At 41.6% G+C, this 72,089-nt stretch overlaps 1 protein-coding gene across 4 annotated transcripts; it reads right to left on the bottom strand.

Moving 5' to 3' along the window:
* Positions 1 to 19,977: 19,977 nt before the first annotated feature.
* On the bottom strand, positions 19,978 to 58,847 carry SLC30A4 (solute carrier family 30 member 4). Of its 4 annotated transcripts, none has more exons than XM_049898134.1 (8): positions 58,466 to 58,847; positions 57,384 to 57,879; positions 37,224 to 37,370; positions 26,238 to 26,391; positions 24,647 to 24,848; positions 23,625 to 23,730; positions 22,683 to 22,817; positions 19,978 to 22,057 (listed from the first exon to the last, which is right to left on the bottom strand). In XM_049898134.1, exons 2-8 carry the CDS (start codon positions 57,772 to 57,774, stop codon positions 21,903 to 21,905), a joined length of 1,290 nt encoding a protein of 429 aa, XP_049754091.1. In that variant the 5' UTR covers positions 57,775 to 57,879; positions 58,466 to 58,847; the 3' UTR covers positions 19,978 to 21,902. The 4 variants fall into 4 exon arrangements, with proteins under 4 accessions (XP_049754091.1, XP_049754090.1, XP_049754089.1 ...); XM_049898133.1 differs by lacking the exon at positions 58,466 to 58,847 and adding an exon at positions 58,051 to 58,154; XM_049898132.1 differs by lacking the exon at positions 58,466 to 58,847 and having other exon boundaries at positions 57,384 to 58,026.
* Between the last annotated feature and the right edge of the window lie 13,242 nt (positions 58,848 to 72,089).

The following is a 72,089-nucleotide window of genomic DNA, read 5'->3' as shown; positions in this document are numbered from 1 at the left end:
CAGAGAGGTTTAGGCATTTGCCAAGATCACACAGCTATTACACTCACAGAGCTGAATTTGGAGCCCTGGTGGCACAGTGGTTAAGAGCTCGGCGGGCTAACCAAAAGGCCAGCATTCGACTTCACCAGCCACTCCTCGGAAACCCTATGGGTCAGTTTTACTCTGTCATATAGGGTTGGTATGAGTCAACTCAGCGGCAATGGTTTTTTTTTTGCAGGCTGGATCCAAACCCTCTCTTTCATTGAGCCATGTTGTCTCTTGTTAGTATCTCAGCATCGAAGCCTGCAAGAGAGGAGGCAGTAAGAGCGTAGACCTTCCCACCCCTGAGGTCTTTATTAGCAAAAAATGTCAGAGAGCCTCCAGAAGTTCTCGGAGAGATGGGGACAGGAGTCCCATCCATTTGGGCAATTGCTGATAGAGAAGCACATTCCTGCTGTGCTCCTCGCTCACATCCATCCGCACCCACATAGCTGTGTGCAGGCAGTTATGTGGCCCATGGCAGCTGCCCCAGGCGCTCCGTGGCCCTGGAGAGCACCATGCAATACTTCACTAGATGATTGATAAGGTCATTTCAAGCTCTGATCTCCTCATAAAAGCTAAGAGCATGGATGCTGAAGACAGACTGCCTGAATTTTAATCCCGGCTCTGCCATTTACTAGCTAACCTTAGGTGAGTTACTTAACATCTCTCTACCTCACTTTCTTCATCTCTAAAATGGGGGTAATAATAGTAGCTAACTCATACAGCTGTTTGGTAGGATTCAATGAGTTAATATCCCTCCAAACTTTGACAACAGTGCCTGGCATGTACAGTGCTGAACATTCAAGCAATCTTCATTATTATCATTGCTATTATTATTTTTACTACCATAAAGACATCCAGACTGGGCCCAGTAAAACAGAGCCACGCTTGTCCAACAAGACACACCTAGCGAAGTGGGGTCCAGAAGCAGTTCTTCTGACTTTTAATCCAGTGCACTTGTGTATATGCTAGGTTGGATGTTTTAACAGTGAAAACAAAGGTCGTTGACTTCAAAGCTAGCAACACTTTGAAAGTATTCCTAATTTCAAGCTGAAAACAGTAGCTTTGCCCCATTAATTCATCTTTAACAAAAAATCTGTTATAAAAACAAACCAGCAGTCACCAGCAAGGCTAGAATTGACAGGGACCACCTGACTCTGAGAGAGATTATCAAGTTCTTGAAGTGACAATAACTGCAGGTCATCAACATCAAGTTAGTTGCAATTAATTATGAAATTGTCTGGGGTGTTTCATAAAAGTGTCTAACTTCTGTTGTAATCTTAAAGAGATTAAGAAGAAAGAAACCAAACCAAACCCACAGAGACTGTATATCTAGTGTATAACTATACCCTGAAGTATAAAATCTCGGCTGTTTGCAATCAGGTGATGGCCCACCTGGAATGTTCTTACAGGAGAGCTGTCTGACAACAGGGTTTCAGCTCCGTGTCAGACCAGCTGCCATGAAGTCAATTCCGACTCATGGCAACCCCATGTGTGTCAGAGTAGAACTGTGCTCCACAGGGTTTTCAATGATTAAGTTTTCAGAAGCAGATCACCAGGCCTCTTCTCTGAGGTGTCACCCTGGGTGGACAGGTGCAGCCAGGTGCATTAACTGCCTGGACCATCCAAGGACTGCAGTGCCTTGTAGGAAAGAGGTTAGAGCACTGACAGTCAGGACTTAACTGCTGCCATAGAGTGGATTCTCACTAATAGCGACCCTACATGACAGAGTAGAACTGCCCCGTGGGGTTTCCAGGCAGCGTCTGGTGGATTCGAACTGCCGGCCTTTTGGTTAGCAGCCAAACACTTAACCACTGTGCCACCAGGGCCCCATGGGGGTACTTAGGGCCCATTTAAAATTTGCTTTGTGTGTATAGATATTTAATGAACATCTCTTTTCCAGTGGTGGGAATATTTCCCGAGCCCTTCACTGGAGAATCACATCGGAGATTCAAAGAGAAACCTAGGTTCTGTCCTGAGGGCTTGTGGGTGATAAGACATGATGGCTCTCCATGGTGACCAAATGGCAGGGGTGAGCAGAGAGGGGGTGCTTTAATCCAGATAGGGAGGGCAAGGGAGTCTTTAAGGACGAGCTGATTTTGAAGAAGTGAGGAGAAAGACCTTGCAGGCAAAGAAGGGGACAAAGGAGCAGGAGCAGAGGATAAGAAAGCTTGGCTCGTTCTGGGAGCCGCAGACAGGCAATGTCCAATTAGTCAAGTAAAAAATAATAGGTATTGCATTTGTGAAAAAATTAACTTGTAGTAACAATAATAACAGCCAACATTTGAATTTTGTGTGTTCTCAGTGCTTGCCTTTATTTAGCTCGTTTACTCCTCATAAAAGCCACATGAGGTAGGCGCAATGATTATCCCCATTTTACAGACGAAGAAGCTGAGGCACAGAGAAATGCAGTCACTTTCTCAAAGTCTTGCTGCTGGGAAAGGAGAGCCAGGTTGGAAAACCAGGAGCCCTGCTCAGAGCCAATGCCTCTGCGTGATCTCATAACGGAAGCATCTATTTGGTTGGGAGTTACTTAGTAACTAACCCAGATCCCTGGACACATCCCACCCCAACCAAGATGAGAGCAGTGTTAACCTCTAGCTCCATGGCTTGTGGCAAGTTAAATTCCTTTCTGGATATTTCTGTAAATTACTATAGGCTTGTGTTTTCGTTTTGTTTTTACCAAGAATGCATGTAATTATGTAATGCTGAGCGCTCCTAAATTGTTATACTTCCGTTATTTTATATATCTGCTATCCAAAACGTAGAGTTAATTTTAACTACATTAATGTAAGTTGAATTCCTTTTGTATTAATGTTGACTAATTATAACAATGGGCTCAGGCATAACAATTGTGATGACAGCACAGGACCAGGTGGTGTTTCATTCTGTTGTACATCGGGTCTCTATGAGTCAGAACCGACTCGACGGTACCTAACAACAACAACAACAACAATTATAGCCACATTTAAGAGTTGTCAGGGGTCCTTTTTCTGCATTACAGCTTTATTCGTATGACTTTGGGCAAATCACTTAACCTCTCCTGGCTGTTTCTTCATTTGCAAAATGAAGATTGTAATGTTCTTCACAGTACCATCGTGAGGATTAAATAAAATAATGCATATAAAGTTCTTGCCCAGTGTCTGGTATTCAGTAAGGGCTTAATACATGTTAGCCACTATTGTTTCCCTGGCTAGTTAAGAGTTACTGTAGTTTGGTACTTGGGGGTCAGAAGAGGATAGCGGTGGTGGGAAGAGGATGGAAAGAGAAAGCAGTGACTAGATCAGAGGGACTCTGTATGTCATTACCAAGAGGTGGACTTTATTCTACAGGTCAGTTTCTCAAGCCATCGCTAATGGCGGACAAGTATGAGCTTCTGTCTGTAGGAGTTGGGACATGGCCCAAAATATCCTCCAAAAACTTAGTGGCATTCGAAATTAGTCTCAATCCATTATGGAAAAATTTATTTCCAACCAATTAAACCAACTTTTGGAGACATCTTAATTTCAGTCTCATGGTATCATAAAGATGAGAAAGACTTCTAGATATATATCAATGGCTAAAACACTATAACACTTTCATCATTTGGGGGATTTAAAAAATATCCTGGACTTTCGAAAATATTCTTACATAAAGAAACAAAGAGGACTCCCAGACATCCTTCTAACTCAGAATCGAAGCCACTCCCAAAGTCTACCTTTCAGCCAAAGGTTAGACAGGCCTCTAAAACAAAAAATAACACACATGAAAAACGTGCTTCTCGGTTCAATCAAGTATAAGAGACCAAATGGGCAACACCTGCCCAAGGGGCAGGAAAACTGGACGAATGGAAAGAGGGAAACCATGGTGGAAAGGGGGAGAGGGCTGACACGTTGCAGGGATTGCCATCAATGCACAAAATAATTACTGTGTAAATTTTTGAAGGAGAAACCAATTTGCTCTGTGAACTTTCACGTAGAGCCCACGCACAAGCACACACACGTACACCCACACACAAAAGAAGTAGAGAGAGGACGAAATAGGCTTGTGTTCTGAGAATACTGAAGCTCCAGTAAAGGTGTAAACTGAGTAAGAGCCTTTTGGAACTACGAGGGTCCCTGTAGCCGTCACAGGTGAATAGCACGGATTAATGAACAGGAGTCCAGGAAATTCTCCTTACCTTCACTCCAGTCCCTCTTCAGGCCCTGATTGAGACCAGACATTTACTGTGGTCACCAAACCAAACCAAACTGAACCGAACCGAACCAAACCAAACCAAACCTCACGTCAGCCAGGTCAGTTCCAACTCATAGAAACCCTATAGGACAGAGTAGAACTGCCCTACGGGGTTTCCAAGGCTGTAAATCTTTTCGAAAGCAGACTGCCACATCTTTCTCCCATGGAGTGGGTTCAAGGTGCAGGCCTTTTGGTTGGTGGCCGAGCGCTTTAACCACTGCACCTTCAGGGCCCCCTGCGGTCACTCCTCTCAGGCAAACGTCACTGTAACCATTTCAGCTTTTAGCAGGTTTCCTCTGGAAAGGACGTGAGGGGAAGATGGTTGAGTAGGGTGGGGTCAGATCTCTAAATCTGGCTCTAGAGCTAGCCTTGCTTTCATGAAATCTCTAAAAATTTCCTAGTTAAAAAAAAAAAAAACCTACCCTTTTACGGAGAAATAGCTCAAAATATTTTGGGGAAAAACCAACCCACACACATTTTTTCCATAGGGTTAGCATTTTGTTAAAGTGAACAAAAGTATTAAAAACAACAACAAACCACAAATCCACAAACCAATATGCAGAAACGGACAAGAGAAACAGGAATTTGAAAGTCAACCCAGACCACTTTTTAATTTTTTTTAAAGCCCAGGACAGGAGACATGGAAGCTACTTGGTAATTCCCAAAGTATCATCTTTGTGTTTACTGGGTAATATCCCTGGGCCAGACTTTACAGTTTTTATGCTCTGTGAAGGCCACATGAGTGCCTGTTAAACCAGAATGCTGATGGAAAATGATGAGATCTTTGGCGATATTCCAAGGAGGCTGAATTTTCAAACCTTCTAATCTTAAACCTAAGATTTATGTAGAGATTAGATTCAGTCCTAAGGCTTCCTACTCCTGCTTAGTGTATTTCATAAAGCTTTATAGCATTTATAATAATAGTTGGAGTTGAAATATAATCAAAAGAATATTATTCTACTGATATATTAAATAAGCTTGAGAGTTTAGAATGAGCAATAGCCTGTAAAGATGTTACCCCCAAATTGGAATTTATTTTTGCATCTGACATGGATCCCAAAAACGATACATCAAAATAGAAATATAGCTAGGCATATTACCAACTGGAGCCCCTGGGTTGTGCAAACAGTTAACAGGTACTTGGCTGCTAACTGAAAAGTTGGAGGTTTAAATTCACCCAGAGGCACCTTGGAAGAAAGGTCTGGCAATCTACTTCCAAAAAATAAGCCACTGACAACCCTAGAGAGCACAGTTCTACCCTGACACCCACAGAGTAACCGTGAGTGGAAACTGACTTGATGGCAACTTGTTTTTATATTATCAAATAACATTTAATACCTCAGTATTTATTAGTATAACTTATCTACACCTTTATTTTATTACTCTTCAAATATAGTCTTTTCTTAGGTGATTGAAAAACTTTAAGGACTATTTTAAAAGATTGACAACCAATTTTTCATCTTCTTTAGCAGGGGGTTGTTGATTTTATATCAAGTATAAGTCTAATAAAAGGGAAAGCGTTATTGTCCTGTGTATGAGCTCCCAAATGGCACAAACTATGTAAGGTGCCAAACACACATATGTTTTATTTCCTTTGTTTTCTGTAAGAACTTTAAAAAGTGAAAAACTCAAAACTCAAGTGAATGATGCATGCTCTTACGTTGAAAAGTGTTCTTGAGTGAGCCTGGTGATCATGGCGTCCCAGTGCCGTCGAGTCACGGCGTCCTATGTGGAAAACTGCTTTGCTAGTGAACCTTACATGCAGCACATGGCATACGGATACTGAGATCTTGCTACTCTTTTCTTACATTTGTCTCAAACCCAAGGGGAGATTAACAAAAAAGAAAAAAAAAAGGTCAAGGAAGGGAAGGAACCTTTGGTGACTCACACGGCCCTCAGATTGCCTGGTCACTGAGTCGTCAAGTGGCCTCTAGAAGAGCTGCTGTTAGTTGTCAAGCACCCGGGAGTTGATTTCGCCTCACTGTGACCCTAGATGACGGAGTAGAACTGCCCCGTAGTGTTTCCCAGGCTGTAATCTTTCCGGGAGCAGATCTCCAGGTCCCTCTACTGCAGAGCCACTGGGTGGGTTCAAACTGCTGACCTTCGGGTTAGCAGCCAAGCGCTTAATTGTCGCACCACCAGGGCTCCTCTGGAAGTGCTAGTTGCAACCCATATGTAGCCACAGCCTTCAAATGGCACAGGTCTGCCCCTGGGGTCAGCAAACTTTCCTTATTATGAAGGGCCAGCTACTACATATTTGGTCTTCTCGCTACTTGCCTCTGCTGTTGCAGCACGGAGGCAGCCATAGACGATACGCAAACAAATAAGCCTGGCTGTGTGTCAACAGCACTTGATTTATGGACGCTGAAATTGGAATTCCATATATTCTCCTGTGTCATGAAATATTATTGCTGTTTTGATTTTTAACAACTATTTAAAAGCATTCTTAGCCCACAGGCCAAGGGCCGTATCTGAAATGTTTTTTCCAGTTTTATTTCTTAATCATCTAAAAAGGCATTAAAATTTGAGGGTGTAAAATTTGGAGAGCTTATAATCTATTTTCCAGTGCTTTTTTTTTTTTTTTTTCCTTTTCAAGAAGAATATATTTAAGGTCTACTGTTACTGTGTGCTGTCAATTCTGACTCAGGGACCCAATGTGACAGATAGGCTGTGATCTTTTTTTTTTTTTTTAATTTTCTTTTTATTGTCCTTCAGGTGAATGTTTACAGAGCAAATTCATTTCTCATTCAACAATTAACACACATTGTTTTTAGACATTGGTTGCAATCCCCGCAATGTGTCAACGTTCTCCCCTTCCCCACCCCGGGTTCTCTGTTTCTATCCGCCCATTTTTCCTGTCCCTTCCTGCCTTCCTGTCATTGCTTTTGGGCAAGCGTTGCCCATTTGGCCTCGTATACGTCATTGAACTAAGAACCTAACATATGCTATTGTTTCTTTTATAGAGATGTTTAATCTTTGGCTGAAATTCATAAGTGGGTTCAGCTCTGAGTTAGCAGGGTATCCGGGAGCCATAGTCTTGGGGGCTCCTCCAGCCTCTGTCAGGCCAGTAAGTCTGGTCTTTTTTTGTGTGTGTGTGAATTTGAATTTTGTTCTACATTTCTCTTCCGCTCCGTCCAGGACCCACTAATGTGATCCCCGTCAGAGCTGCCAGTGGTAGTCGGGCACCATCTAGTTGTTCTGGGCTCAGGCTGGTGGAGGCTGTGGTACTTGTGGCCCATTAATCCTTTGGATTAATATTCCCCTTGTATCTTTTTTTTTTTTTTATTGTGCTTTAAGTGAAAGTTTACAGTTCAAGTTAGTTTCCCATACAAAAATTTATATACACGTTGTTATGTGACCCCAATTGCTCTCCCTGTAACGTGACAGCACACTCCTCCTTTCCGCCCCAGATTTCCTGTGTCCATTCAATCTGCTCCTGTCCCTTTTTGCCTTCTCATCTCACCTCCAGACAGCACCTGCCCATTTAGTACCGTGTAATTTTTTTTAATCTGCTACTTGAACTAAGAAGCACACTTTTCATGAGTATCATTTTATGTCTTATACTCAAGCCTATTCTTTGTCTGAAGAGTTGGCTTCGGGAATGATTTCAGTTCTGGGCTAACAGAGAGTCTGGGGCCATGTCTTCTGGGGTCCCTCCAGTCCCAGGCAGACCATTAAGTCTGGTCTTTTTACTAGAATTTGAGTTCTGCACGCCACTTTTCACCTACTCCATCAGGGACTCTCTGTTGTGTTCCCTGTCAGGGTGGTCATTGGTGGTAGCTGGGCACCATCTAGTTCTTCTGGTCTCAGGCTGATGGAGTCTCTGGTTTATGTGGCCCTTTCTGTCTCTTGGGCTTTGGTGTTCTTCATTCTCTTTTGCTCTGTATGGGATAGGACTAGTAAATGTATCTTAGATTGCCACTTGCAAGCTTTTAAGACCCCAGATGCTACTCTCCAAACTAGGGTGTAGACCCCTGCAACCATGGTCCTGAGTCCTCAGCCCCAGTAACTCAGTCCCTCAGGGTGTTTGGATGTGTCTACGAAGCTTCTATGACTTTGCCTTGGTCAAGTTGTGCTGACTTCTCCTATATTGTCTGTATCCTTTCACCAAAGTTAACATTTATCTCTATCTAGTTAATAATTTCTCCTCCCCAACCTTCCCCTCCCTTGTAAACATCAAAGATTGTTTCTGTGTATAAACCTTTTCTTGAGTTTTTGTAATAGTGGTCTCATATAATATTTGTCCTTTTGTGACTGACTTATGTCACTCAACATACTGCCCTCCAGATTCATCCATGTTGTGAAATGTTTCACAGATTCATCATTGTCCTTTATGGTTTCATAGTATCCTACTGTGTGTATGTACCATAATTTGTTTATCCATTCATCTATTGATGGGCACTTAGGTTGTTTCCATCTTTTTGCTATTGTGAATAATGCTGCAATGAAAATGGGTGTGCATATGTCTATTTGTGTGATGGCTTTTACTTCTCTAGGATATATTCCTAGGAGTGGGATTGCTGGATCCCAGGGTATTTCTATTTCAATCTTTTTAAGGAAGCACATTATCATTTTCCATAGAGGTTGTACCATTTTACATTCTCACCAGCAGTGCATAAGAGTTCTAGTCTCCCCACAACCTCTCTAACATTTGTTATTTTCTGTGCTTTTGATTAGTGCCAGTAATGTTGGGGTGAGATGGTACCTCAGTGCAGTTTTGATTTGCCTTTCTCTAATGGCTAATGATGGGGAGCATTTCCTCATGTGTCTGTTAGCTGCCTGAATGTCTTCAGTGAAGTGTCTGTTCATGTCCTTTGCTCTTTTTTTAAATTGGATTATTTGTCTTTTTGTTGCAGAATCTTATAGATTTTAGAGATTAGACCCTTGTCAGATATGTCATAGTCAAAATTCTTTGCCCAGTCTATACGTTCTCTTTTTTACTATTTTGATGAGTATAAGTGTTTAATTTTTAGGAGCTCCCAGTTATCTAGTTTATCTTCTGGTTTTTGTGCATCGTTAGTTACAGTTTATATCTTATTTATGCTGTATATTAGGGTCCTTAGTATATTTTTTCTTCCATGATCTTTATCGTTTTAGGTTTTATGTTTAGGTCTTTGATCCATTTTGAGTTAGTTTTTGTGTATGGTGTGAGGTATGGGTCCTGTTTCATTTTTTTACAGATGGCTATCCAGTTTTGCCAGCACCATTTGTTTAAGAGACTGTCTTTTTTTTGCCAGTTTAATGGACTTTGGGCCTTTGTCAAAGATCAGCTGACTGTAGGTGGATGGATTTATGTCTGGGTTCTCGATTCTGTTCCACTGCTCTATATGTCTGTCATTGTACCAGTGCCAGCCTGTTTTGATTCAGTGGCTGTAAAGTAGGTTCTGAGATCAGGAAATGTGAGGCCTCCTACTTTGTTCTTCAGTTTCAATAATGTTTTACTTATCCAGGGCCTCTTTCCTTTACATTTAAATTTGGTGATTAGTTTTTTCCATCTCATTAAAGAATGCTGTTGGTATTTGGATTGAAATAGCATTATAGCTACAAATCTTTTTGGTTAGACTTGACATTTTCACAATGTTGAGTGTTCCTATCCATGAGCATGGTATGTTTTTCCATTTACGTAGATCTCTTTTGTTTTCTTGTGGTACTGTTCTGCAGTGCCCTCTGTATAGGCCTTTTTTAAGTCCCTGGTTAGATTTATTCCTAAGTATTTCATTTTAGATGGCCACTCACAAGCTTTTAAGACTCCAGATGCTAGTCTGGGGCTATTATAAATGATAACACTTTCTTGATTTCCTTTTTGAAGTTCTCTTTGTTGGTGTATAGGAATCCAACTACTTTTTTTTTTTTTTTTAATTTTTACTGTGCTTTAAGTGAAAGTTTACAAATCAAATCAGTCTCTCATACAAAAATTTATATACACCTTGCTATATACTCCTAATTGCTCTCCCCCTAATGAGACAGCCCTCTCCTTCCCTCCCACTCTCTCTTTTTGTGTCCATTTTGCCAGCTTCTGACCCCCTCTGCCTTCTCATCTCCCCTCCAGATAGGAGATGCCAACATAGTCTCATGTGTCTACTTGACCCAAGAAGCTCATTCTTCACCAGCATCTTTTTCTATCCCATTGTTTAGTCCAATCCCTGTCTGAAGTGTTGGCTTTGGGAATGGTTCCTATCTTGGGCCAACAGAAGGTCTGGGGGCCATGACCACAAGGGTCCTTCTAGTCTCAGTCAGGCCATTAAATCTGGTCTTTTTACAAGAATTTGGGGTCTGTATCCCACTACTATCCTGCCCCCTCAGAGGTTCTCTGTTGTGTTCCCTGTCAGGGCAGTCATTGGTTGTAGCCAGGCACCATCTAGTTCTTCTGCTCTCAGGCTGATGTAGTCTCTGGTTTATGTGGCCCTTTTTGTCTCTTGGGCTCATAATTGCCTTGTGTCTTTGGTGTTCTTTATTCTCCTTTGCTCCAGGTGGGTTGAGACCAATTGATGCATCTCAGATAGCTGCTTGTTAGTGTTTAAGACCCCAGAGGCCACTCTCCAAATTGGGATGCAGAATGTTTTCTTCATAGATTTTATTATGCCAATTGACTTAGATGTCCCCTGAAACCAAGGTCCCCAAACCCCCGCCCCTGCTACGCTGGCCTTGAAAGCATTCAGTTTATTCAGGAAACTTCTTTGCTTTTGGTTCAGTCCAGTTGTGCTGACTTCTCCTGTATTGTGTTGTCTTTCCCTTCACCTAAAGTAGTTCTTATCTACTATCTAATTACTGAGTGCCCCCTCCCTCTCCCTTCTCATAACCATCAAAGAATATTTTCTTCTCTGTTTAAACTATTTCTCGAGTTCTTATAATAATGGTTTTATACAATATTTGTCCTTTTGCAACTTTCACTCAGTGTAATGCCTTCCAGATCCCACCGTGTTATGAAATGTTTCATAACATGATTCATCACTGTGCTTTATCGATGCGTAGTATTCGATTGTGTGAATATACCATAATTTATTTATCCACTCATCCGTTGATGGGCACCTTGGTTGCTTCCATCTTTTTGCTATTGTAAACAGTGCTGCAGTGAACATGGGTGTCCATATATCTGTTCATGTAAAGGCTCTTTTTTCTCTAGGATATATTCCAAGGAGTGGGATTGCTGGATCGGATGGAAGTTTTAAGAATCCAACTACTTTTGTATGTTGATCTTGTATCCTGCTGCTCTGTTGAATCTTTCTATTAGTTCCAGTAGTTTTCTTGTGGAGTCTTTTGGGTTCTCTATGTATAGTATCCATATCATCTGCAAATAGGGATTGTTTTACTTCTTCTTTACAATTTGGATGCCCTTTATTTCTTTTTCTTCCCTTATTACTCTAGCTAGGACTTCCAGCACAATGTTAAATAGGAGTGATGATAAAGGGCATCCTTGTCTTGTTCCTGTTCTCAGGGGGAATGCTTTCAGTCTCTCTCCAGTGAGAATGATGTTGGCTGTTGTTTTTGTATAGATGCCCTTTATTATACTGAGGAATTTCCCTTCTATTCCTATTTGGCTGAGAGTTTTTATCAGGAATGGGTGTTGGACTTTATCAAATGCCTTTTCTGCATCAATTGAGATGTTCATGTGATTCTTTTCTTGCCCTTTATTTATGTGGTGGATTAAATTGATTGATTTTCTAATGTTGAACCAGCCTTTCATACCTGGTATGAATCCCATTTGGTCATGGTGTGTTATTTTTTTGATATGATTCTGAATTCTATTGGCTAGAATTTTGTTAAAAATTTTTGCATCTATATTCATGAAAGATACTGGTCTGTACTTTTTTTGTGTGTGTGGTGTCTTTGCCTGGCTTTGGTATCAGGGTTATGCTGGCTTCATAGAATGAATTCAGGGTATACTTTCCTTTTCTATGCCCTGAAATAGTTTGAGTAGTACTGGTGGAAGCTCTTCCCTGAATGTTTGATAGAATTTCCACTGAAGCTGCCAGGCCAGGCCTTTTTTTTGTTAGGAGGTTTTTTTTTTTTTTAATTACCTCTTCAATCTCTTCTCTTGTTATGGGTCTGTTCAGATTTTCCATCTCAGCTTGTGTTAGTTTAGGTATGTAGTATGTTTCTAGAAATTTGTCCATTTCCTCTAGGTTCCGAATTTTTTTGGAATACAATTTTTCATAGTATTCTGTTATGATCCTTTTTATTTTGGTTAGGTCTTTTGTAATGTTCCCCAACTCATTTCTTATTTGGGTTATTTGCTTCCTTTTTTATTTTTCTTTTGACAGTTTGGCCAGTGGTTTGTCAATATTATTGGTCTTTTCAAAGAACAAACTTTTGGTCTTGTTGATTCTTTCTATTGTTTTTCTATTCTCTATTTCGTTTACTTCTGCTTTAATCTTTATCATTTCCTTTCTTCTGTTGTCTATGGGCTTCTTTTGCTGCTCTCTATTTGATTGAGTTGTAGCACTAACATTCTGATTTTGGCCCATTATTTTTTGAGGTGTGCATTTATTGCTACAAATTGACCTCTGAGCACTGCCTTTGCTGTGTCCGATAGATTTTGGTGTTTTCATTCTCATTTGATTCTACTAATTTTTTTAATTCCCTCTTTGATTTCTTCTATTACTCAGTTGTTTCAAGCAAGGTTATTTATTTTCCGTGTATTTGATTTTTTAACCTTGCTTTTCCTGTTATTGGTTTCTACTTTTGTAGTGTTGTGATCAGAGAGAATGTTTTGCATTATTTCAGTATTTTGGATTTTATTGGAGCCTTGGCAGCACAGTTGTTAACAGATCAGCTGGTAACCAAAAGGTCAGCAGTTTAAATCCACCAGCCATTCCTTGGAAACCCTGTGAGGCAGTTCTACTCTGTCCTATGAGGTCACTATGAATTGGAATTGACTTGATGGCAATGGGTTTTTTTTTTTGGATTTTATTGAATGTTGCTTTGTGTTCTGAAATGAGGTCTATTCTGGAGAATGTTTCATGTGCATTAGAAAAGAATATATACTTTACTGCTGTCGAGTAGAGTGTTCTATGTATGTCTGTGTGGTCAAGTTGGTGGATGTCGGTCTTTAGATCTTCAGTATGTTTGTTGAGTTTCTTTCTAGATGTTCTGTCTTATTGAGAGTTGTGTATTGATATCTCCTACTATTACTGTGGAACTCTCTATTTCTCTTTTCAGTGCTGTTAGAGCTTGTTTTATGTATTTTGGAGCCCTGTCATTTAGTGCATAGATATTTATTAAGGTTATGTCTTTTTGGTAGATTGTCCTTTTAATAATTATATAATGTACTTCCTTGTCTTTTATTGTTGATTTTGCCTTAAAGTCTATTTTATCTGAGATTAGTATTGCCACTTATGCTATTTTTTTTTTTTGTTACCATTTGCTTGGTATATTTTTTCCATCCTTTGTTTTTTAATAAATTTGTCTTCGTGTCTAAGATGTGTCTCTGGTAGACAGCATATTGATGGGCTGTGTTTTTTAAATCCATTCTGCCACTCTCTGTCTCTTTATGGGCACATTTAAACTATTTACATTCAGTGTGATTATCCATAGGGGCATGAGTTTATTTCTGTTTATTGTTGCCTTTTTTTTGTGGTGCTGACATTTTCTTTGTTCCTCTTACTCGCCTGTGCTGAGTTCCTTTTGTTTGTGGATTTTCTTTTCTTGCATTGTTGCAGATTTTGTGTTTACCGAATCTTTATATTTTTCTTTTTTATTCTGATGAGTAGGTTTGTTAACTTTCTTTGTGGTTATCTTGAAATTTACCCTTATCTTTGTAAGCTTGAACCACTTTTTTACGGATACTGCCTTAACTTCCTTTCCATTTGAAAGTTCTGTACATACACAGTTGATTCCCCCTTTGTTTTGATGTTGCCGTCATTTACAGATTGATGTCTGTTTCCCTGTTTTATTTTATTATTAAGAGTTCTTTACCTAGGTTCTTATCTGGCCGATGCTGTCCTTTGTCCTAGACCCCAGTTGCTGTCTGGTGCTGTCGGGTCTGTAACAGAAGGGTTTCCTTTACTATTTCTTGTAAGTTTGTTTTGGTTTTTTGTGAATTTCCTTAATTTGTTTATCTGGAAATGCTTTAATTTTGCTGTTGCATTTGAAAGAGAGTTTTTCAGGATATGTTATTCTTGTCTGGTAGTTTTTTTCTTTCAAGGTTTTATATCTGTCATTCCATTGCCTTCTTGTCTGTGAGTAATCATAGCTTGTCTTATTGTTTCCTCTTTGTAAGTGACGTCATTTTTCTTGAGCTGCTCTCAGGATTGTCTTTGGTTTTGGCAAGTGTGATTATGTGTCTTGGTGATTTTCTTTTCGGCTCTATCTTACATGTGGTTCATCGAGCTTCTTGGATGATCAGCTTTTCATCTTTCATTATATTTGGAAACTGACAGCAAATCTTCAACAATCATCTCTGTTTTCCATTTTCTCCCCCTGTTCTGGAACTCTGAATACGCACAAATTTTTGCTCTTGATTTGTGTCCCACATAATTCTTTGGTTTTCTGCATTCTTTTCTCTGATTTATTCTCATATAAACCGGCATCCATGGATTTGTCTTCAATCTCACTGATTCTGTCTCCCATTGTTTCAAATTTGCTCCTAAAACCTCTATTGAGTTGTCCACTTCTGAAACTTTGTTTATCTTTTGGTTTCTAGTTGTTTAGTATGATTTCTAATTTTTTTTTTTTTTGATGTTTTGTTCTTGTATCATTTTCCTGAGTTCTTCTATTGCTTTGTGTTTTCCTTGATTTTGGCTATGTTGTTGTTGGTTTTGTCTGTGTCTTCCATGATTTTGTCTATTATTTCATTGCTTTTATATTTGTTTTCCTTCATCTCTTTCCTAATCTCTTAAAGGGCCCTAAATATTAGCCTTTTGAATTCCATATCAGGTAGTTCCACTGGTTTTTCTTCTACCAGGTCATATGACTCTTGGTTTTGGTCACTTGCTGGAGTCATCTTGTCCTGCTTTTTATATGTTTTGATATTGTCTTCTGTCTCTGAGACATTAAGGTATTACTTTTTTTGATTCTATGTTTCTTTTGTTCTGCTTTTCTGTTTTGTTTTGCTTTTTCAGGGCAGGCTGGCCAGGGATGTTTTGATGCTTGCTTATCTGTGGGCATGGTAGTTCTCACCACCTCGTTTGGGTTGCAGGGCTGCAGCAGGCAGAACAAGCCTGCTTCGCTCTACACTGGTTTGGTAAGGTGGCTGAGGGTGGACTGAGTGGTCCTTGTCTGCCTCCTGATGTTGGTCCAGCTGTGTGGGAGTGTTCACAGCCCCTCCTATACCAGATAAGTAGGGGTGTAGGACTGGGAGTGGTACAGGCTCACTTTCCACTGTTCAACAACTGGTCAAGTGGCAGGAGGGAGCAATGCAGGCCCAGCGCTGTGGAGAGCTTGAGCATTGGGGACCCTCTAGCCACTGCAACACGTCAGGAGCTGGTGGTAAGGGTGAGTGGCATATGGGGCTAGGAGGAAGAAAAAAGATAAAGTGTAGCTGGCTAGCGGGGATGGGGCATACCTGGGGGTTGGTGGGAAAGAGGGAGAGTTGGCGTATGAGCCTAAGTGGGAGGTAGAAAGAGAAGAAAAAAAAGTGGCAGCGTGGTGGGGGCAGGTGGACCTGAGAGCCAGTTGGAAGGGAGGGGATGTGATGTACAGAGGTAGGTGGAAGAAACAAAAGCAAAAAAAAAAAAAAAAGACACACTAGGAGCCAGCAATGGGAGCAGGGCACACTCAGGGTGGCCATGCGCTAGTGGTTCTCTAGCTGAGATGGCAAGGTGTGACCCTGTAGGATGGGGTGGAGGTTGCGTACAGGGCTAGGTGGAAGAAAGAAAAGGAAGAAAGGAGGAAAAAAATGGCGCAGTGGGATTCAGTGGGTGGGCAGGGGGCGCTCTAGCTGAGTGGTGTGGAATGGCCCATCAGGACATGGTTGGAGGGAGAAAGAAGGAAACGAAAAATGAAAATTGGTAAAGTGGGAGCCAGTGGGTGGGAGCAGGATGGACTTGGGGCAGCTGTGTGCCAGTGGCTCTCTAGCCAAGCAGCACCGCATGGCCCGTTGGGAAGGGATGGAGGTGGCACATGGTGCTAGGTGGGAGGGAGAAGGAAAAGGAAGACAGGGAAAGAGAAAAGAAAAAAATGGTGCAGTGGGAGCCAGCCAGTGGGGGTGGGGTGGACCCAAGGCAGCCATGGGCCAGCAGCTCTCCAGCCGAGTGACACAGTATGGCCCACTGGGAAGGGGCAGAGGTGGCACATGGGACTAGGTGGGATGGGGGAAAAAAGAAAAAGGGAAAGAGAAAAAAAAATGGCATGGAGGGTGCTGGCCAATGGGAGTGGGACAGACCTGGGGTCATGGCGAGCTGGTGCATCTCCAGCTGAACAGCGCAGTGTGGCATACTGTGGTAGACTGTAATCTTTACGGAAGTAGGTCACCAGGTCTTTTCTGCCGCAAACCAGCTGGTAGGTTCAAACTGCAGACCTTTCAGTTAGCAGCCGAGCGCTTAACCATAGCGACACCAGGGCTCCTTTAAGGACTACTACTATTACTTAATAAAAAGGGTAGGGATTTAAGGGACCATATCTTTTCACTTTTTAGTAAACCACATGGGAAAACGCTTTATTTAATAAATGTATAGGAAATTACAACTTGAAAACTGCAAATACAGTACATATACATATACCATACTTTGATCTTAAATTACATGGACAAACCCCAGCTTCAAAATCTTTCTAAAATCAATCATATGCAAAATACCTTGTTTCTGAAGGGGCATATGGAAAACTATATATAATTTGTTAACCTGTGATATGGCTTATTTATTTAGAGAAGCATAAGCTTTCCAAATACACACTTATCTCCCAGGTGCAAAGCTGACATACTAACACATTTCAATTTTCTTTTACAGTTATTTCAGAATATATTTAATTGCATTGTTTAAATTGACACTGTCATAGATTTAACTGGAAAGTCTCCATAAATGCTTTCAATCTTATAAAAAAATCAGAAAATATTTGTTGGTTTTCCAATATGACGGGAAGGGCAGGTTAAAGTCTGTATAAGCAGGAATTCAATGACTGGCTGGTCTGAGGGTACGCACACCATTTCTTTTCAATTTTTGTGTTCCTACCACCATCATAAGCAACATCCCTGATTTGTAATCTGTAAAACAGATCTGAAGCCCTGGCCAACAAGGTTCACGTGAGAGGTCTGGAGTCAGGGTTTGCAAACGGTATTCTGGTCAGAGAAACATGAAGCTTAATATGATCATTTGGAAATGAGACTTGCCTCTCCTCAACACAGCATGTAGTGAGGTGTCACTATTCATTTGTGACTAATACCAACTGGCTCATGAGCTAAGCTTAGTTCAAAAACAAATGTAACTAATGAACTAGTCTTATCTCTAGACACACATTCTGTAACTTTAAATTTACTAAATACAAGGTAGGGTCAATAGCAAAATTGCCTTATTCCAAATGGGCTCAAATTCTCTAAGAACACTGTATTCATTGTTGTTGTTAGCTGCTGTTGAGTTGGACCCCGACTCATGGTGACCCCGTATGTTAGAGTAGCACTGCTCCATCGGGTATTCTTGGCAGTAATCTTTATGGAAGCAGATTGCCAGGCCTTTCTTCTGCAAAGCTGCTGGGTTGGCTTGAACTGCCAACTTTCTGGTTAGCAGCTGAATGCAAAAAACGTGCTTATTCATCATTCAGTTTCCTTATTCATTATGGCAAACCAATTTAATATCAGTGGATAGGAAATAAATTTAGCTAACTGTTTCAGAACAGAAGGCGTATTTCTTCTAAAGCTGTGAGAGTGGCTGTTTCAGAAACAGGCGCCAGTCTGTTAGCAATGATCTGCACACGTGGTCCCATGGTGCAGCATCTACTTCTGTCCCTCACATGTATTCCACAAAGTTCAGTGTGCAGAGAAATCTGGATCAGAGACAGTCAGCTGCTAAAAAAGTTCTTCCCCATCTAAACACATTTCTAAGTGGTGCCTAGTTTCTGAAAGATATTTTTTCCTCACATTAAAATGAAAGGGAAGCTTGTATATCTGCTCTTGCCCATGTCTATTCTGGGAAATTCTATTAAAGACAAATCCTGTCATTTGGGACACCTAGGCTCAAGAGACAGAACAGTGAGACTTAGAAGAGCAGGAAACTTAGTTTTAGAAAATGGAAATAAGTACCCAAAGCTGAAAACAGGAAAATAAATCCAGTGATCTGGCAAACAATACCAATAGGGAGCTGTGAGTTGTGAAAATCTGTGCTCACATTTTCAAGGTATAGGAAATGAAAAATGAGGAATTACAACAGTTTCTAGTTGTGTATTTCACCACCCTCTGACGTATGCCTTATTCAACCACATCTCCCACATTATAAGGCTAAGGCAGCGTGATCGTTAATGAAACAATACTTCCTTTTCCTAAAATAAACCAAAATGCTGTACCTGACCAGAGTTACGAAACACAGGTTTACGAGCGCAAGTAACGGATTGTTTGCAAATGTTAATTAAAATATACCTCACTGAAGAACTACGAAGTTTTTATGCTGTGATCTGTTTTCCCAGTGGAAAATTAAGAATGCCATGTGTTTATCCAGCTCAGCCACTGCGTTTCACAGGGCAGTAGGGCGCTTCTTTAGAGAGCTCAGCTGAGAAGTGCAGCACGTGGTTGTAGCTCAACAGGTGAAGGACGGGCTGAACATTCCCTGTCAGAAGTTACGTGGTCCCCACTCTTATCTGCTAAGCTGACATCCTTCTCTGGTGTTTCAGTTACAAAACATTAAATCAGTTTTCAAGGCTCACAGGCCCAGTAAAGTACAAGTTCAAGTACAAAGTTTGCAGTCCTTGCTACAAAAACAAAGCACAGGAAACTTCATGTGTACCTCACTTTATGCAGAACACGATAATTAAGGTTCACAAAAGTTTTCAGTGTTCCTGCATTTTACAAAAGGATCCTTTCCAATCCCAAAATGGATTTTAAATTGTTTTATCATGTAATTTTATAGGAACAGGCCTATATGAAAGGCCAGATATACCTATATAGAATACGAGAAAGTCACAAGAAACAAGCTTAGTAGATATGGGAAACTGCTAATTTTTAAAAAATTTTTTTTACAGCAACACGTAAAAAAAAATGGGCATAGAGGTACTTATGAAAATACTTTGTGGGGGGTGGGAGCAGTTGGCAGACAAACATTGATTTGCATAAAAACATGGTATTATTTTCCTTGATCTCGCTAATTATCCGAAGTACATAAATGCCCAGAGGACCACTGAAATGCTTCTCATTTATTCTTAATTGCTTTCTATATTTAAGATTATTTTGATTTCAATAGTTTAGATGCTCTTGAAATTTTGGAAAAATTCAAATTATTATTTTAAATGGATTCAAAATAAAAATCCCATGAAGCAGAATTTCAATTTAATTAAATGAACACTTACTGGGTATTACCAGAAACCGTCAGTCCCCATTGGAGCCCTGGTGGCGCAGTGGTTAAGAGCTTGGCTACTAACCGAAAGGCTGGCAGTTCGAATCCACCAGTCACTCCCTGGAAACCCTATGGGTCAGTTCCGCTTTATCCTACGGGGTTGCTATGAGTCAGGGTTGACCTGAGGGCAATGGGTTTGGTGTTTTGGTTTATCAGTTCTCATCAACCCTTTTATTAGGTGCTATAAGCCCTCAACAATCTTTTAAGTAAACCTAGGTTTTCTTACAGTGAGTGTTACAGATTGAATCACGCCCCCCCCACCCCCCCCCCCCCAAATATGTGCTGTAAACTTAACCTCTAGGCCTGTGGCTATAATACCATTTGGGAAGTGGTTGTCTTAGTTATGTTACTAAGGCAGGATTAGCGCAGGTCGTATGTTTCAGAGACCCGGGAAGAGAGAGGCCAAGCACATGAAGACTGTGCAGAAGCAGAAGCCCAGAAGAGACAAGGACCTTCCTCTAGAGCCGACAGAGACAGAAAGCCTTCTTCTAGAGCCAACATCCTGAATTCGGACTTCTAGCCTCCCAAACTCTAAGAAAATAAGTTTGTTAAAGCCATCGACTTGTGGTATTCTGCTGTGGCAGCACTAGGTAACTAAGACAGTGAGGTACCTGGTAGAAAGACAGGCTCTGTCCCCTAGTCTTCATGCACATTTTAAGTCACCTGCAGGCCTATCAGCATCTGAACTCATAACTCGCCTGGTGTGTGGTTACACTACTCTGGTTTTCTGAGTCAAAGAGCCATATAAATTCTTAGTGTAAGAAACTGCTCCAGTTGAAAATGCACTCTTAATGCACATAAAGATATTCTCAAAACCAAGAGCTCCAAAATGGAATATGAATATTCACCGGGGTCTCTTTAACACAACTGCTGCCAATTCAGTTGCCTCCAGTTTGGAAATTCTTATGCTTATCCTGCCTACAACACAGATTTAATGCCCATTTTTATTCTAGTGTTTTAAAAAACATACACAAGGTCAAAAACCCTTGAATTTTTTTTCCTCAAAGTAATATCTCCCCCCAACACCCATGGGCATTTCTGCTATGGTATTATTAGAAAACTTCAAAATTACATTTTACTGTTTTTGGTGTCCATGAAGGATCCCTAACCCGCATCAGAAAGCAGTGTTTCTGGAAGAACATGGTTAATCTACACGTGAGAAAAAAGCAGGTGCTAAAACAGAAGCTCGGCTCTCTAGAGTTCTCCCCTGAAAGGGCACACAGATGAAGTGGTAGGGAGGCAGGAACTGAGGTCTGGTGTCAACTGGACACACAGAACGCAAGGCAGTTTTTAACGAGGCAGGAGAACACTGTTTACATCTGGTAGGCTCTGGCTGTTCTTAAAGACAATTCCATGAACCAAAAAAGTGGTTTTGGGGAGACATAAATCTGAAACTCCATAACCTATCTTCACTCATATTTTGCTTTAAATTATAGTAATTGGACTTCAATTTTTGCCATTCAGAATAATACTGAAACTATTTCCTAAATAATTTAATAACAATGACTACAATATATAAGGATTTGGTTCTGATAGGATTACAAATAGCCAAAAACATTGAGATTCAAAACCCTATAATATCTGGAAAAATGTTATCATTTATAACTATAACATCTGTGGATGTTTTGTTATAAAGTATAACTATAACAATAACATTAAGACTTATTCATGAAATAAAACACTTCTGAAACACTTGGGAATACATGCTTATTCCATTCTCTGGGAATTACTAGTACTTTCTGAAATCTGTTGAGAAATAATTTCTGTAAAAAGAGAGCAGCAAATTCTAGAAGCTGGATGTTAAGATTATATAATAAAAAAAATTCACTTTTCTAGCACTGGCTTGATACAAAATGGGCTTTAAAAAGTATTTTTAAATGCAAACACTGAATTCTTGATGCTTCCTTTAAGACACGTACTGTACTGGCATAATGAACTATGGTCTTGGATTGTCTTCTGTGAGGTATCTGTAGAGTCACATCTCATTCTGTAAACCGTGTTTGGCAACATCTTCATCTGAAAATCACGGTGAAGTCGCATTTTACCATTAAGCGGAAACCAGAAGCACTGTCAAGCTGGAGTGACTGTTTTGAGAGACCAGTGCTTAATATGGAGACAGCTGTCAGGTCTGCATTTATTGCTCTCAAGTCTGTGACTGCAGATAAATAAGGCGGTAGTCCCCAAAGCGTAAAATTAAGGAGCGAAACTCTGACAATTTGCACAAGTTCTGACCACTTCATGCCTGTAACTCTGAAGCTGAATAGTACATTTATACATGCCAAATGTGGTCAGTAATAAATGTTTTGCTTTGGACTGTACTTCCTCCCATTTAGATGAACTTCCAGGAACTGCAATGTCAAGAAAATATCATTACTGCTCATTGTACACAGTTAACATTAGGGAATAAATACACAGGAAAAAAACCCTTAATATCCTGTGAACATATTTTTATTAGTCTGATTTCTACCCTTTCTAAGCTGTTCTGTTAGAAAAGTATGTCAGTTTACTTTTAAACTTTTAATGATGGCTTCTCCTTATCCCAATCTCTCCCGTTTACTCTCTAGAGAAAAGAATACTAGGGCATCGACTACAAGGATTCCCATTAAAAGACCTTGGCCACTTTCTTATACCACATTCATGTATTATTTCGATAAAAATTAAAAAGCATCAATTTGTGAAATTATAGAAAGAAACAGAATCTAGCTTTTATTGTACAGAAAAAATATAGTAAATACATTTAGTGTTTTTAATCTGAAGGTAAAAAAGCAATTCTTGATGTCTCATCTCTGAGAGATCGAAAATGATTGTTCTGCTGCCAGTACTGACCGGCAACCTGCCTCTGGAAGAGCCTTACATCTGCCTTAAACAAATTCTCAGCAGAAAAGTCTTCCTACTTAATTACAGGTACAGACGCTTGGCTCCAAGGACAGGAGCCCACCAAGCCCGGCCCCGCGTTTACCGTCAGCAACATACTTAGCTGTATGTGAACTATGGCAGTAGATTTTCCTGATGTGAGAGACCAGATATTTAAATCTTCCACTGAATAAACATCTTCTATTTTCATCAAGGCTTCTTTTATATAGTCTACATTCAAATGGCTTGGCACACCTATTAGTTCAGAATACATCATTTATGAGTAAAGTTTCTTTTGGAATAAATTTTAACATAATTGCACTAAGAATCAAAAGAGTCTCCTTATTGTTCTAGCTCCAGTCATGAGCATTATTGATAGGACTTTTTTCCAAAGAAACTAAATAAATGGCTTCGCCAAATTAAGTCCAAATGAATATTTTATATTAATACTCACTAAAAAATACGATATATACAAAAGAGGTTAATAAATGCTTTAAAAATGTTCATTCTCCTTAAAAAGGAATGTTAATCAAACCAGAACACTTGATTTTATTATCTAGGCTAAGAGGAAAAAAAAAAAATCCAATGATGATAAATCTGTTGAGAGCTTATATTTACATGCTTACACATAATATCAGTAAGGGAAGGATATGGTTAATGTAATAAAGTTGCAAGTTAAATGGGAATTAAAAAATTAATAAATCATTAAACATAACTGCATTAAGAATCAAGAGTTTTGTTATTGTCCTAGCGCCAGTTTATTAGCGGCATGACCTTGACCAAGATACTTTATCCCTCTGAACCCCAATTTTGTTTGTAAATGGGGGTAATAATGTTTGCCTGCCCACCTTGCTTAGCTGATGTATGGATCCAGTGGTCTAACAGATGGGAAAGTGCATTGATTGTTATATGTTATATAAATGGTAGGTGGTGTTCCGATAGCCTAGTAAGTATCAGTAAAAAGAAAGGAAAAGACAAGGCTCCTACCCTAGAGTGCTCCCTGCCCCCAAATCTGATTCAGGGAAGTAATAACCCACGATGGGGATATGACTGAGCTCTTACCTTCCAGTATTATAACTACTGTGTCCCATATGATACGAAACGTTGTAAAAGCCACAAGTAATGAAAATACATATGTACAGATGGGATCGGCAATCTTGTATTCTGGCTGAAAGGTAATAGATCAAAAATGTGTGATCAAAATACCAAACCCGTTGCTGTTGAGTCGATTCCGACATATGGTGACCCCATGTGGTCAGAATATAACTGTGTGCCATAGGATTTTCATGCCTGTGACCTTTAGGAAGTAGATCACCAGTTCTTTCTCACAAGGTGCCTCTGGGTGGGTTCAAACCCCCAACCTTTTGGTTAGTAGCCCAATGCTTAACCGTTTGTGCCATTCAGGGACTCCAAATATAGACAGACATAAAACAGACCGTAAGGCACAACAAGGCCTTCTTTGTGCCCCGCCCCTTGGCTTTCGTCGGTAGGATTGAGAACACCTTTACGACTCTGATGCTGTAACCCAGAAACATCTTCATTCTCCCCTCGGCTGCTCCAGTGCCTTTCCCGGTGGGGCCTATATCCAGAAGCTTAATTGTGTGGTCTACTGTTCTCCTCTGTGCCTTCTCTAAACCTTCCACCCAGAATCCTAGAATACGAGAGCTGGAAGAGGTTTTAGCAGCCATCTGGTCTAAGCCTCTCGTATTAGAGAGGAGGGAACTCAAATTTAGAGTTGAGGGACTTGTTCAAAGTGATGACGGCAGAGCCAAGATTAGAACCCGGATCTCTGGATTTCTAGCTCAGTTCACTTTCCACTACCTAGTAGTTTGGTGACAAGGCTTAAAGTTGAGTTCTCCAGTGAAGGCATGACCAAGGCCAGCTACGGAGAAATCACCCCACAAAGTGATACTACTTTGTTTACTGCTAACAAAAGAGCGGTACTGATACAAGATTAAGGTTGCATCAATGCAAAATAAATAGGACTGGTACTGGTATCTAGTATACTGATAAAGACAATCACCTTCAGTTTTAATGTTGAAATCAAATATATTTTAAAAGAGAAAAATGAGCCATCATGTTACCTTGAATCGTATGATGTACGCAGCTATTAGCACACCAACACTCTGTACCAAATCCCCCAATGCATGTACGAACGCAGCTCTCACTGCCAGGCTATGCTGCCCATGGCCGTGTCCATGCCCATGACCGGTAGTGGGAGAATCTGAAGGTGTGCGGTGGGAATGGGAGTGATGCTGACCAGACTGGTTCAACAGAAACCCCATTCTGTTGAAAGTAAAAGAAAAAATTATTATTTTCCTAATGTTTTGATAAAAATACTTGTTACTAATCAGACACTAATGAGGCAACATGGAACTCATTCATTTATTCATTTAATAAACATCTGAGCACTTAGTATGTATCAGCGCTGTTCTAGGTGGTGGGGTCAGAACAGAAAATAAGACAGAGACATCCCTACTGCCATGGAGTTTAAATTCTAGTACAGAAGGCAGAGAAGTGGACAATAAATACGTAACATAATGCCAGGGAATGCACAATGCTTGGCAGAAAAGTAAGGCCCTGTAAGGAGGTGGAAAACAAAGGGAGAGTGGTCACAGAAGGCCCCTCTCTCACTCAGAGGCCTGAACGACGCGAGGGAGCAAGCTGTGGCAGAAGAGTGTGCGAGGCAGAAGGAATTGCAGGGCAAAGGTCCTAAGATGGAAAGGTGCTGGGTGTGCTTGAGAAACAGCAAGATGGCTACTGTGGCCAGGATAGAGGGAGTGAGAGAGCTGGAGGGAGAGTGGAAGAGGTACACAGGGTCCTACTAAAACAAAATACGGAAAGGACATTTGATTATATTCTAAGGGCAAATAGAAGTCACTAGGACAGAAACTAGGCTAAATTTGGCCCACTACCTGTTTTTATAAATAACGTTTTATTGGAACACAGCCATGCTATTTGTTTACATATCATTTGTGGCTGCTTTTGTTCTATAACAGCATAGCTGAGCAGCTGTGACAGAGACTGTATGGCTCTCAAAACCTAAAATACTTACTTTCTGGCCCTTAATAGAATAAGTTTTCTGACCTCTGGTCTAAGTAACGAAATAGGTATCAAGAAAATTGGGCAGTTTATAGAAAAAAATTGATAGTTTTTAGAAAAAAATCTAATTAATATAAAAGTGTTATAAAGTTAAATAAAAAACTTTGTCCTGCTTAAATTCCTGATTATTTGTTATATATAAGCCAACTAACGAGGAATTTATAATGCCAAAAGTGTTTTATTCACATTTATTATAAAATTTAATATACCATATAATTAAAAAATATAGGAAAGTATTACTGTATATTATGGCCATCAAGTTGGTTTCCATTCATAGTGACCCCATGTACAACAGAACAAAACACTGCCTGGTCCTGCACCATCCTCACAGTCCTTGTTACGCTTGAGCCCACTGTTGCAGGCACTGTGTCAGTCCATCTCCTTGAGGGTCGTCTTCTTTTTCACTGACCCTCTACTTTACCAAGCATGATGTCCTTCTACAGGGGCTAGTCCCTTCTGATAACATGTCCAAGGTATGTGACACATAGTCTCACCATCCTTGCTTCTACTACTGAATGCTCTAAGTTCACAGTACTTGCAAATATCTAACGTAAACAAACAAACAGAGCTTACATTATGTTAACAGCAACTCCAACAGCTGCGGTAATGAGCATTATATCTCCATTTATTTCATAGTCCATATGGATAGTTCTCTGCACAGCTTCATATAGGAGGAATCCCATGAGTATATACACCAATAGCACACTAATCATAGCTGACAAAACCTCTGGAGGGAAAAATGTATAAAACAATATATTTGTAGCATGGTTGGTACACTTTATACAAACTAAATATTGTACAATTTTTTATTTTTTTCCTCTAAGGAAATAAAACTACTCTATCATTGTTGTCATGTTATTTTTCTTACAAAGAGCATTAGTAGCTCCACTGATTTGGGTCCTCCACTAGTTCACCCCTCTATTACTCACTCCGCCATGTTTCTTCAGGGTCAAACTACATATATTCAGAAACCATTCACAAGGTAAAATATGACAAACTGAGAAAAAATATTTGTAACATACATGACCTACAGATTAACTTCCTTAATAATAGCAGGATTACTTTTTTCCCCCCCCCCACCAAATTAGCAAAACTTAAAAGGTCTGATAATACCCAGAGTTGGCAAGATTGTATTGGTGGAAGTGTGAGGTGGTACTACCTTTTTGGAGGGCATTTTAATAAAACTAATTAAAATGTAAAATGGATATATTCTGTGATCCAGCAATTCTACTTCTAGGATCTCTCCAACAGAAGCACTTCCGTATGTGTACAGCGTATGTACAAAGCTTTCACTGTACCATTGTCCGCAGTACCAAAAAGATAAATCTAGTAACATCTTAAATGTCCATCAATGAGGAAATGGATAAATAAATCATGATACATACATATAATGGGAGTACCACAGGGCCATTTATTTAAAAAAAAAAAGGGGGGGGAGAAAAGAAAAACAAAAATCATGCAAATTGATAATCACAAAGATAAAGTGTTAACGTCTAGGAAGTAAGAGTAAGAGCTAGGGATTTACTTTTCACTTTGTTCTTTTTGGTACTATTTGAAAATGTTTTAAATTTTTACCACAAATATGTTTTACTTGTAGAATAAAGAAAAACAAAAATATTTTCAAGGCAGGCAAGTATTCATAAATACCCTTGACCCCAAAATTTCTTTTCTAGGAATGATATACACACTCGTGCCAAACGAACTACACATGTGCAAAATGAGGTCTGTTACGAGGTTATGCACCAAGCACTGTATAATACCAGAAAACTACTGGAAACAACCAAAGGAGTGATCAGTAGGGCACCTGGAACACGGAATACCGTGCAGCTATTGGAAGAGGGATAAGAAAGCTCTTTATGTACTGATAAGAAACAATCTTCAAGACAGAGCTATGTAAAAAAAAAAAAAGCATGGTGCAGAAGAGTAGTAAGGTGTGTTACCGTTACCATTTGTGTAAAGCAAGGAAGAAAGAGATATATAAATAATCACCTGTAAATGCAATCTCTGGAAGGATATAAAAAATACTGGTTTCCTTGGGTGAGAATGAGTGGCTGGGAGATAAGAAGTGACTTTTCATTTTTTTTTTTTTTAATGCTTTTATGCCATTTGAGTATTCTACCATACTGAATATAAAGTAAAAATAATTTTATATCTTTTCAAAATAACCAAAAGGTAATATGAAGCATAATTTTAAATAATTAACAGTATTACATAAACAAATGTTGATACTCGAAACAATAAAAGCAGGAAAATATTTTTAAAGAAACTTCAGAAGAAACCAGACATTAATCCTGTTGAGTATTAAAAGGTAAAGCAACTTGGAAAACTGTTACCTGAGAGGATTCTCTGCTCGAAGGTTCCAGGCAGTCCAAGTATATTGTACTTTAAAAGATTTTTATTCCAACATATAAATTACAACACAGAAATATTATCTAACAGTTGCAGGCTGTTTCTTGAAGACACCTAATTAATGTAGCCAAACCCCAATAAAATCCTGTGCATCAACAGGACAGATGTTGGAATAAGACAGAAAGCATACAATTCTTATTCAAAACCACGGCCCACCTACCATTGACATACTAATCATCATACTTTGAAAGGGCTGTAGAAGTTAGAGAAAGGACCAACTGAAATTCAGGAAACTGCAGAAACTTCCATATGAAGTGGAGACTGTCAGCTCCTTGAGGATGCAAGCCTGGTCTTACTCCACGTTGTACTTACTGTAGGGCTTAGAACAGTTTGCATGTACCAGGTACACAAGTATTTGTGCATGAAGTTGTAGAATGAAGCTATTTAAAAGTTGAACAAGGGAAGATGATAAAAGTCTATATAATTATGAAAAAATTAAATAGAACATGAATAGTTTATCTAGTAAATCTAAAAAAAAGTAAGATAAAAGGAGAAGACTTAAGCCAAATAAAATATGGAAAACACATGCAATTTTCTGTCTTAAGTTATAACTGATGATGCTAAAGTACACATAAAATAAAGAAAGAAGAAATAATCAAAAAAAATTCAAACTGTAAAGTTTTATGTACTAGCAGCAGCCACCTCGTTTTACTCCTAACAAGAACTTTAATCTGTGTTAAGGCTGAAGCTAGCAATTAGGCCATCATGAAATTTAGGTGTTTTTAAATCAAATTTTCAATATAAAAATTGCAAAGCAATGTGCTTTACATTTATAAAGATTCATAGTTATACAAATTGTTGACATGGAGATGTGAATTATAATTAAACATTTTTTCAAAAATCCCAATAAGCAGGATGACCACACTTCCCAGTTTTCCCTGGACAGGCCCAGGTTATGCCTGTTGTCCTGGTGTAATTATTAATAGTGCCTCACTTCACTCTCAGAAGTGTCCTGATTTGGATGATAATTACATGGTCACCCTAGTAAGGGTTGCCAGACAAAATACAGGATGCACAAAATTAAATTTTAATTTCAGATAAACAACAGATAACTTTTTTTTTAGTATAAGTATTTCCTATGCAATATTTGAGATATACTGGGCACCCTGTAAAAAATTTTTTTTCCTAAATCCGGCAACCCTACACCCCAGTAATAATTTTCCTAAATGCTTAAAATTACCCTTTTGTGGACAAGGTCCCAGATAAGTAAAGCATTATTGAAGAAGAATAAAGTAGGATGACTTGTGCTACCTGACCTCAGAACCCACTACACAGCTATTATAGTCAAAACAGCCTGATACTCGTACAACTGACCAATGGAACAGAATTGAGAACCCAGATGTAAATCCACTCATCTGCAGCCACCTGATCTTCAACAAAAGCCCAAAGTCCATCAAATGGGGAAAAGACAGTCTTTTTAACAACTAGTGCTGGCAAAACTGGATATCCATCTGCAAAAAAATGAAACAGGACCCATACCTCACACCATACACAAAAACTAATTCAAAATGGATCAAAGACCTACATATAAGACCAAAAACTATAAAGATCATAGAAGAAAAAATACGGTCAACGCTAGAGGCCCTAATGCATAGCATTAACAGGATAAAAACTATAACTAACAGTACACCAACACCAGAAGATGAGCTGGGTAACTGGGATCTTCTAAAAATTAAATACTTATGCTCATCAAAAGACTTCACCAAAGGAGTAAAAAGACAACCTACAGACTGGGAAAAAGTGTTTGGCTATTACAAATCAGACAAAGGTCTACCTTCTAAAACCTACAGGAAAATCCAACATCCCTACAACAAAAAGACAAATAATCCAATTAAAAAACGGGCAAAGGATACAAACAGACACTTCACCAAAGAAGACATTCAAGAGGCTAACAGATGCATGAGGAAATGCTCATGATCAGTAGCCATTAAAGAAATGCAAATCAAAACCACAATGAGATACCATCTCACCCCAACACTACTGGCACAAAAAAAAAAAAACAAAAAAAACCCGAAAGTAACAAATGTGGAGAGGCTGTGGGGAGATTGGAACTCTCATGCACTGCTGGTGGAAACGCAAAATGGTACAACCATTTTGGAAAACGATATTGCGCCTCCTTAGAAAGCTAGAAATAGAAATACCATGTGATCCGGCAATCCCACTCCTAGGAATATATCCTAGAGAAATAAGAGTTGTCACACGAATAGACATATGCACACCCATGTTCACTGCACCATTGTCCACAATAGCAAAAACATGGAAACAACTTAGGTGCCCATCAACAGATGAATGGATAAACAAATCATGGTTCATACACACAATGGAATACTATGCAACAATAAAGAACAATGATGAACCTGCAAAGCATCTCACAACATGGATGAATCTGGAGGGCATTGTCCTGAGTAAAATAAGTCAATCACAAAAGGATGAATATTATATGAGACCACTACTATAAAAACTCATGAAAAGGTTTACACACAAAAAGAAACAATCTTTGATTGTTACAGGGAAGGGGAGAGGTGGCAGGGAAAAACACTAAGTAGACAATAGATAAGTGGTAACTTTGGTGAAGGGTAAAACGGTACACAATACTGGGGAAGCCAGCTCAACTTGTCCAAGGCAAGGTCATGGAAGTACCATAGACACATCCAAACTCCCTGAGGGATCAAATTACTGGGCTGAGGGCTGTAGGGATCATGGTCTTGGGGTACATCTAGCTCAACTGGCATAACCCAGTTTATAAAGAAAACATTCTACATTCTACTTTGGTGAGTAGCATCTGGGGTCTTAAAAGCTTGTGAGTGGCCATCTAAGATACTTCACTGATTTCACCCTGTCTGGAGCAAGGGAGAATGAAGAAAACCAAAGACACAAGGGGAAGAATGGACCACAACTACCACAGCCTCCACCAGACTGAGTTCAGCACAACTAGGCAGGAGGACTCCCACCCTTACAAGACCCACTATAGTTCTGCACTGAAAACTCAGTTTTCTGCGCCAGTTTTCACCCGTGTGAGCAGCATAGAGGAATCCCAACGCCTGCCCACAATTAAGAGTAATACAATTCAGCTGATTCCTAGAAACTCCACAAATGGCATACAGGATACTGCTGTCAGTGATATTCCTTTCCCAGCAACTAAGGACTGTGCTTCAGACATAGTCTAATTCCCTCAGTGAAGGAGCAAAGACAACCATCTGCTGTCAAAATGTCTTCTAGACAGAGTACTGATAAAGGCAAAAAAAAAAAAAAAAAGACAAAAATTTTAAGTAGATTTTTAGTGCTGAGATTTACAGTTCATAAGTAGTAGGCACAGATAACTAACACAGCTAAAGGAAACCCTGGTGGCGTCGTGGTTAAGAGTTTGGCTGCTAACCAAACAGTGGGCAGTTCAAATCCAATAGGCATGGCTTGGAAACTGTACGGGCAGTTCTGCTCTGCTCTACAGGGTTGCTATGAGTCAGAATTGACTCGATTCAATCGACAAACAGGTTTGGTTTTTTGGTTTCATACAGCTAAACAATCCTAATAGTAGTAATATGATCATTTATTCTGATAAAACAAAAAAAAAAAAACTCTTTCATTGTGAATAAATTTAACGTTGATAAAAGACCATGAATAGGACTAATTAGTGTTAATTTTTATTCACAGTATTTTTAGCAATGATGGAATGCAGAAAAAAGACAGCAGATTTTTTTCCCCCACATTTAAGGGACATGGAAGCTTTCAGCCAACAACTGAATTATGAACTGCTCCAACTTTCTCCTTCGTGCTCTGGGTCTGCCTTCGGTCACATACTTACAATAAAGTTTTCTGAGACACAAGGAGTGTCTAACAGATGGACTTTTCATGTCCTAGAAGAGACCCAGGAACTTTCACAACCTGAGAAGATTTCTGTGAATGTTAATACCCATTAGTTTTAGGTAAACTTGAAAGGTCATATATCACTGTAAACACAAATTTAGCATAAAAACTCTTGAAAGATATTTTTATGGAAACGCTAGAAAATCTTTTATTATATTTTGTTACTTTATATCTAAGTAATTAAATCACTCTACGTGGCTGAACTGTGGCACTAAAGGAGGAAGTAAAATGAATGAATATGTGTTTTTTGTTAAAACATCACTTGGGTCTTTTCATCCAGCTGAAGGATAGGCAAACATCAATGGCCCAGTGAAGACTAAATACACCCTGAATTTCACATAAAGAGAACAGCAGTTGTGGTTTGAATGGCTACTGAATGCTAAAAAGAAAATTAAATGGGAGAAAACACAGATGATTACCAAGTTTTCTTATCCCTATAAAATATTTTAAAACTCTTTATTGTAAATTTTAAAACATCAGTAAGTTGCCAAAATTAGAGGTTTTCAAGATACATATGGAAAACAGGAATCCTTTCCCTCCTCTATTATTCTCTATCACAGTACCTTATTCTTTCCCTTTGCTGTACTACTTATTAGAATTTATATTTGTGTTTGGGTACATATTTACTGCATATCTCCCACTCAATACTATTGTTCATTCACTCAACAGGTAAATGCTGGACACCCATTCAGTGTGTGAATAATTTGCTTTAACTATGTAAACCACACTCAACACAAGCATATTTGATTTCTAAGGGGTGCTACCTAGGTGTCTGGTCTACCATAACTGTTAGCTCTGCAAATGCTATGATGTCAATATGAGTGTATTTCACTTAAATTACATAACACTTGCCCTTGTGTTGCCTCAAAGAACTGCCATACAGCAAATATCTAAAGACAGGTTTCAAGTGTCTATAAAAACAAATATTCTATCCGCAGTGAAAGGGAAAGAGAGTGGAGATTTATCTTTCTCTCTACTTCCTTCCATGCTACTTCTCTTTTCTACCTTCTTCCAAAAGACAGGAAGAAAACAGAAGGAAAAACAGTAGGCTGTACTGGATTTGCCTAGGATTTTCAAACTAGCACAGGTATACCCCGATTTACTGCATTTCCCTTTATTGCACTCCACAGATACTGCAATTTTTAACAAATTGAAGGCTTGTGGCAACCCTGCCTCGAGCAAGTCTATTGGTGCCATTTTTCCAGTAGCAGCTGCTCACTTCGTGTCTCTGTATCACATTTTGGTAATTCTTGCAATATTTTTTCAAACTTTTTCATTACTACTGTATCTGTTATTGTGATCTGTGACCAGTATCTCTGATGTTACTACTGTAAGTGTTCTGGGGCACCATGAACCGCGCCCATACAAGACGGCAAACTTAATGGATAAACGTTGTATGTGTTCTGACTGCTCCACCGACCAGCCATTCCCCCGTGTCTCTCCCTCTCCTCGGGCCTCCCTATTCCCTGAAACACAACAATATTGAAATTAGGCCAGTTAATAACCCTAAAATGGCCTGTAAGTGTTCAAGTGAAAGGAAGACTCACATGTCTCTCATTTTAAATCAAAAGCTAGAGATAATTAAGCTTAGTAAGGAAAGCATGTTGAAAGCTGAGATATGCTGAAAGCTAGGCCTCTGACCCCAAGCCGTTAGCCAAGCTGTGAATGCAAAGGAAAAGTTCTTGAAGGAAATTACAAGTGCTACTCCAGTGAACACATGAATGACAGGAAGGCGAAACAGCCTTACTGCTGACACGGAGAAAGTTTTAGCGGTCTGGATAGAAGGTCAAACCAGCCACAACATTCCCTCAAGCCAAAGCCTCATCCAGAGCAAGACCCCAACTCTCTTCAATTCTGTGAAGGCTGAGAGAGGTGAGGAAGCTGCAGAAGAAATGTCTGAAGCTAACGGAAGCTGGTTCATGAGGTTTAAGGAAAGAAGCTGTCTCCATGGCATAAAAGGGCAAGGTGAAGCAGCACGTGCTGATGTAGAGCTGCAGCGAGTGATCCAGAAGATCCAGCTGAGACAACTGATGAAGGGGCTACACTCAACAACAGATTTCCGTGTAGACGAAGCAGCTTTATGTTGGAAGAAGATGCCGTCTAGGACTTTCACAGCCAGAGGAGAGAAGCTGATACTTGGCTTCAAAGTCTCAAAGGACAGGCTGACTCTCTTGTTAGGGGCGAATGCAGCTGGTGACTTTAAGTTGAAGCCGATGCTCATTTACCATTCTGATAATCCTAGGGCCCTTAAGAACTATGCTAAACCTACTCTGCCTGTGCTCTAGAAATGGAAGAACAAAGCCTGGATGACAGCACATCGGTTTACAACGTGGTTTACTGAATATTTTAAGCCCACTGTTGAGACCTACTGCTCAGAAAAAAAGATTCCTTTCAAAATATTACTGCTCACTGACAACGCACCTGGTCACCCAACAGCTCTGATGGAGATGTACAAGGAGATCAATGTTGTTTTCATGTCTGCAAACACAACATCAGTTCTGCAGCCCAGGGATCAAGGAGCACTTCTGACTTTGAAACTGTGTTATTTAAGAAACACATTTCATAAGGCTAGCTACCACAGGTAGTGATTCCTCTCATGGATTTGGGCAAAGTAAACTGAAAACCTTCTGGAAAGGATTCACCATTCTAGATGCCACTGAGAACATTCTTGGTTCATGGGAGGAGATCCAAATACCAACACTAACAGGAGTTTGACAGAAGCTGATGCCAACCCTCATGGATGACTCTGAGGGGTTCAAGACCTCAGTGGAGGAAGGAACTGCAGATGTGGTGGCAACAGCAAGAGAACTACAAGTGGAGCCTGAAGATGGGAGTGAACTGCTGCAATCTCATGATAAAACCTTAACAGTTGCTTCTTATGGATGAACAAGGCAAGCGGTTTCTTCAGACGGAATCTACTCCTAGTGAAGATGCTGTGAACACTGTCGAAATGACAACAAAGGATTTACAATATTATGTAAACTTAGCTCATAAAGCAGCGGCAGAGTCTGAGAGGACTGCCCCCAATTTTGAATGAAGATCTACTGTGGGTAAAATGCTACCAAACAGCATCGCGTGCCGTGGAGAAATCTTTTGTGAAAGGAAGAGTCAATGGATGCAGCAAACTTCACTGTTCTCTCATTTTAAGAAATTGCCACAGGCACCCCAAATGTCAGCAACCACCATCCTGATGAGTCAGCAGCCATCAACATGGAGGCAAGACCCTCCACCAGCAAAAAGATTCCAACTCACTGAAGACTCAGATGATGGTTAGCATTTTAGCAACAAAGTATTTTTTAATTAAGGTTTGTATGTTGTTTTTTAGACATAATGCTATTACACACGTAACAGTACAGTACAGTGCAAGGATAACTTTTACATGCACTGGGAAACCAAAATATTTGTGTGGCTCACTTTATTGCGATATTTGCTTTATTTCAATGGTCTAGAGCCGAACCTGCAATATCTCTGAGCTATGCCCGTATTTGTATTTCAATGCAGGCACAGACAACCCTACTACACGCAAGCTAAGGACATCATAAAGAATTTTCAGTGGGCTCCTATTGCCACCAGTATGTCAAAGTAAACTGCAAAGTTTGATTTTGGATCCTCGCCTCCCTTTATAAAAAATCTCCTACTTCATGCCTTCTTACCTTTACCGCTATCCCATACTCAGAGGGCTTAGTACTTTCAAGGGGAATGTTGGCTATTCAACATTGACCACCTCACTCACGTCTTGTCTTCTGCCTTAATAAAAATTTCCATTTCTAGGAAATACCCATTCTTTTCCTATAGATGTTCATGTGATGTGATTAAATTCCCACTAAGATGTGAGTAATTATAGGCATCACTCTTGTTGGGGTAAGGGGGTGGGAGGAAGCTGTTAAAATGAATCACCAATCACGGAGAAGAGATTATGTTATTTTTGGCTGCATGTACAGAGAAAGAGATTTTTTAGCTGAGTACTTTCTTCTCTAACATCAGGAAGCAAAATAACAAACTAGGTAGAATTAGCATTGTAGCCATAAATCAACCCGGGACAACCCACCATCCAGCGAGATCTGCCAGAGGACTTTGCTCAGTAGAAACAGGCACTGCTAAGACACTCCTGCACTGTCACTGCCATTAACCTAGACTGATGATGTGTATTACCAAAGGGCAAATCTTGATTTACATTTCACATGCAGACAACTCTGCTTATTACAGTCTGTGTGAACCAGTCCAGGGAGACTAAAATCAGCTACTTCTGATGCCAAATTGTGTAGTGGATAACAAATCCATTCCACACTCCAAATACGTCCTATAGAAATCTCATTTTCCTTCCCTGGTCAGTACAGACCCCAGCTGCCCATGCAGCCCTTCTCTCTCTTATCCCAAGCCACCTGGGAACTGGTCAGCGCATAGTGGTTGCAAGCCTGGGAGTCCATGTGACTCCCCCCAGTTCAGAGCAGACCCCAAATTTGGGGTTTTCCTCTACCCCTCAGGGTGCCATCTGTAAGCTCAGGAGTCCATATGACTCCTTTAACTTCAGACCAGCTCATTCCTCCTACTCCTTTGGGTCCTATAATTTGCTGGAACAATTCACACCACTCACTGAAGAAATCGTAACAAATGAACAAATGCATGGGGTGAGGCGGGAGGGGTTCCAGTGTGGAGCTTCCATATCCCCAAGGGTTGTGCTACCCTCCTAAGAGCAGGTGTTGCTCTTACCAACCAGGAAGCTCCATCTGGGCCTCCGGCTCAGGGCTCTTATCGGTCTCATGCCTCCTGAGGCTTAGTCAGTGTCAGGCCCCCTGATGAGCCTCTGCCCTTGGGGCTTTCAGGTACTAAGACCAAAAGCCAAATGGCTTTCAGCAGGGTGATTCCTTGCCTTTCATAGTTCTTTTCCTTACTAATGTGGCTTTGATTAGAATGTTAGGGGCAAAGGCAGAAGCAAATGCTCATCACAGAGTTAAACACGTGGTTTTTCTTGGTTCTGTAAACTGAAGGTAGACTTTTTCCGATGACATCTTTAGGACCCGTCCTGTTGCTGTACATATTATTAATTACTATTAATAATTAATTAATAATTGTTGCCATATAATTTTATATGTGTAAACTGTTTATTTGATTGAGCTGAACGTACCCTGGAAGATGTTGCTGAATAAGTCTTATCCACCTATTTTCATTTGCCTTTTTTTTTTTTTTTACTCAAACGGGATATCACTGGAAAATTTTCAGTTAATCAGGGGTATTGTGGTTTTACTATAAAGTATTATATACCAAAAGAAACCCCCAGTTACCTACCTAAGCGATGGAATCCAAAGGTGAATCTTTTGGTTGGTGATTTTGAAGACAGCCACAAAGCAAGCAGGGTCAGGATGATGGCACTTAGGTCAGTTAACATATGAAGCGCATCTGTCATGATTGCTAGGCTATTTGCAATGTATCCACCTTAGAGGAAGGGTGAGAGGAAAGGAGGAACAAGCCAATTAAGATAATCAGTATAAGCAATCAAACCAGAAATACGTAACATCCTACAAAACACGAATTTCTAACTAAATCTTTGTGCTGTTACGATACAATCATGGTATCCTGAAATTTGATGTATATTTGATGTGTATATTTTTTTTCTGGTGAGAATGTCCATTTCCATTAACAGATTCTCCAAGGAGTTGATGACCTTTCAAAAGTTAAGAACCCACTAAACTGGGGGCAAACACATAAAGAGAAATTTTGTGTTTTAGCACTGCAGCTTTTGCTCAACCCACTAATTCTACTACAGTGAAATTAACAATCACAATATCCAAATATGACAATAAAACTGAAGAAAAGGTAGCTGCTCACTTGCTCATGGAGAGTTTCAACATAAAATTAAACTGAAAAAACTCACAAAATGTGCATTAGTTTAACACCAAAGATTAAAGTCAACTAATTCACTTGGACATGGATGGCAATGTCTTCTGATATAGGGACGAAAGGTAGTATTCAGAATACAAACTTTTTTTTCAGCATTGATTTTTTTGGGCATTATCTGTATATTAATATGAACTCATGCCACCAATCTGTCAGTCTGTTGTACCGCTGGAGCTTGCATGTTGCTGTGATTCTGGAAGCTATTCCACTGGTATTTCAAAAACCAGTAGGGTCACCATGGTAGACAGGTTTCAGCAGAGCTTCCAGAGTAAGACAGACTAGGAGGAAAGGCCTGGTGATCTACTTCCAAAAATTAGCCAATGAAAATCTCATGAATCACAACAGAGCACCATCTGACTCACTTGCTTTGCCACATCGTTTGGAAGGATTAACAGCTAGAGAAGGGTATCGTGTTTGGTGACGCAGAGGGCCAGTAAGGGTGAGCGAGGCCTCAGTGATGCAGAGGGCCAGTAAGGGTGAGGGAGGCCCTCAGTGACGCAGAGGGCCAGTAAGGGTGAGGGAGGCCCTCAGTGACGCAGAGGGCCAGTAAGGGTGAGGGAGGCCCTCAGTGACGCAGAGGGCCAGTAAGGGTGAGCGAGGCCCTCAGTGACGCAGAGGGCCAGTAAGGGTGAGCGAGGCCCTCAGTGACGCAGAGGGCCAGTAAGGGTGAGCGAGGCCCTCAGTGAGACGGATTGGCACAGGAGCTGCAATGGTGGACGCAGACATGCTGGTAATCATGAGGATGACACAGGACCAGAAAGGGGAATGAACACTGAGCTCCTGCCTTATATCCTCTAGTTCTCAAAACAGATCAAGGTTACTCCTCTATTAACATAGGGAAATCTGAAATTTTCCACTCTCTGAGGTAACTATTAACCATCTTTTTCTTCTAACCCTCTCCCTGCCCACACACTGCTCCACCTCAGCAGTTAGACTCCCATCACCTTATATTCTTCACTACAGAAACAAAAGCTATTGGGTGGGAGGTCTCATTTTTACTCCAACAAACCTACAAACTTATTATCAGCCCTGGCCTCTCTACCTTCCTGCTGCAATAACAGAGCTAAGTGTCCCTCCTGTCAAAGGCCCACATGTGCTCTAGGATCCAACCCCCTTCATCTCCTCAAGGACTTTTTTCTCCAGTTATTCTCTCTTCTGTGCATTTTCAACCTCTCCCTCTCTTCTAGATCACTCCTACCAGCATTCAAAGGTGCTCCCGCTTGTTTAAAAAAAAAAATCCTGTCTTGATCCCCTTCCAATAACGGCCCTCTCTTTGCTGTTCTCAACAAATTTTGAAAGTTACCTACGTACACTATCTCTTCCTCCTCACCTCTTTTTTAAAAAAGTTTTTTTTAAAACCAAAGTTACACATATGCACAGTTTAAAGGCTCAGCTTAATCTTCAAGATTAAAAAACAAGACAAAACAAACAGTCCCTAGCATCCCTCATCTCCTCTCAATTTCCGCAGACATCCTCTTTCAATTATTTTAGCTCATTCTTTTGGTATCAGCCTCCGTATTTCTTAATGACATGCCTGTATTGTTAATTCTTTTTTTTTTTTTTTCAGTGTTTTCACTTTAGATTTGGCTCATTTTTCAATCAGTCTCCCTCACACATCTTACCCCTCCTAACTTCCTAATTATAGGTATACCTTGCTTTACTGCGTTTCGCTTTACTGCGCTTCGCAGGTAATTGCGTTTTTTTACAAATTGAAGATATGTGGCAACCCTGCGCCGACCAAGTCTATCAGCACCATTTTTCCAATAGCAGGTGCTCACTCAGTATCTCTGTGCCACATTTTGGTAGTTCTTTCAATGTTTCAAACTTTTTCATTTTTATGATATATGTATGTTACAGTGATCTGTGACCAGCAATCTTTGATGTTACTATTTTAATTGTTTTGGGGTGCCAGGGACGGCACCCATTAAAGATGCCAAACTTCATCAGTAAATGCTGTGTGTGTCCTGACGGCTTCATCGACCATCTCTCTCCCTCCACCCAGGCCTCCCTACTCCCTGAGACACAATGATACTGAAATTATGCCAGTTAATAACCCTACAATGGCCTCTAAGTGTTCAAGTGAAAGGAAGACTCACATGTCTCTCACTTTAAAAAGCTAGAAATAATTAAACTTAGTGAGAAAGACATGTCAAAAGCCGAGACAGGCTGAAAGCTAGGCCTCTTGCCCCAAGCCATTAGCCAAGCTGTGAATGCAAAGGAAAAGTTCTCGAAGGAAATTTCAAGTGCTACTCCAGTGAACACACGAATGGTAAGAAAGTGGTACAGCCTTATTTGCTGACACAGAAAGTTTTAGCGGTCTGGATAGAAGGTCAAACAGCCACAACATTCCCTCAAGCCAAAGCCCAATTCACAGCAAGGCCCCAACTCTCTTCAATTCTGTGAAGACTGAGAGAGGTGAGGAAACTGCAAAAGAAATGTCTGAAGCTAACGGAGGCTGGTTCATGAGGTTTAAGGAAAGAAGCTGTCTCCGTGGCATAAGAGGGCAAGGTGAAGCAGCACGTGCTGATGTAGAGCTGCAGCGAGTGATCCAGAAGATCCAGCTGAGACAACTGATGAAGGGGCTACACTCAACAACAGATTTCCGTGTAGACGAAGCAGCTTTATGTTGGAAGAAGATGCCGTCTAGGACTTTCACAGCCAGAGGAGAGAAGCCGATACTTGGCTTCAAAGTCTCAAAGGACAGGCTGACTCTCTTGTTAGGGGCGAATGCAGCTGGTGACTTTAAGTTGAAGCCGATGCTCATTTACCATTCTGAAAATCCTAGAGCCCTTAAGAATTAAGCTAAATCTACTCTGCCTGTGCTCTGTAAGTGGAAAAACAAAGCCTGGATGACAGCACATCGGTTTACAACATGGTTTACTGAATATTTTAAGCCCACTGTTGAGACCTACTGCTCAGAAAAAAGATTCCTTTCAAAATATTACTGCTCACTGACAACGCACCTGGTCACCCAACAGCTCTGATGGAGATGTACAAGGAGATCAATGTTGTTTTCATGTCTGCAAACACAACATCAGTTCTGCAGCTCATGGATAAGTGAATAATTTCAACTTTGAAATTTTAGTATTTAAGAAACATTTCGTTAGGCTATAGCTAGCAGAGACAGCTATTCCTCTGATGGATTTGGGCAAAGTCAATTGAAAACCTTCTGGAAAGGATTCACCATTCTAGATGCCACTGAGAACATTCTTGGTTCGTGGGAGGAGGTCCAAATACCAACACTAACAGGAGTTTGGCAGAAGCTGATGCCAACCCTCATGGATGACTCTGAGGGGTTCAAGACCTCAGTGGAGGAAGGAACTGCAGATGTGGTGGCAACAGCAAGAGAACTACAAGTGGAGCCTGAAGATGGGAGTGAACTGCTGCAATCTCATGATAAAACCTTAACAGTTGCTTCTTATGGATGAACAAGGCAAGCGGTTTCTTCAGACGGAATCTACTCCTAGTGAAGATGCTGTGAACACTGTCGAAATGACAACAAAGGATTTACAATATTATGTAAACTTAGCTCATAAAGCAGCGGCAGAGTCTGAGAGGACTGCCCCCAATTTTGAATGAAGATCTACTGTGGGTAAAATGCTACCAAACAGCATCGCGTGCCGTGGAGAAATCTTTTGTGAAAGGAAGAGTCAATGGATGCAGCAAACTTCACTGTTCTCTCATTTTAAGAAATTGCCACAGGCACCCCAAATGTCAGCAACCACCATCCTGATGAGTCAGCAGCCATCAACATGGAGGCAAGACCCTCCACCAGCAAAAAGATTCCAACTCACTGAAGACTCAGATGATGGTTAGCATTTTTTAGCAATAAAGTATATTTTAATTAAGGTCTGTATATTTTCTTTTAGACATAACCTTTTGCGTACTTAATAGATTGCATTGCATACTTAATATTGCATTCTTACAAAATAGTGTAAATGTAACTTTCCTATGTACTGAGAAACCAAAAAATTTCTGTGACTCCCTTTATCGCAATATTCTCTTTATTGCAGTAATCTGAAACCAAGCCCACAATATCTCCGAGGTATGCCTGTATACTGCAATTCTGGCTAGATTGAAACTTGATATTTATAATATATATGCTTTGGCATACGTAATTTATAGTAAACTATTTTTTTTTATGATCACTTTTTCTTTGCTGCACATGTTTTAAGATTTTCCCTGGAGTTAATAAATGGCTTTTTCTCCTTGCATAGTTTTCTACTTACTTATCAGTAATTCAATCCTAAATTCCTTGCTGATACCTAAATCTCTTCTCAAGACATCCAGTCACTTCACATATTGTTATTTTTATCTTCTTATAAAAGTTTCTTCTGGAAACATTTGATCTGTTCCAATTTGGAATGACTGTGATTTATGTTGATTGTACACCTCTCATCCCGAGATCACCTTTCATGATAACCTTGGGGATTTTTTCACCTCTTCTGTCTTCTACTTTCTGTATTTAGTCTTTTTGGATAGAGATCCCCACTTTATTGAAGTGTAATTTACATAATATGTTACATACAATAAAATACACCAAATTAAGTGTACAGTTAATGAGTTTGAGAAATGTGTATTCCTGTGTGACCACCATCCCCTTGAAGATACAGCACATTTCTGGTACCCCAAAAAGTTTCCTTGCAACCCTTTGTAATCTCCCCTCCCTTGACCCTGCCACAACCACTGATCGGATTTCTCTCACTACAGATTCATCTTGCCTGTTCTAGAACTTCATGTCAATGGTATATCATAGAGTATGAACAATTACATCTAGCTCAGCACAATGCTTTTGAGATTCGCCTTTCTTTTCAAATGCATTCTTTTTAAAGTTGAGTAGTATTCCATTGTATGAAAAGAGCACAATTTGTTTATCCATTCACCTGCTGGTGGACATTTGGGTTGTTTCCAGTTTGGGACTATTATGAATAAAATTGCTATGAACATTTGCTTTCAAGTTTTTCTGAGGATATACATTTTTATTTCTCTTATGTAAATACTTACAAGTGGGACTTCTGGGTTTATATTTAATTTTATAAGAAACCATAAACTGTTCTCCATAGTAGTTGTACCATTTTAAAGTCACACCAGCAATGTATGGTATTCCACTTGCTCCACGTCCTCACCATTACCTTGTGTTGTCAGTCATCTTAATTTTAGCCATTTTCGTGGGTATGAAGTTTTCTTCCAGAAGCTTCCTAAAAGTGGTATGCAGGTGGTACATTTTTTGAGTCATTACATGTCTGAAAATATCTTTATTCTACTTTCCTATCTGATTGATGTCTATAGAATTCTAGACTGGAAACAAATTTCCTTCAAAATTTAAATCATCGCCTCACTTGACACCTACCTTTCAGCATTGCTGTTGGGAAGTCCAAAGCTATTCATCTCTCTCTCATCCTTTGTGTGTGACCTATTCGTTCTTTTTGGAAGCTTACAGAATCATTCTTGTTCCCTGTGTTTGGAAAACTTACAATGATATACCTTGGTGTGGGTTTTTTTACTTTATTATACATTAGGTGGAAGCTTACAACACAAGTTATTTTCTCATTAAAAAATTTATACACAAATTTTTTTATGACATTGCTTGCAATCCCCACAATGTGCAACAGTCTCCTCCTCCCTTTTCATCACGGGTTCCCTGTATCCAGTCATTCAGTTTTCGTATCCTTTCCTGCCTTTTTGTCTTTGCTTCTGGGCAAGTGTTGCCCACTTGGTCTTGTATACTTGATGAAACTAGGAAGTATGTTGCTCATGTGTGTTATTGTTTTACAGTCTTGTCTAATCTTTGGTTTAAAGGTGGACTTGGGAGTGGCTTCAGTTCTGAGTTAGCAGGGTGTCCAGGGACCATAGACTCTGTCAGACCAGTAAATCTGGTCTTTTTTTGAATTTCAATTTCATTCTACATTTTTCTGCCTCTGTCCGGTATCCTCTTTTGTGATCTGTCAGAGTGGTCGGTGGTGACAGCTGGGCACCATCTAGTTGTTCTGGGCTCAGGATGGTAGAGGCTGTGGTCCATCACTCCTTTGGTCTAATATTTTCCTTGTGTCTTTTTAGCTTTCTTCATTCTCCTTTGCTCCTCATGGGATGGGACCAATAGATGTATCTTAGATGGCTGCTTGCAAGCTTTTAAGATCCCAGTTGCTACTCACCAAAGTAAGATATAGAACATTTTCTTTATGAACTATGTTATACCAATTGACTTGGATGTTCCCCGAGACCATGGTCCTCAGCCCTCAACCCAAGTAACTCGGTCCCTGAAGGTGTATGGATACGTCTATGAAGCTTCTATGACTTGCCTTGGTCAAGTTGTGCTGACTTCCCTTATATTTTGTGTGCTGTCCTTCCCTTCATCAAAGTTAACACTTGTCTACTGTCTAGTTAGTGATTTCTCCTTCCTACCCTTCCCCTCCCTCATAACCATCAAAGATTATTTTCTTCTGTGTGTAAACCTTGCGTTTTCATAATAGTGGTCTCATACAATATTTGTCCTTTTGTGATTGACTTATTTCACTCAGTATAATGTCCTCCAGATTCATCAGACATATTCTGAGGACTCCTCATTGTTCCTTATCGTTGTGTGGTATTCCATTGTATATAGGTACCGTGATTTGTTTATCCATTCATCTGTTGATGGGCACTTATTTTGTTTCCATCTTTTTGCTATTGTGAATAATGCTGCAATGAACACAGGCGTGCATGTCTATTCGTGTGATGGCGCTTATTTCTCTAGGATATATTCCTAGGAGTGGGACTGCTGGATCTTACGGTATTTCTGTCTTTTTAAGGAGGTGCCATATGGTCCATCGTGATCGTCACACTTTACGTTCCCACCAGTTGTGCGTAAGAGTTCCAATCTCACTGCAACCTCTCCAACATTTGTTATTTTCTTGTGGATTCATGCCAGTAATGTCAGGGTGAGACGGTATCTCACTGTGGTTCTGATTTGTGTTTCTGTAATGGTTGATGATCTGGAGCACTGCCTCATGTGTCTGTTGGCCGCCTGAACTTCTTCTCTGGTGAAGTGTCTGTTCATGTCCTTTGCCCATTTTTTAACTGGATTGTCTTTTTGCTGTTGAGGTGTTGAAGTACTGTATAGGTTTTACAGATTAGACCCTTGTCAGATATGTTGTAGCCAAAATTTTTTTTCCCCAGTTTGTATGTTCTCTTTTCATTCTTTTCGTGAAGTGTTTCGGTAAGTGTTTAATTTTTAGGAACTCCTAGTTATCTAGTTTATCTTCTGGTGTCTTACATTGTTTGTATTCCATTTATGCCATATATTAAGGCCCCTAGCATTGTTCCTATTTTTTAGTCCATGGTCTTTATCATTTTAGATTTTATACATATGTCTTTGACCATTTTGAGTTAGTTTTTGTGTATGGTGTGAGGTATGGGTTTTTTTTTTTTTTTTTTTACAGACGGACATTCAGTTTTGCAAGCACCATTTGTTAAAAAGATGGTCTATTCCCCATTTAATAGGCTTTGGTACTTTGTCAAAGATCAGCTGACTATAGGTGGATGGATTTATGTCTCGGTTCTTGATTGTTTCATTGGTCTATGTGTCTGCCATACCAGTACCAGGCTATTTTGACTACTGGGCTGTGTAGTAGATTCTGAGATCAGGTAGTGTGAGAGGCCTTCTACTATGATCTTTTTTTTCATTAATGCTTTGTGTATCTAGGGTCTCTTTCCTTTCCATATAAAGTTGGTTACCATTTTTTCCATTTCATTACAGAATGCTGCTGGTATTTGGGTTGAGATTTCACTATATATGTAGATCACTTTGGGTACTTTCACCGTTGAGTCTTCCTATCCAGGAGCATGGTATGTCTTCCATCTATATAGGTCTCTTTTGGCTTCTTGAAACAGTGTTTTGTACTGTTCTTTGTATAGGTCTTTTACTTTCCTGGTCAGATTTTATCTTTCTAGAGGCTATCATGAATGACACCATTTTCCCGATTTCCTTTTTGACATTCTCTGTTGGTATATAGGAATCCAACTGATTTTTGTATGTTGATCTTGTATCCTGCTATTCTACCAATTCTAATTAGTTCCAGTAGTTTTCTTATGGAATCTTTGGGGTTCTCTATGTAGAGGATAATATCATCTGGGAATAGGGATAGTTTTAATTCTTCCTTACCAATCTTTTTTACCAATTTGGATGCCCTTTATTTCTTTTTCTTGCTTTATTGTCCTAGCTAGGACTTCCAGAACAATGTTAAATAGGAGTGGTTATAAAGGACATCCTTTTCTTGTTTCCATTCTCAGGGGGAATGCTTTCAGCCTCTCTCCACTGAGAATGATTTTGGCTGTTGGTTCTGTAGAGCTGCCCTTTATTATGTTGAGGTTTTTCCATTCTAGCTGTGGTGGTGTGATGGGGGCCCCTGGGAAGGGGGGAATATGGGGCTAGGTGGGAGGGAGAAAGAAAAGGAAAAAAATGGCAAGGTGGGGACTGGGTAGATCCGGGAACCAGTGGGAAAGGAGAGGAGGTACCATACGGGGCTAGAAGGGAGGGAGAAAAAAGAAAAAAAAAAAAAAAAGCTGCACTGCAGGAGGGAGCTCGTATTGTGGACCCTGGCACTGAGGGCTGCTGGCATGGGTGGGTTCTTGCTTCTAATCACCAGAAGCATATGGGGTGGGAAAGCATGTTTTTCTGGTTACTGGGTGCTCTGTCTCACGTTGGCAGCATCACGAAGTTGCCTTTCCGTACTCCTTGTCTGGGGTTGTTGGTGGCTGTAATCCAAGATGGCCACACCATGCTGTGTTAGTTTGCAAGGGATCTCCACTCCACGTCTCTCCCTGTTCTCTGTTTCCTATCAGTTTCTTCTTTCATTCGGTGTTTGATCTAGTTCTTTATCCCTTCATTTGATGCTCAGGGTTCCAGGACTGACTTTTATATCTGTTTTACTTAGTTGTTCAGGTTTTTGCTGCAGGGGGGTGGTATGGTACATTTCTAGGGCGCCATGTTGGCTCTGCTCCCTGTGTGGGTCTATTTTCATCCATCTTGTTGGGCTTTTGTGGATTCTTTCAATATACAAGCACAGTTCTGGGGATATTTCCTAACCTATATTGTTGATGATTTCTGCTCTTCTGTTTTATTTTTCCCAAACTCTTATTATTTGATTCCTTGACCTACTGGACTGATATTCTAATTTTCTTGCTTTTCTCTCCTATTATTAAGGTTGGAGGTTTGAGTCTATCCAGAGATGCCTCAGGAAGAAAGGCCTAGCAATCTACTTCTGGGGAAAAAAAAAAAAAAATCACCCATGGAAAACCTTATAGAGTTCTACTCTGACACACCCAGGGTCGCCATAAGTTGGAATCAACTGGATGACAACTAGCGTCATTTTTTTTGTTGTTTTATTCAAAAGCTCTTTTCTTTACCCTGAATTTCTTTTTTAAAGCAGCTTGTTCTTGTTTCATGGATGCATGATCTCTCATTTCTGAGAACACTATAATATTTTTATTTTTTTTCCCTTTATAGTCTATTCTAAAAAAAATTTTCTTCTGATTGTTTTAGTCTCAATCTTTCATATTAGCAACTATCTTCAGATGTTTGGTGTTCCTTAGTTTCTATTCATGCTTAAGGCAATGGTAACTGAAAGTTCTGACCACATGGGGCAGTTATTGTTAACTGTAAGCTTTACCATAGGTGATATGGCTAAACTGTTGGGCAATCCCAATGTCGGTATTTTTAGGTCTTTTCTTTGGGCTGATCAGCATCCTCGGAGAAGACCCCTCCATTATCTTGTCTGGTGGATAAAGCACTGGTTATTGGCACTGGAAAAGTGCACAGGGAAACCTTAGTATTCAATACACATACGTTCCCAAAATTCTCTTGTTTTCATGACAATATTTTCCACTCTCATTTGGGCCTGGTGTTACTCTACAGAGTAGAGAAGGTACAGGCAGTCCTTGTTTTGCATGGTTCCAATATGCATGAATTTCAGTTACTAGGGTTTAAATAACACCAGCCCCTGCAAAAAGATTCAAATTTCAGGTACCACAGTACATTAACTGTGAATAGTTACGAAAAGTACAAACTTTGCTGCTGCATCTTTAGTCCATAAATCACTACATAAATAAAAGATGCTAATCATTATCGGAAACCCTGATGGCTTAGTAGTTAAGAGTTCGGCTGCTAACCAAAAGGTCGGCAGTTTGAATCCACCAGGCACTCCTTGGAAACCCTATGGGGCAGTTCTACTCCGTCCTGCAGGGTCGCTATGATTCGGGATCAACTCAATGGCAGTGGGTTTTTTTTTCTTTGAATCATGATCAGACATCAAGCATTTCTTTCCAAGTCTGCTGATAATTGGTCACTGTACATCTGTTACTCACTTTACGCAGACAGCAAAATGTATAGTGTTGCCTCCTTGTCTCACAGTGATAAACCCATGAGATAATTTGCAAAAAATTGAAAACTGAAAGTGAGAATTAGTCAAAAAAAATCAAAGTGCAGCAAAGAAATAAAAGGTGATAACACTGAAAGTGAAATTGGATACACCAGAAGATTGAAAACGGTGAAAGAAAGTAAACGACAGGAAGAAACAGTAAGTGATGGGCGTTTTTACCCCTCCGCACAAGTAACAGAAACCTCGGTGGTGTAGTGGTTAAGTGTTACGGCTGCTAACCAAAAGGTCGGCAGTTCGAATCCACCAGGCGCTCCTTGGAAATTCTACGGGCAGTTCTACTCTGTCCTATAGGATCGCTGTGAGTCAGAATTGACTCGACAGCCGTGGATTTGGTTTGGTTTTGGTTTGGTACAAGTAACTGGAGCCCTGGGGGCATAGAGGTTAAGAGCTACAGGTGCTAACCAAAAGGTCAGCTGTTCAAATTTACCAGCCACTCCTTGGAAACCCTATGGGGCAGTTCTACTCTGTCCTATAGGGTCGCTATGAGTCAGAACCAACACAACGGCAACAGCTTTGGTTTGGTTTTTTTTAGTACAAGTAACTTTGCAGGATTTGAACTGAACATAAATGAAGTTTCACAAGAAAGAACTGATTGTGAGAATGACTCTAGATACGCAGCCAGTGGAACTTAGCGAAGTGGAACTTAAGGACGTAAAAAAGGAAAGTGGCTGTGATGACAAGGATGAAGATGTCCCAAAGGAAATGACGTTGGAAAAAACTTCAGGTTAAAGGAACCTTCAGAGATGTTTCATGACATCGAGTGCACAATGTCGGCAACCGACCCAAACTTAGAAAGGAGTATGACAACTTGCCAAGGCATAGAAAGGATGCTCACTTTGTGTTCTAAGTTATATGACAAGAAAACAGTTATATGACAAGTAAGCACTGTTCAAACTACTCTTGATACATTTTTTATGAAGAAATAAAATACTTTAGTTCTCAATATTCCTACTGTTTTAAATTATAGCATACTAAATATTTTTTCATATCCCTATGCACTTATGGAAACCCTGGTGGCGCAGTGGTTAAGAGCTATGGCTGCTAACCAAAAGCTTGGCAGTTGGAATCCACCAGGAGCTCCTTGGAAACTCTATGGGGCAGTTCTACTCTGTCCTACAGAGTTGCTGTGAGTCAGAACTGACTCGACATCAGTGGATTTGGGTTTTTTTGGTATGCATTTATAGCCAACAGGAAGGGTTTTGAATGTTTTGACCAAAAAAATTGTAATTTTTCTCACTGATTATAAAGATTGCTTTGCATGCTTTCAACTCCTGCGTTTTTACCATACTGCATTACTGTGCAAAATGAGGACTGATTATATCTAACTGGCTCTTAAACTGGTTTTAATCCATTCTCTTCTCTTCTAAACCCTGCCCCCATCCCTCTGCCCTCCTCTTCAGCCACACGTCCAGAAGTGCTGGGATTCCTGAGGATTCTCTAGGGCAGTGGTTCTCAAGTGTGGTCCTAGGATCAGCAGTATCAGCATTACCTGGGCGCTTGCTAGAAATGCAAATTCTCAGGCTATACTGGAGACCTAGGAGTCGCTGGGTGGTGCAAACAGCTAACTAGCGGAAAGGTTGGCAGTTCGAACACACCCAAAGGTGATCTGCTTCTGAAAGGTCATAGCCTTGAAAACCCTGGGGAGCAGTTCTGCTCTGCACACATAGGGTCGCTATGAGTTGGCATTGGCTTGAAGGCAACTAACGACAACACTCCAGGTCTACAGAATCAGAAACTTTGGGGATGCGGCCCAGCAACGAGTGTTTTAAGCTTTTTAGGTGATTCTGATGCAGGCTAAAATTTGAGAACCACTGCTCTAGTGTAAATTGGGTTGGCTCTCGGCTTTCCCTACTGCTGGTTTAGGATTTGGTCTATTAAGCCAGTTACCTCTTGTCTGTTTCCTTTCCAGTTTCCAAAATTTTTGTCGCCACTGCCCCCCTTTTCAGTTCTCCCCATCTATGTGGATTTATACCTTAAAAAAAAAAAATCCCTTTATTGTAGTTTAAGAGAGGCTTCCAAACCCACTGCTGTTGAGTCGATTCCGACTCTTAACGACCCTATAGGACAGAGTAGAACTGCCCGATAGAGTTTCCAAGGAGCGCCTGGCAGATTCGAACTGCCAACGTCTTGGCTAGCAGCCGTAGCACTTAACCACTAGGCCACCAGGGTTTCCAAGAGAGGCTTCAGGAATGAGCAAAACTAGGTGCATAAATATTTGCCATTTTTAACTGGCAGTGTCTTTGCATTCACTCTTTAATCTTTTTCATCCCAAGTGCAGTTGATAAAGTAATCAATAACTGTATTACTAAATCCAAGGGATACTTATCTCATTCTGATCTTATTAGACTTCTCAGCAGCTTCAACCTACTTCTTGCCATTTTGGAACATTCTCTTTTCTTGGATTCTGGGACACTTGTTTGCCTTCTGCTTAACTTCTAAAGTTGGAGTTCCTCAAGACTTGGACTCTCTGGATAATTTTACCCATTTGTGTGGCACTATATATCATCTCTCTATCTTGACCCTCTCTTCTGAACTGTAGATGCATATGTAACAGTCCACTAAACATCTCCACTTGGCTATTCCATGAATTAACATGTCAAAAACAACCTGAGCCTATGCACAGCAGGATTTGTGCATTCACTCAGCTGCTCAGATGAGACAATTCAGAGACACTGCTAACACTGCTGTCTCCTCACTCCTCACATCCAAACCATCAGTCAATTTTATCCATGTTACCTCTAGAATGTTTATCAATCAATACATTTTTTCCATCCACTCTAGTCCAAGCTGTAATCATTTATTGTTTGGACCTCTGCAACAGTTTACTTGGTTCCATTCTTCGACCTTCCAATCCATTCTTCACCTAAGAGCCTAAGTGATCTTTTAAAAAGGCAAATCCTATCATGCCACTCTCCTGCTTAAAACCCTTAATTGGCTTCAAATTGCACTTGAACAAAAACTACACTCATTTAATATAGCCTATCTTTTTTTTTATCAGGAAAAAAAAAAAAAAACTATGGCACTAGTTTTTTTTTTTTTTTTTTTTTTTTTTATCAGGACCTGTCTGATCTGGTCCCCCTGCATACCCCTCTAAACTTTATGCCTCTTCCCCTCTTGTTCACTGTGGCCTTCTTTTTAGTTCCTTTAAAGAACTGCAGGCTTTAGGATCTTTGTACATGCTGTTCTCTTTGCTTGGAAAACTCCTTCCCCACTCATTCGACTTGGATAACTCCTACTAGTCTTTCTTCCCATTTAAATGTACCTGGCTCATAACATAAACTATGTTTCACTGGTTACTATCTTTTACAGCACCTTGTTTTTTTTTTTTTCATAGCACTTTACTCATGTGTTTAACGTCTCTCTCCTCCATTAGATTAAAAGCTTCAGATAGGAGGGATCATAATAATTTTGTTCTCCATTGTATATCCAGAGCACGTAGCACAGTGGCTGGCATATGGCTAAGTACTCAAAAAAATGCTTGCTAAATGGAAGGAAGAAAAGAATGGACCTTGTCCCAACTTTCAGAAAAAGTCAGCGGCAAAGCCCAGGTTGAAAATAAAGTCTTCTCTGTCAGATCTTTAAAAATTACTTCATTTTTTTTTATTGTTCCATACTTCTTACATGTTTAAAAAAACAAAAAACCTGTTGCTGTCAAGTCGATTCCAACTCACAGCGACCCTACAGATACCCGTACCATACCATACCATACTCATTCCCACTGAGTCGATTCCGACTCATAGCGACCCTATAGGACAGAGTAAAACTGCCCCATAGAGTTTCCAAGGAGCACCTGGTGGATTCAAACTGCCGAGCTTTTGGTTAGGAACTGTAGCTCTAAACCACTACACCACCAGGATCTGACCCTACAGATAAGATGCTTTATTTCTAAATGCTTTTGAGATACTTTAATATATGCTCTACTACACAGAATTTAATTCTATGTAACATTCTGAATAATACTGTGAATGCCTATCCTAAATACCAGTATGTCTGTACTGCTTAATAAAAGATTTTCATATCTGAAAATAAAATTAGTATTTGAAAGGAAATACTATGGCTTTTGCAAAACAGTATCTATCAAATATGAGATTTCAAAAACGGTAGGTAAGTCAGGACAATTATACCTTAATGATTTTTACTTAGGTGAAATAAACTCAATTAATCTTAAGGGGAAAATTTGTGATTAATGTTATTCTAGCTTTAAATATTAAATACTAATTTCAAAAATTACTAACTCTGAATGACTCAATATTCCAGTTGTGTGAATCTGATCAAGTCACTGAATCTTAAATCTGTTGAGACCATGCTAATTTGGCCACAGCTTTGCTCCTGTCTTTTAATTTCTTTACAACTTAGGCTTTTGTAATTTTCTAATACAGTGAACTAATTCAACAAAAATTTACTGAGTGTCTATTCTTAACCAGTCACTGTTCTAGATGTTGGGAATTCAATTTATATTTCAGTGGCGGAAGACAGATATTAAACAAGTAAATGAAAGAATCTCAGATGCTGAGGACTTTGAAGGCTGGGGAGGAGACAGGGGAGAAGAGAGGATTACTTCAGTCAGTCAGAAAAGGTCTCTTAAAGGTGTCTTTTGAGATGAGACGTGAATGATAAACTGAAGCTATGGGAAAAGGCAGTCAATATAAACTTGTGTTTTTCAAACTGCAGGCCCTGACCCATTCATTAGTGGACTACAACTGATAAAAATATGAACATGTATCATGTGAAATAAGACTTTTGTTTCAGTTATACATGTATTTATATACACGTATTATGTGAGCCTTGATGGTGCAGTGCTTAAGAGCTTGGCTGCTAACAAAAAGGTCAGCAGTTCGAATCCACCAGCCACTCCTTGAAAACCCTAAAGGGCAGTTCTACTCTGTCCTATAAGGTCATTATGAGTCGATCAACCTGACGGTATGGGTTCGGCTTTTTTTTTTTTTTGGTTTTTATATGTGTGTACATACACACACATGTATTCCTACACTGGTCACAGTGTCAAGTGTATTTCTTGCTATAAAAAAAAAAAGAAATCCATTGCCATCAAGTCGATTCTGACTCATAGCAACCATACAGGAAAGAGTAGAACTGCCCCCAAAGGTTTCCGAGCAGTGGCTGGTGAATTCAAACTGCCCACCTTTTAGTTATCAGCTGAGCTCTTAACTACCATGCCACCAAGGTTCCCTTTCTTGCTATGGCAAGGTTAAAAAGAGTTTGAAAGCTTTAGGGCAGGAAACAGCTTTGGGAGTCTTAGGAAGAGAAAGAAGACCTGCATGTCAGAAGTGAGCACTGGGGAAGAGTGGTAGGAAATGTATATAAAATTCTTACATACAACCTCCAACAAGCATCCTAAATCTGGACAGCCACCTCTGTTCTCATGGGTCATCATTTAGAGACAACACGGAAGGACCATCTCTCTAAAGTCACTTTGTAAACTATCACTAAGAGGGGTTAGCAGCCACACTGAAGTGATTATGAAAATAATTTCTAAAATAAGAACAGTTTTAGTGAGAATATATTACTTGGATAATTAAAAAACAAAAATTTCAAGCTCATAAAATTCTTGGGGAGCCATTTGGACCCCTTCAGATCCTCCTTGTAACGAAAAACTTCCATGTTATTGATATTATTTAATTTTTAATATCTCTTAGATATAAATATAAAAGAAAATGCTACAAAGAGACCACTTAAGTCAAAATGCATGGGGCGGGGGGGAAACAGCCAAGAGACAGGGATTGCAGACACGACTCTTCCATAACCACCTTACGACTTATCTAACCTCTCTGGACCCTCGGATCCCTCAGGTGTAAAACAAGCAGGTGGCACAGGCACCCAGTAAGGTCCCTTCATATCATAAGATTCCATGACTCTAAGTAATTTTAGAATCAATGACTTTACATTTGCAAAAATTAACCCGATGTTTTATCAGAATGAAAAAAGGAGGAAGTTACATGATAGCCAACAAAGACAACGACCTTTACCGTCACTGACATGGTGTTTGAAGAACTATAAGAAGCATGTTATTTCTTGAAGTTTATGTTGTACTTAGGTTGATCTGTATTTTGGAACCATGTGGCCTTTTCACATCATGAGATCAGTATCTTCGTGTTATGGATTGAATTGTGTCCCCCCCAAATACGGGTTGTAACTCCTAACCACTTTTTTTTTTTTTTTATGCCTGTGGTTATAACCCCATTTGTGGATGTGTTGTCTTTAATGAGGCAGGATTAGTGTAGGGTATGTCCTGGGTCAATTTTTTTGAGATACAAAAGAGATTAAACAAGCAAGTGAGACAAGCAGAGATGGGGGAAAAGCGATGTCAAGGTGCATGAAGACTGCCCAGGAGCAGGAGCTAAAAGAGACAAGGATGTTGCTCCAGAGCCAACAGAGGGAGGAAGCCTTCCTCTAGAGCCAGCACCCTGAATTCGGACTTCTAGTCTTCTGAACTGTAAGAAAATAAATTTGTTTGTTAGAGCCATCCACTTGTGGTATTTCTGTTATAGCAGCACTCGATAACTAAGACACAATCTGGTACAGAGAGTGGGGTGCTGCTCTAACAAATACCTACAATGTGGAAGTGGTTTTGCAATTGGGTGATGAGTAAAGGCTGGCAGAGTTTTAAGGTGCCTACCCTCGGGGCACAGTGGTTAAGTGTTTGGTGCTAACCAAAAGGCTGGCAGTTTGAAGCCACCAGCTGCTCCTTAGAAACCCTATGGGGCAGTTCTACTCTGTCTGATAGGGTCGCTATGAGTCAGAATCGATTCCATGGCAATGGGTTTGGTTTTTGTAATAGCAAAAGCCTGGACTGCCTTGAACAGGATGTTGGTAGAATTACGGATGTCAAAGGCAATTATGGTGAGGGCTAGAAGGAGGTAAAGATAGCTATAGTCTGTACTGTCTTAGCAAATACACACGGCGCCAACAACGGAACGTTACTACAAATGTGGATGTTAAATGTGCTCCTTGTGAGGCTTTAAAAGAAAATGATGAACCTGTGACTGGACAATGGGGGGAAGGAAGATGCTTTTTATGTGGTAGCAAAGAACTTGTCTGAATTATGGTCAAATCTTTGGTGAAAGGTAGAGCTAGTAAGTGATGAAGTTGGAACCTGGCTGAGGTGATTTCTAAGCAAGACCTTAAAGGGGCTGCTTGGTTTCTCCCTGCTTATTATAGTAAATGTGAGACGAAAGAGATGGACTTAAAAATGAACCGTGCAAATGAAAACAAACCTTAAAGACTTGGAAAATTCTGTTGTATGAACTAAGAACACATATCCTAGAATCTTCACCAAGGACACGGCTGCACAATCTTTTGTTAAAGAGATTAAGCCTGTGACTGATGGATCTAACCAACTACCACAGCAGAAAACCCATCAGCTTAGACTGATGGGGAGAGAGAAAGAATGAAAGGGAAGAATGTGTCTGCCTCTTGGAATTCTACAGGCAGGAAAGAAACAGGCCAAAGGATCTACATCTGTTATCCACCAAGAAAAGGAAAGGACCATCCCTGGACCAGTTTGGAGATCAGCAGAACTGCTGGAAGGAGCACAGGAAGCAGGGCCTTCTTGGCTTCAAATGGTAGGGCCACAGCTTCCTAGGTTTCGAAGAGTCAGACCTTGCCAACTCAGTTCTGGAGTCCACTGGGGCCACTGAGGGGGCGGGGCTGCCATGCCTAAGGGGCAGAAGAATTGGGCCTGCAGTGGCTGAGGGGATGGGGTCACCACTCAGATGAGCTAGAAGAATGGGCCACCTAAGCCTAGGAAGCAGGGTTGTCATTCCAGTGGGCCTGGAAGGCGGAGCTGAAGCCCAGGGCTGTACAGCCTCCCCCCAGAATCCAGAGGGCATGGCCAACACCCAGAGTCTGGAAGGCAGGGCTATTGCCTAGATGGTCTCAAGAGAAAAGAGGATTATTTTCAAGCCTGGTGAGCTAAAATAAATTGTTTTGCTGGGTTTTGGCTTGCTTGGTGCCTGTTATCCCTTTCTTCCCTCCAATTTCTCCCACTTGTAATGGAAATGTCTACCTTGAGCCTGTTCCTCCATTGTACTTTGGAAACAGGTAACGTGTAATCTTCATTTCATGGGTTCACAGGTGAAGAAGAATTTTGTCCCAAGGTGCACTATGCCTAAAGTCTCACCCATATCAGCCTTAGATGACTCAGGAGATTTTGGACTTGGAGTTTATTTGAGACTTCTGGGATGATGTGATGGGGTAAATGTGTTTTGCAAGTGGGAAGGACATGAATTTTGCGGGGGGGGGGGCAAAGGATGGAACATTATGGATTGAATTGTGTCGCCCACAAATATGTGTTGCAATTCCTAACCTCTGTGTGTGTGGTTAGAAACCCTGGTGGCGTAGTGGTTAAATGCTACGGTTGCTAACCAAAGGGTTGGCAGTCTGAATCCGCCAGGCACTCCTTGGAAACTCTATGGGGCAGTTCTACTCTGTCCTATAGGGTCGCTATGAGTTGGAATCGACTCATCAGTGCTGGGATGTGTGTGGTTGGAGCACTGGTAGCCCAGTGGTTAAGAGCTTGGCTGCTAAGCAATAGGTCAGCAGTTCAAATTCACCAGCTGCTCCTTGGAAACCCTATGGGGCAGTTCTACTCTGTCCTATAGGTTCACTATGAGTCGGAATTGACTTGAAGGCAGTGGGTTTGGTTTTTGGTTTTATGCATGTGGTTATAATGCCATTTGGGAATGAGTTGTCTTTCTTATGTGAATGAGGCAGGGTCTGTGTAGGGTGAGTCTTCAATCTCTTTTGAGATATATAAGAGATTAAACAAGCAAGCGACGGAAACAGATGGGGGAAGAGAGATGCCAAGCCACATGAAGACTGCCCAGGTGCAGAAACTCAAAGAGACAAGAATCTTCCTCCAGAGCTAATGGAGAAAGAAAGCCTTCCCCGAGAGCCGGCACCCTGAATTCAGACTCCCAGCCTCATAAACTGTGGGCAAATAAATTTCTGTTTTTTAAAGGCACCCTCTTGTAGTATTTGTTATAGTGGCACTAGGAAGCTAAGACACGATAAAGAACGAAGTTCCTGAAAAGAGTTTAAGCCTGAAATCATAGGCAATAAAAGCTCGACAACGGCTCTCTAGGCAAGGTAAACAAAGTGAGTTGGCAACACAACTCACCTACGAGTTCTCCAATCATGAAAAGCAAGTAAAGAACGGCAGCGATGGTCAATCTGGTTTTCACCCTTCGCTGCTTCAGTAGCTCTCTCTGCTTGCTGCAGTTGTCACACGGGTCCACCTTCAGACTCAGCTGACTGTTGGTCAGAGGTACGTCCTGGTCCAATAAGGAATCGTCGTCGGCCTGGAGCGCAGGGTGCGCCCCGTTAGCAGGCCTTTCTGGGACGTCAGAACCATCGTCGCCCACCACAACTCGCAGCTTGTTAAACCGAGAAAGCCCCTCGTCCACCACCTCATCCGAGAAGTCGAAGGCGCTGGTGTCATTGAGGAAGAGCGGCGCCTCATCCCTCCTCAGCAGGGACCTGAGGCGCTTCCACGCGCCGGCTCCCGCCATGGCAGCGGCTGCGCGGCGCCGAACGGCCAGGTGCAGGCGGCCGGCCGCCGGCTACTTCGCGGGAGCGCCAGCGCCCGACGGCGGAGCCGCGCGTCCCTCCCCACCCTGCGGAAGACGAAACACGTTATCAGTTACCGGCGCCCCCACAGCCCCTCAAGTTCCGACGCCGCGGACGGCGGGGAGCAGCGCCGGCCCCGAGGCGCGGGCTCTGCGGCTCCGCGGTCGCCGGCCTCTGCAGGCGCGGGCCGCGGCCCCGCGAGGGGGCGGTGCGTCTACCTGGGGCGCTGCCTCGGGGCCGCGGCTCATCTCCCCGCCCCCGGCCGGCTCGGCGGGCCCGGCTCGCACCGCTCGGCCCGGGGCGGCGGGGGCGCAGGGTCGCCCCCGCGCCTGCCACGGCCGCCCGGCGCGGCTCGCGGCCGGCTCCGCGGGTCTGACAGGTTCGGGGCCGGCGCCCGCAGCCGCCGCTTCTCCGCGCCCTGCGCGTGCGCCCGAGCGGCCGCGGGCGAGGCGCGGGGGAGGAGTCGGCGCGCGGACACGCAGGCCGCCGCGCAGGGCTGAGGCGCCGGGGGCGGGGCGCGCGGGCGCGCGGGCGGGCGGGGCGCGGCTCCCCGCAGCCCCGGCCCTCGCCCCCCGCCCGCCGGGCCGCGGCCGGCTCTGTCCCCGGCGCTAACCCGGGGCTGCGGCGTCTTACCCGGCCGAGCGGAGCCCCGGTCCCCGGCGCGGCCTTCCCACCTCCTCAGGGGGAGAGGCAGAGCGGCGGAGCCGGGGTCCTCAGGCCGCGGGGCGGCTTCCAGCCGGGCGCCCGGGCTGGGCGGTGCTAGGGTCTTCCCGCCACCAGAGGAGGGTCTTGGCAGTCTGGGGTCGGGATCTTGCTTGCGCGTCCTCCGCGAGAAGCAAATTCGGCGTCTCCTTGCCCAGTGGGAAGCCGAGCCGCTTTTCTCTCCTCGAACCGCTTCTTCGCTCTGCCTGCCGAGCTGGCGGCTCCGCTGCAGTCAGGTCACCGCGGAGAGGGCAAGGTTTACGTCTGTCAGCAGCGCTGCGTCCTGCTTAGGTCTCCTGTTCTTCAGCCAGCACGCCCGTCCCGTGTGCCCACCACCACGTTCGCGCCCGCCACAGTACTGGTTTCTGATCTGAATTTTAGTGGCAAAGCGGAATGACGATAAGGTTCCCCCCCTCCCCGCCCCCGTGAAAGTTTCGGAGATTTCTGATCCAGAGTCCATGGACAGGCTTCAGGGGGTTCGGGAGGCTTTAAACTTCAGTGCAGACTTTCGTGGGTATGTTTATTTTCTGAGCTAAGTCCCTTAGCTTTCATCATACTCTAAAATGAGGATCAGACTCAAGATTTCGAACAAATACTGTCGGGAGGACTCATAGGTCAAGCTCCTACCTCCTACCTGGAGGCAATGATAGTGCGAACTCCTGTTTATCCAGTGTCTATGAGTGTTGTATTTTCACAACAGCCTATGTACAGTACCGCACGTCAAGTAAAAAACTGAGACGAAAAGTCACATAAACATCATTTTCCTCTGAAGATTCAGATGGCACTTTAGAATCTTTCATGCCTCGGGGCCACTGTCGAGCACCAGCTGCTTTTGGACTCCACGGCAGTCCCTGGGTTTTGAATGCCCACCCTGCTTCTACAGAGCTGCAGCCGTGGGAATCATGTTAGGAAACCTGGATCAGAGACCCCATGGTTCCTATGACCCAGAAGGGAAGAGTGTTGCCCACAATATTCAACTACTAGGGCACTCTGGTCATCATCAGCTGAAGGGAGAGGGTTTACTGGAGGTTGCTTTCCTAGCCTTAAATGTCTTAATCCACCCATTTTGAGAGTACGTTATTTGTTGTAATTGTTTTTATTGTCACTTTGTTAAACAGCCTGAAATTCTACTAACGAGAGATACAAGTGAAAAACCCAAGTATTTCAGGAGTGTGATCACTCTCTCTTTTGTATAAATTATTTAAGTACGATGCCATTTAAGGAAAGGGGGTAGGCGTTTTCAAGAAAAGTGGAAGGAGAGCATGGATTGTTGTGGGTCTTTGCAATATACAGCAAGCTTTATTGGGGAGGGCTGCAGTTCTGCATGCCAGTTTCCTTTTATTACTTTGTATCACTGGTGGTGGAAGGACAGAGAACACCCTACATAGTGATTTTAAGTTACCTTCACAAGTTCTGTGATACTCTTTTCCTTCAAGAGATGGAGCTTAATTCCCCTTCCATCGAAAGTGGGTTGCACTTAATAAATAGAATATGGCCTCTAATGAATAGAATGTGGCAGAAGCGATGCTGTGTGATTTACAAAACCAGGTTATAAAAGGCATTGCAGCTTCCTCCTTGTTCTCACTCTTGGTTACTTGCACTGGGGGAAGCCAACTACCATGTTGTAAGCAGGCTCAAGCAGCCGCATGGAAAGGCCCATGTGTTGAGGAACTGAGGCCTCCTGCCAACAGCCAGGTAAGTGAGTCACATTAGAAATGGGTCCCCCAGCCCCACTCAAGCCTTCAGATGACTGCAGCCCAGACCAGCGTTGACTGCAACCTCAGGAGCCAGAACCACCGGGCTAAACCACTCCCAGATGATCCACAGAGACTGTATGGGATAATAAATGTTTAATATTTTAAGGTGGTAAGTTTTAGGGTAATTTGTTACATAGGAGTGAAGAATTAATACTCTCTGTATTAAACCTCTGTACCCAGAAAGACACTTTTCTTGTTTTTTTATCACATAGTATTTTGTTCCTAGACCCTCGATTGACCTAGTGGCATGGTTTCTGTCATTGGGCTTTAAAATGGACTAAACAGACTTTTGTGAGTAGGCTGGGTCTGTAACCACCATTTGTAACTTTATTTCTATGTATTCAGAATTTCTAACAATAGACAAATGAATGTTTGAAACATGACCCATTAGTTATCTGGGTACTGCCTACAATTCTGCCAGCCAGTGCTCAGGATTCCAGTCTTTTCTAAAAGACTTCTTACTGCTTTCCAGTCTGAAGGACATTTCTGATGGGTGAAGGCAAAAAGTTCCTAACCATATAGCCCACCTTTCAACCAGACAACCCATGATATGTAGGTTGCTTAGTTTAATAGCAGAAGCCTGTCAGTCCAATTATAAGACTCATACCTTGGGGCAGTTGTCTAGGATAGACGCACAATGTCCTGTGTCAAAACCTGCTTTCTGGCCCAGGTGACTCTGGGAACAAATGACAGTACTAAAAATAATACCACAGATAACGCTGACTTGAGACTTGTTAATGTGCCAACCACTATGCAGAGGATCTGCCTTACATGAGTTCATTTCATCCTCACAACCTCACTGTGAAGAAGGTAGTGATTCAAAGCATGGGCCTTGGAGTCAGCTTCTGTTTGGATCCTGGATTCACCATTGACTAGCCATATGAGCTCTGGCAAATCGTTTAACGTCTCTGGGATTCAGTTTCCTTATCTATAAAGTGAGGATGCTAATGGCACTCAATGGCAGCTATTAGTATTTTTTAGGTAGATGAAGACATGTAGGCTCAAGGAAGTGAAACAACTGGGCCAGGGTCATGCAGCTAGCAAGTGGTAGAGCAGGAACTCAGTTCAAGCTCTTAACTGTTACTGTCCTGTGCCTCCTCAGTTACTTTCTGCTCACAAATGAAACGATCTGCAGAAAAACAACTAGGTTCCTGAGGCGGGCCACGAGAGATCCCTGTATCATACATCAGAGATTTTCTAGCACCTTGAGATCTCGGTATTATCCTATGAAATCCCCTTGGAAATGATGGGGCGTGGGGAGGGGGGGAGTGGAAACTTTCTTTTAATCAGAAAAATGGGAAAAGTTGCCACTTAGTTGACAGGTTCAAATGCTACATGTTCCCCATCCTGAGAACTCTTTTGTCCATTGGAGTATGTGGCTGTAAGAGGTTTCCATAGGATGTTTTTGAAATGTGTCCCCTTATCCTTTTCAGAAGGGGATGAGAACAGCTACGGGATAAATGTGAACAAGGGTAAGTGATATGTTACTCAACTATGGTGAGTGTAGTAGTTTCTTCAAAACTCCCAAGGGTTACAGTGTTAAGAGGCTGCAGCTTCAATTACACCCTCCTCCAGGGGAAGAGAAGGACCCAAAACAGATAAAAGACAGACTTGCTCAAGGACAGGAGGAGATAAAGGAGAAGATCCCTGGCCCAGGGCCCCATCTACCTTGCCAAGCAAACTGACCTCTGAACAGAAACCTACACTCAATCAAGTTTCTTGTTTTTATAACTTTGTTTTTGTTTTCCTTTAGTTTTTAAATGTTCCTATTGGATTTTTCCAGCCATGTCTGGCTAAAATTAGAGGCAGTAGGAGACCCCAGTAGGATGGGGGGTGTAGGGGGCAAGCATACCAGCCCTGGAGTCTGGGAGGCAGCTGGGCCGGGGTAGCTTGAAGATCAGTGAAAGGCCAACTTCAGAAATGAAGATCCCTTTCTACCTGAGCACTTCTTCACATACAAGGCCACCGCGTGAGAAGCTGGAGAACCTGGATCACCTTCTCGTTTTGTCACCCTTTTGCTGTGACCCCTTGAGTCAGCATCATGATACTGCTGGGCCTAGTCTTTGATCTGTGAAGTGGAAAAGAACACTTGTCCTACCTGCTTCATAGGGAAGCATTCCCTTACCTACTTTGCTAAACCCATCAATTCCGACTTAACAATGACCCTACAGGACAGAGTAGAATAGCCCCACAGGGTTCCAAGGAGAGGCTGGTGGTTAGCAGCTGTAGCTAGCTCTTAACCACCATGCTACCAGGGTTCCCCTGCTTTACTAGAGGAAGTCATTAAATGCCATGGCATCTGTACCGTCCTACAAAGCAAGGGTGTGGGCAAATGCTGGCCATCAGGCATCATCCACTTAATCTGTCCCCCTTAGGATTGTTAAGCCCCAGCCCTTGGCTTATTAAGGAGGCATCCTGACTCATTTAGAACTTTAGGTCACTCCAACCATATTACTGTTACTATTACAGCACTTCATTGAGGGAGCCCTGGTGGCACAACAGTTAAGCACTTGGCTGCTAACTGAAACATTGGTGGTTTGAACCCACCCAGTGTCTCCACGGGAGAAAGACCTGGAGGTCTGCTCCCATAAAGATTACAGCCTAGAAAACCCTATGAGGCAATTCTGCTCTTGTCACATGGGGTCACTATGAGTAGGAATCAACTTGATCATAAACAACAAATTACTTCATTTATATCTTAAGCTATTTGTATTTATTTTACTGATTACAGCTAATATCATATTTGTAGCAGGAGCCCTATAAGTACTCATGGATTAATACATAAAAATAACTTTAAATACCCCTCTAACAAAAACACTTCTATTTCTCTAGGCTGCTGTGTCATTTCAAGTCATTTCCAGGAGAGTCTTTGTGTAAGATAAATGTATCACAATGACTGGTGATTATTAATACACTAATAGTTTGTTTTTGCATTAGACCTTTTTTTCAAAGAACATTATAATGTTCATGAATTAAGCCAGGAGAGAGGAGCAACTGCAGACAAAGTGATTCTTTTGTGGCCTCTAACAACTGGTGGCTTCAAACAGTGAAGGCCATTGTCTAAGAACTCCCTCCCAGGGTTATCATGAGATTAATTAGATTAAAATCTGCAAAGTACTTTGAGCTTTTCTCTGAATTCCTTTTATAAATAAAGATGGTATTAATTTAAAAAAAAAAAAAAACTTCCCCTTGGTCCTCCTGGAATCAAATGTACCAAGTTCACTTGCAGTTTAACCCCCTGTATTCCCTGAAGCAAAAAACGCGAGATTAACCCAAACCCAAGTCACCTTTAATGGTTTTAGGCTGAAGAGGAGTGCACGTGACCGAGCAGAATTTACTGCTGTAATCTTCAAGATCCTGGTGTGTGATTTACCCGACACACTATGTCTCACAATCACTATGCCACGTAATAATTAGATATGAATCACTGTAATTATTGTAGCTGTTACACTGACCAACAAAGTCCTACTCTCCTCTTTGTCATTTATATTCTAGTGATTCATATTTTGCATTCTGCTCACTTACAAATAGGGCTTAAAGAGGCTTCCCCTTTTCTCCCGACGACATAAATGTTGAGAACTTTCCCTGATAACCTTGTACTCTTTAATCTCATTGTAGGCACAGAAACACACAGGCGAGTTAAAAGACAAGTCTTAGATCCAAGCAACAGTTGAGGTTCCTTGGGAACCCCTTCTCAGTCTCCTGCTCCTGTCCCCAGGAACACACCCAGCCCATGCTGCCGCCCCCCCCCCGCCCCCGAAGAAGCTGCTCTGAATATTCTGAGTTGTGGGCTTGCGGCACCAATAACTCCCAGGCAGGCCCAGGTAAGGCCCCCTGTAAATGGAAAACCAGTCTGGGAGCCTGCAGGTCACCAGTTGGGCTGGGTTACTTGGCACTTGAGCGTGTTCCCAGGACATGGGCCTTTCAGTTTACCAGGAGGAGTTTACCTGACAGTGAGAACAGATTCCAGAACCCTGATACTGGCTGAATCTTTGCTGGATGGGGAGAGAACCTTATCTGGGAGACACGTTGCTCTTGTAGGACCCTGTAGCAGACTGGGCTGGTGTTCTCAGGGAATTCTTTGGATACGACTCCCAAGAGAGAGGTCAGTCACACCAGGCAGGGCCGGCTGCCGCTGTACCTGGGTCCTGTTAGAGTCACCCATGTCCCAGTTCTGCAGCTTTGCAGGTGTGAAAATTGCTCCAGGGGATGGCCCTGGGGAAATCAATGCTGCCAAACAGATGCCCCCAGAGACTGAGTAAATTACTCTTGTGGTTGATAATTATCCCAAGGGATACATTTTTCCTATGCCTTGGATGTCTCCTTTACTGGTCTGATGATAGGAGAAATCAAGTTGCCTTAGAGCTAGAGCAAAGGTGACTGGAAGCTTTAAAGACAGTGGGTCCAGGCCTGATGACCTCCCCTGGCCCCTTGTGCCCCTGCTTCCCTTCACCTGGCTAACTCTGGCTCAGCCTGAAAGTCTTAAAACTAAGCAATCCTTGCCTCTGTGGATTTTGTCTTCCTTCCCTCCCTCTGTCCTTCCTTCTTTGCTTCTTTTTAACAAACATTATTTGAATGCCTGTCATTTGCCAGCCATTAAACTAGGCATTTGGAGCTATAGCGTTGAATAAGACAGCGTCCAGGTGATATCCTATCTCTCAGTAGTCCTGCATACACATCACAGATTCTAAATCTTTATTATCAGTTTTTCTCGCTGACTGCTGATACCCAGATCGATACATAATTAAAAAAATTAAAGCATATATGTACATGTATGTGTGTGTGTATGTATATATATAATTCTTTTTGATCTCCCTAGGTAGAATTTTACTTGGCTGCTAACCAAAAAAAGGTCGGCAATTCAGATCCACCAGCCCCTCCTTGGAAACCCTGTGGGGCAGTTCTACTCTGTCCTATAAGATCACTATGAGTCAGAATCCACTCGATGGCAACAGGTTTGTTTGTTATTTTTTAGGTAGGATTTTAGTCTAGTCTTCCTGAGATTATTCTCCACACATTGTATACTGATTTTTGTAGTCTAAGGCAGGAAGTTCACTTAATATTACCCTAGCTGCCTTTTGTCTTCCCAGAGCTCTTTCCTGGGCTTTGACGTCACAGCTCAGAACCCTCCCTTCATTTTGTAAATAGTTTGGATATTTTTATCCTCAAATGCATCACTTTCCACTTGGCTCCCATTAAAGCTCAATTGTCAGTTTTTCATCAGAATCATAGGTTTCTCTGATTATCTAGCCCAGGGATCAGCAAATGTTCTTTGTAAAGAGCCAGATAATATATTTTTTTTTCAGACAATTTGCTCTCACAGTTACTCACCTCTGCACCGTAGCTCGAAAGCTAACACAGACAATAGTCATAGAATGTGTGGCTATGTTCCAATGAAACTTTATTTATGGAACTGAAATTTGAATTTCATATAGCTTTTACATATCCTGAAATATTAGTGTTGTTATTTTGTTCCAACAATTAAAAAATGTAAAAACCATTGTGAGCTCGTTGGCTGTACAAAAATGGGCTGTGGGCTGGATTTGGCTTGGGGGCCATGGTTTGCTGACTCCTGATCTAGCCCTGTCACTATTTATTTAGAAGGGTCGTTAGAGACTTTACTGCACACTCTCTCCTCCAGATCACTCACACAGGTGTTAGTGAGACTCCTTACTCGGTTCCATTAACTCTGGTTTCCCAGTGTACCATTAAGGCAGCAATATTTGTACAGCCCAACTGCTCTCATTTAGCTGGGTTAGCTGGGGCCCCAGAACCCACCAGAGGGCTCTGCTTGTGGCTACCTAAGGGTCCTAGTGTTAAAATATCTTGGTCTTTTCAAAATGGAAGCCTGAATGTGTTTCCGCCCCCTCCTCCTGCCCCTCCAGCCTCAGCTCAGCCAGTCTGCCCCTGGCCCCTTGTGCTGGGACCCCACTGGACTCACGCTGCTTGGGGATCTGACCGCAGACCTTTCACGTGAGGTTTCTGGCTTGGGAGTGCTCCTCCTCACCGTTTCTTTACCTAGTTAGTGGTAGGTAAGCTCAACAGCTACTCTCTCAAAATGTATTACTTTGCACTTGCTCGGATAAAGCTCATTTGTTAGTTGGCGGACTGCCTGGTCAGAATTACAGGTTCTTCTGATTATCTGGGGCCTTGGTGGCACAGTGGTTAGGAACTCGGCTGCTAAAGAAAAGTTGGCAGTTTGGATCTACCAGCCGCTCCTTGGAAACCTCATGGGGCAGCTCTACTCTGTCTTGTAGTGTTGCTACGAATTGGAATTGACTGATGGCAATGGGTATGAGGTTATCTGATGATCCAGGCCCATTGTGCCCCAAGTCTGAGTAAGTCCATTTGTTATGTGCATTGCTGGGACCAGGGCCCTTATCTCACTTGGTAATGTAGTACCACTGTTTCAATAATGACTGCTTCTAACTCTCTCCTTAGACTCTAAACTCCAGGAGTATGCAACTGTATCTGTTTTTGCTCACTGTTGTTTCTTGTGCACCTGGCACTGTGCCTGGCATGGAGTAGGTGCTCAGCCAGCATTTGTTGAGTGGATGAACACTACTCTGGTCACTTTCCTTTCTGAAACCAGAGCCCTGTCCTGACCTCAGTCTGCTGGCCAGGACCTTTCTGCCCATGACAGACTTTACTAACAGGATTACTAACAGATTACAAGATCTCTGTGAGCCTCCATGGCTTCATCAGTAAAATGGAGGTAAGGACTCCTATCATTGGGTTGTGGTGACTTAAATGAGATAGTATGTCTGGCACATGGTGTGACCCTGTCAACGCCAGATCAGTGTACCCTTCACCTTTCCTCACAGATGTCAGCTGGCTGCCTGACTCCTGGTACATCTTGCCCTAGCTTCCCCTTAGTACGCACCTTCCCCGTGAGAACTCCACTGCTTCCTCTGAGAAGCCAGGTTTGCACGTATGACTGTACTCCTTCCTTACATCTGTCTGCCCGGGACATTTGGCCCTCTAGTCCCTCTCCGACTGGAGCCACCAGGCCCGCCCATTGTTTTTACTTCTGAGCTCTTTCCTGATTGTCTAACAAGAGATTCCTGCCTCCTGTGACTTTTATTTTCAGCCCCTCCTTTGGAAACCTGTCAGAGGTTTTCTGAAAGTCTCTAAACTCCCTGCCGTCGAGCCAATTTCAACTTATAGGGACCCTGTAGGACAGAGTAGAACTGCTGCATAGGGTTTCCAAGGCTGTAATCTTTACTGAAGGGGCCCTGGTGGTGCAGTGGTTAAGTGTTTGGCTGCTAACTGAAAGGTCAGCAGTTTGAGTCCACCAGGCACTCCTTGGAAACCCTGTGGGGGCCGTTCTGCTCTATCCTATGTGGCCACTATGAGTCACGATCAACCTGATGGCAATGAGTTTGTTTGGGTTTTTTAGTCTTTACTGAAGCAGACTGCCGCATCCATCTTTCTCCTGCAGAGCTGTGGGTGGGTTGGAGCCACTAATCTTTTGGTTAGCAGCTAAGCACTTAACCACTGTGCAACCAGGGCTCCTAAAAGTCTCTGGGTGGATAATATTAAGTAGTTCCCCTTTATCTATGTACTGTATACTTCCTCAAAAACACAATAAATTGATTTATTGAATTTCTCCTTAAAGATACCACCAGGCACTCCTTGGAAACCCTGTGGGGGCCGTTCTGCTCTATCCTATGTGGCCACTATGAGTCACGATCAACCTGATGGCAATGAGTTTGTTTGGGTTTTTTAGTCTTTACTGAAGCAGACTGCCGCATCCATCTTTCTCCTGCAGAGCTGTGGGTGGGTTGGAGCCACTAATCTTTTGGTTAGCAGCTAAGCACTTAACCACTGTGCAACCAGGGCTCCTGAAAGTCTCTGGGTGGATAATATTAAGTAGTTCCCCTTTATCTATGTACTGTATACTTCCTCAAAAACACAATAAATTGATTTGTTGAATTTCTCCTTAAAGATACCATCTTGCCACCTTTTCTCAAAGTTAATTTGTTTAGTCTGCCAATTTCACAAGTGAACCATAACTTCCTAGGTTTCCTCTAGAAATTTTTTAATGATGGTAAACATTACCATTTAACAATAGTTACTTTTTTTTGAGTCCAATATGTGTCAGACACTGTTCTAGTAACCTTGTGTATATTACCTAGTTTAATCCTTGTAACACAAGCCCTGCATAGTAGACGCTGTTATTCACATTTTGCAGATAGGATAAATGAGATTTTGTAAGTAATTTGTTCAAAGTAACACAATTAGGAAGTGTGGAATCAGGATTTGCATTTAAGTTTATTCAGCCCATCTTCCTTCCACTCTGACATTTTTGTCTTTGTGTTCTGGGGAATGGCGACACTGATGGGGTAGGTGTGTGTGTCACAACCTCACGTATCTAAATCCCTGGGTGAGCAGCCAATTGTTATGATGCGTTACCTATTTTGGCTAATCGTCTCTCAATTTCATATTGGAATTCCGTCAGAATTTAGCCATTTAAAGCACTCATCATTCATCAAACCAACCAATATTTCTTAAGAGGGTACTGTATACCAGATACTGCACTAAGTGCTGAATATGCCTTAGGTCACAGGAATGGATCTCTGATTTTGGGAATTAAGGCATTGGGGATTTAGTGGAAGGTGCTTTTTTTTTTTTTTCTTTTTGAACTTTAGATGAAGGTTTACAGAACAAATTCATTTCTCATTAAACAGTTACTACACATATTGTTTTATGACACTGGTTAACAACTCCATGACATGTCAACACTCTCCCTTCTCGACCTCGGGTTCCTATTACCAGCTTTCCTGTCCCCTCCTGCCTTCTAGTCCTTGCCCCTGGGCTGGTGTGCCCCTTTAGTCTCCTTTTGTTTTATGAGCCTGTCCAATATTTGGGTGAGGGGGGAACCTCAGGAGTGACTTCATTACTGAGCTAAAAGGGTGCATTTGGGGGAGGGAGGAGAAAGGAAGGGGTTAAGGAAGGACTTTCTGTGAAGTTACTGGACCCATGGCTCAGAAGAAGGCTGTTGGGTGTGATAAGGAAGGCAAGGGCGTTACACACCAAAATGGGAGCAATTAGTTGGAACCCGTAAAATTGTCCCCTCGCATGACGTTTGCCCTGGCAGCAAATACTACCTGCATTGCTGCTGCCTTGTGGTGTTCACTTCCCTTCCCAACAGGCTGGTGCTTTCGTAGCTCCCCGGTGTTCTCACATGCTCTTTTTCTGGCTGGCATCAACATTGCCTTTGCATTTTGTGTGCTCTGTCCAGGGAGCTTCCTCATTTATCTCCATAGCCTATCAGGATCGTGACAGTGGATTCAAGTTATGCTTAAATCAGAAACAAAACACCCGAGAGGATGGCCCCCAGACACCCTTTTAACTCAGTACTGAAGTCGTTCCTGAAGTTCACCCTGCAGCCAAGGATTAGACAGACCTTTAAACGAACAATAATACATAGTTCAACCATGTGTATGAGACTAAATGGGCACTCTAGCCCAAAAGCAAAGATGAGAATGCAGGAAAGGCACAGGAAAGCTGGAGGAATGGAAATGGGGAACCTGAGGTTGAGAAGGGGAGAGTGTTGACATCGCAAGGTTGACAACCAATGTCACTAAACAGTATGTGTATTAATTGTTTAATGAGAAACCAATTTACTCTGTAATCTTTCCCCTAAAGGACAAACAAAACAAAAACAAAACACCAAAGCGCTTTACTGTGCAGAAGGAGTTTATTTTCCTAGTAGATGTGTGTGTGTACACGTGTGTATGTGAGAGTGAGGGCATCTGCACTATTAAAGACATGTTCAGGCGGAGGGATCCTGGTAACCAGAAGGGTCCTCCCAAAGTGGCGTTTACCTTGGTGTCTCCACTGTGGATCAGAGTCAGAACCTTGATTTGTTGGCACCATGGGAGTGCATTCATCTCCTGTTAACCTGGCCCACAGAAACAAATGAATATAAGGCAGAAGATTGTGGGTATGTAAGAACATGCCCTGGAAACCCTGGTGGCGTAGTGGCTAAGTGCTACGGCTGCTAACCAAGGGGTCGGCAGTTCAATTCTGCCAGGCACTCCTTGGAAACTCTATGGGGCAGTTCTACTCTGGCCTACAGGGTTGCTATGAGTCGGAATCGACTCGACGGCACTGGGTTTGGTTTTGGTTTTTGAAGAGCATGCCCTAGGCTTTAGAGAGCCATTCTGCAGTAAGTGGGGGTGAAATGACTTGGGGTGTAGGATTTGCTTTAGTCTAGTTTTCAAAAAGTGGAGGAAAGGAAAACAAGTGGGGGAAAATTTTGATAATGATTGAATCTGCGTAATGGGTATTTTATACTATTGTACACTGTATCTTATATATATGTGTGGGGGTGTGTATATATATATTTATCATATTATTTTCTATTTTTGTGTGTGCTTGAAAATTTTCTTAATATAAAGTTTAAAAATATAAGGAAAATGACAACCTAATAATTTACAGAGAGAAGTAAAATAGTCAGGTGGCCTGGATGTTCAAGTTGCCTTAACCAGGAATGTTACATGGAAGGCTAATTTGAGCTAGGATTACTGAGTACACACAACCTCCACCAGACTGAATCCAGCACAACTAGATGGTGCCTGGCTACCACCACCAACTGCTCTGACAGGGATCACAATAGAAGGTCCTCAACAGAGCTGGAGAAAAATGTAGAACAAAATTCTAACTTAAAACAAAACAAAAACTGGACTTACTGGTCTGACAGAGACTGGAGAAACTCCAAAAATATGGCCCCTGGACACCCTTTTAGCATCACCCTTAATGACGTCACCCCTGAGGTTTACCCTTCAGCCAACGATTAAGACAGGCCCATAAAAGGAAACAAGACTATATAGGCACAACAGCCCTGGGGCAAGGACTAGAAGGCAGGAGGGGACAGGAAAGCTGGTAATAGGGGACCCAAGTTCAACAAGGGAGAATGTTGACATGTCGTGGGGTTGGCAACCAATGTCATAAAACAATATGTGTGTGGTTTTATGAGGTGCTAGTTTGCTCTGTAAACCATTATCTAAAGCACAATAAAAAAAAATTGCTGCGTACATCTGGACTCTTAGCAAGGGAAGTTAGCTGTAGTGCCACATTTAATGGCACCATGCTCTGGGGTCACTTCCACCAAGGGGATGTACCCCCTGTAGGGCCCCATGGGCTCCCTTCCATCAGGTTTGCTTGTAAAAACATTGGGTTCCCTAAGGTGTTGTAGGCTGACTGGAAGCTGGGTCTTCTTGCTCCTAGTCCAGTCTTCTTGTAGGACTCTATCTGTGTCTACTCTGGGACATCACCTCACTACTATATTTCTATAATTACTTTTTTTTTTTTAACATACCAATGTGTACCACAAAAGATTACTGCTATTTTAACATACAGTATGACTGAAACACCTCTGTTTCTATAACCTCCAAAAACCATTGGTTTGATCTCTGCTTACTAAATTACAGCTGCAATACAGTCCTACTTGCCCAAGAATACTCCCAGAGCATCTTGAGTGGGATTTTGAGTGCACCAAAGTCATTGACAGCTTCCTGGTTTACTCCAGTACATAATCGAGTCCCTCTTTGTATGCAGCTTTTGCTCATATCACTGGCGTAATCTCTTATCTTCAGATCTTGAGAGGCACCTCACAGTTGTTATCTCCCCATACCAACCATGACTCAGACAGTGACAGCCTTTACCAAGCACGTAGCACCAATAAAGCCTAATCAGCCAAACAAGCCAATCACCAGGAACCAGCCCTTAGTCTGACAAAAAGGGACTTAATAACTTCTTCTTTTTTTTTTAAATAATTTTTATTGTGCTTT

Source organism: Elephas maximus, chromosome 10, assembly GCF_024166365.1.
Source record: "Elephas maximus indicus isolate mEleMax1 chromosome 10, mEleMax1 primary haplotype, whole genome shotgun sequence".
Lineage (NCBI taxonomy): Eukaryota > Metazoa > Chordata > Mammalia > Proboscidea > Elephantidae > Elephas > Elephas maximus.
Note: the sequence above shows the minus strand (reverse complement) of the source record. Positions and strands in the feature narration are given on the sequence as shown.

Coding starts and splice junctions, on each gene's coding strand:
- SLC30A4 (XM_049898134.1), bottom strand. CDS start 57,774: ATGGCGGGAGCCGGCGCGTGGAAGCGCCTCAGGTCCCTGCTGAGGAGG. Junction 23,731..24,646: donor CGTACATCATACGATTCAAG/GTAACATGATGG, acceptor ATTACCTTTCAG/CCAGAATACAAGATTGCCGA. Junction 22,818..23,624: donor AGTAGTTATAATACTGGAAG/GTAAGAGCTCAG, acceptor CTGAACTAATAG/GTGTGCCAAGCCATTTGAAT.